Raw genomic sequence first — 65382 nt, forward strand, 5'->3', positions numbered from 1 at the left:
GCTCTGTTCATCTTTCCCTCAAGCCTGATTAGTCTCCCAGTCCCTGCCGCTGACAAACATCGCCACTGCATGATGCTGCCACAACCATGCTTCACTGTAGGGATGGTGCCAGGTTTCCTACAGACGTGACGCTTTGCATTCAGGCCAAAGAGATCAATCTTGGCTTCATCAGACTAGAGAAACTTATTTCACATGGTCTGAGAGTCCTTTAGTCCTTAAATCCAAACAGGATGTCATGTGCCTTTTACTGAGGAGTGGCTTCTGTCTGGCCACTCTACCATAAAGGCCTGATTGGTGGAGTGCTGAAGAGATGGTTGTCCTTCTGGAAAGTTCTCTCATCTCAACAGAGGAACTCTGGAGCTCTGTCAGAGTGACCATTGGGTTCTTGGTCACCTCCCTGACCAAGGCACTTCTCCCCCGATTGCTCAGTTTGGCAGGGCGGCCAGGTCTAGGAAGAGTCTTGGTGGTTCCAAACTTCTTCCATTTAAGAATGATGGAGGCCACTGTGTTCTTGGGGACCTTCAATGCTACAGAAATCGTTTGATACCCTTCCCCAGATCTGTGTCTCGACACAATCCTGTCTCCAAGCTCTACGGATAATTCCTTTGACTTCATGGCTTGGTTTTTGCTCTGACAAGCACTGTCAACTGACATGCACTGTCAACATGTCCAATTAATTGAATTTGATGGACTCCAATCAAGTTGTAGAAACATCTCAAGGATGATCAATGGAAACAGGATACACCTGAGCTCAATTCCGAGTCTCATAGAAAAGGGTCTGAATACTATGTAAATATGGTATTTAAAAAGAAGAATGTTTTCACTTTGTCGTTATAGGGTATTGTGTGCAAATTGATGAGGAAATGTAATTTAAAATTAGAATAAGGCTGTAACATAACAAAATGTGGAAAAAGGGAAGGTGTCTGAATACTTTCCGAATGCACTGTAAGTAAACTCAGCAACAAAAAAAACATCCTCTCACTGACAACTGTGTATATTTTCAGCAAACTTAACATGTGTAAATATTTGTATGAACATAACAAGATTCAACAACTGAGACATAAACTGAACAAGTTCCACAGACATGTGATTAACATAAATGGAATAAAGTGTCCCTGAACAAAGGGGTGGATCAAAATCAAAAGTAACAGTCAGTATCTGGTGTGGCCACCAGCTGCATTAAGTACTGCAGTGCATCTTCTCCTCGTGGAGGTCCCAGACGTGCTCAATGGGATTGAGATTCAGGCTCTTCGCTGGCCATGGCAGAACACTGACATTCCTGTCTTACAGGAAATCATGCACAGAATGAGCAGTATGGCTGGTGGTATTGTCATGCTGGAGGGTCATGTCAGGATGAGGATGGGAAACAGTGTTTAAACCCTTTACAATGAAGATCTGTGAAGTTATTTGGATTATTACTAATTATCTTTGATAGACAGGGTCCTGAAAAAGGGACGTTTCTTTTTTTTGCTGAGTTTATGTTTAAAATCAAATACTTTTAGACTTTTACGTAAGTAATACTTTACTGGGTGACTTTCACTTTAGTCATTTTCTATTACGGTATCTTTACTTTTACTCAAGAATGACAATTGGGTACTTTTTCCGCCACTAGATTCAAGATGCATAGTCTTGTGTAATCATAACCAATGACACAACTTTAAAGCTTTGAAAACCTATTTATTGTACATAACGCTGAAACAATAACCTTAAAAAACATTCAGCAAACCTTCAAGTGGTGCATTTAAGGCTAAATCCCTATGCTTTATTGTAGTTTCAAAGAAGAAAAAACTAAAAGTTAAACAACAAAACAAGATGATAAAAATCAATATCATCAGTCCTGTGGTTCCACAGCATGCCATAGCTCAGCTTAAGCCTCTGTTATAGAACTCATGCAATCAACCAACCAACCCTACATCGCTCAGAGCAACAGTCTTCACAATAAAGTGGCTTGCTTTGCAAAAGCTGAAATCAACTCCATTTACATTATGGTCAGCTGGCTCAATCTTTCTCGTCTACACAGAAGAGAAAAGAAAAAGCAGAGGCCAGTGTTGCGTGTTGTTCACACAAAACTGGGGGGTTTCTAGCACTTCCAGAACTTCACTGCACTTTTAACACCTTTTATAGGATGGCTGTTTGATTATGATAGGCAATATAAATCCTATGGCACTCATCTATGAATAATTAAAAGACACATTTTGACTAACCATGGACCTATAAAAAAATCTGTACACAATTTTTCACAAATGAACAATTCATCTTCAACAAAATGAGACTAACCTCAAGGCATGGTAGAGTAATTACATGGATTAAAAAAAAACGTACAGCATGATTTATTTTGACATGATACATTAATGATCAGGGGCAATCAAAACACGCAAGAAAGTTTTCAGGGAGAACAGAATCATCATTACATTTACATTTACATCATTTAGCAGACGCTCTTATCCAGAGCGACTTACAGTAATAGTGAGTGCATACATTTTTATACTAGTCCCCCGTGGGAATCGAACCCACAACCGTGGCACTGCAAGTGCCATGCTCTACCAACTGAGCTACACGGGACTGGTGTGCTTAACATGCTTATGAAATAATAACAAAGGGACATGGCTCAAATGACATTCAGCTCGAACTAAAATTCTAATCAAATCAAAATATAGATGAAAACTCTCTTGGTAAATAGTGTGGTCTACAGCTTATCATTAGAACTAGCTTTCAAGTGTTGAGCAAGCATTTGTAAAAAACAACTATGTTGCTCAAACTTCATTTAGTGCAGTCATGTGGTACCTTACAGTGAAACTACACTGGGACACATCTGGAACCAAATCCAGGATTACTCATCATGTCACATCCTACAGTGAAACTATACTGGGACACATCTGGAACCACTGCTGCTACTCTCTGTTTACCGTATATGCATAGTCACTTTAACTATACATTCATGTGCATACTACCTCAATTAGCCCGACTAACCGGTGCCCCCGCACATTGGCTACCGGGACTATCTGCATTGTGTCCTGCCACCCGCCAACCCCTCTTTTTCGCTACTGCTACTCTCTGTTTATCATATATGCATAGTCACTTTAACCATAACTACATGTACATACTACCTCAATTCGTCTGACTAACCGGTGCCTATATATAGCCTCACTACTGTTATAGCCTCGCTACTGTATATAGCCTCACTACTGTTATTATTCACTGTCTTTTCATTGTTGTTTTTTATTTCCTTACTTATCTATTGTTAACCTAATACCTATTTTATACACTGTTTGTTAGGGCCTGTAACTAAGCATTTCACTGTAAGGTTGTTTCGGCACACGTGACAAATAAACTTTGAATTTATTTGATCTGAAATCCAGGATTACTCATCTTGTCTCATCTTACAGTGAAACTATACTGGGGACACATCTGGAACCAAATCCAGGATTTCTCATTATGTCTCATCTTACAGTGTTATCACATTTCAATATGATGACACTTATCAATAACAGAACTTCCTTATCTTTTACACAAACGATTATACATAAACAATAGAAACATTAATTCTGTAAAAGTAAAATAAAGTGCCAAAGTACCTCTCCAACTTTGATATGACATTTCATTTACAAAATATCTGAGTTAAAAAACAAACAATACATTTGAGTTCCATGGCCATTTTGCTGGTTTTGTCACTTTATCACGGAAAACTCAAGTATATTCTCCTAGGAGATATTCTCCCACATAGCAAACACAAATCAAAGTATGTTTGGGGTTTCCTTTGAGAGAGGTTGAAAAGCAATATATGGTGAGGCAAACTTCCACTGTAAATCTATGGATGGACACAGCACAAACAGCAGTAATAGCAGCAGTGATAGCAGCAGTGATAGCAGCAGTAATAGCAGCAGTGATAGCAGCAGTAATAGCAGCAGTGATAGCTGCAGTAATAGCAGCAGTGATAGCAGCAGTAATAGCAGCAGTAATAGCAGCAGTGATAGCAGCAGTAATAGCAGCAGTGATAGCAGCAGTAATAGCAGCAGTGATAGCTGCAGTAATAGCAGCAGTAATAGCAGCAGTGATAGCAGCAGTGATAGCAGCAGTAATAGCAGCAGTAATAGCAGCAGTGATAGCAGCAGTAATAGCAGCAGTGATAGCAGCAGTGATAGCAGCAGTAATAGCAGCAGTAATAGCAGCAGTAATAGCAGCAGTGATAGCAGCAGTGATAGCTGCAGTAATAGCAGCAGTAATAGCAGCAGTAATAGCAGCAGTGATAGCAGCAGTACTAGCTGCAGTAATAGCAGCAGTGATAGCAGCAGTGATAGCAGCAGTGATAGCAGCAGTAATAGCAGCAGTAATAGCAGCAGTAATAGCAGCAGTGATAGCAGCAGTGATAGCTGCAGTAATAGCAGCAGTAATAGCAGCAGTGATAGCAGCAGTGATAGCAGCAGTAATAGCAGCAGTGATAGCAGCAGTAATAGCAGCAGTGATAGCAGCAGTGATAGCAGCAGTAATAGCAGCAGTAATAGCAGCAGTGATAGCAGCAGTAATAGCAGCAGTGATAGCAGCAGTAATAGCAGCAGTAATAGCGGCAGTGATAGCAGCAGTAATAGCAGCAGTAATAGCAGCAGTGATAGCAGCAGTAATAGTAGCAGTGATAGGAGCAGTAATAGCAGCAGTAATAGCAGCAGTAATAGCAGCAGTGATAGCAGCAGTAATAGCAGCAGTATTAGCAGCAATGATCGCAGTGAGAAGCCGCAGTAGTAGCAGCAGTGATAGCAGCAGTAAGAGCATCAGTGAGCAAGAGAGCCCACTGAGAGCTAACATACTCAGAGAGAATGGAGAAGGCATAGCATACAGTAACTAAACATCACGTCTTTGTCCAATGACAAGTCACTTTTGGTAACCTTTTCCACTCCTTCCTTCCAAAGCGCATTTTGTAGCACTATCACTCGTTCTCTAGCCCTCCATTCTTCCCCTTCATGCTGACGCATGCACATTCACTCGTCATCAAATGTTTGTTGGAGCAGGAAATTAGCAGCTAAATTCTCATTCTTCTCACATGCGAAATATGCTTGAATGACAAGTCCCTCTGGAAATCCCAAGGCTTTTAACTGTAATGAAAACACATAGGCAACTGTCAGCTCGGAAACACATAACCAATGACACAGCGAGCTTTCCATTGAGAAAGTGATATAAATTAGTTCAATCTCAATTATTAACCATAAATACTCATACCCTCTCGATGGCCTCCTTCTCTTGTGAGGTGACCTGGACGTAGTTAGTCTGTGGCGCCCCCTGAGCCTCAACTCCATCCTCTACCATCTCTCCTCCTTGGGGCTCGTTCAGCATCTGCACAAACCGCTCCTGGTGCTGGGTAATTTGCTGCAAAGAAAGAACATCATCATATAAACCCTTACGAACACAAATAATGATTTCCTTTTTAGTAGGCTAAGCCAAAACAGATTCTAAAGGGCAGAATATTTCCACCCTCCCATAAGACCAGATTGGGTCTGGAAAGCCAAGCCGATGAGCATGGCTACATGGATGGAGAGAGACTACATGCAGTCACTGGGATGTCCAGTCTCCCCACTGACCTGCAGCAGCTGGGGGTTGTCTCTGCCTAGCTGCTGGAGCAGGGCAGGAAGGAGAGCTGGGTTCTGCTGGATGACCTGTCTCATCTGCTGGAACTGTGGCTGGTTCCTCAAAAACTCCAGGGGGTTCTCACCCCCAGTACCTCCACCAGTAAGCCCACCAGTCAGCCCACCAGATGAGGGGGGCTGCTGGGTTGAAGACACTGCTGCAAAACAAGAATTAATGGACAGAGAGTTCAAAGACCTCTATGAAACACAGTACCAGTACAGTAACACAGGACAATGTGCGTCCAGAGAAATGATTGGTTGGTATGAGAGACACATGGGCCTGGTAAAAGAACAAGAGTAGAGTGGGTGGGTGGTCTCACTCGTGGCTGCTGATGGGGGCTGGGTTCTATCTGAGGCTGGAGCAGGGGCTGGGGCAGGAGCTGGGGCAGTGGGGTTGAGGTTGGCCAGAACTGTGGGTAGGAACGCCTCCGGTGGCAGAAGGTCAGCCTCGGCCGGAATCCCCTGGATGAAGTAGAGATAAGAATTTATGATGCCTCGGGACAATTAAATAATAATAATGAAGTGCATTTATATTGCTCTCTTCTAAGTTCTCAAAGCGCTTTGCATTGTAAGGGAGACAGATGGATAAACACACAGCTTTGAGACTGAAAATATTTTTTTATTCTGTGTGCATACTTCTGTCAGATTGTGGAAAAGAGTGTGGTGGAACCTAGGAATTAGCTCCACTGCTTCCAGGTCATAATACACTAATCTACCATTATCTTCTTTGGGGTAGGGGGCAGTATTTTCACGTCCGGATGAAAAGCGTGCCCAGAGTAAACTGCCTGCTACTCAGGCCCAGATCCTAGGATATGCATAGTATTAGTAGATTTGGATAGAAAACACAAACACTGAAGTTTCTAAAACTGTTTGAATGATGTCTGTGAGTATAACAGAACTTATATGGCAGGCAAAAACCTGAGAAAAAATCCAAACAGGAAGTGGGAAATCTGAGGTTTGTAGTTCTTGAACTCACCCCTATCGAATACACAGTGGGATATGGGTTATTCTTCACTTCCTAAGGCTTCCACTAGATGTCAACCGTTTCTAGAACGTTGTTTCAGGCTGCTCATGTGAAGGGGGGCCAGATGAGAGATGTTTGACTAAGGGGTCTGCCTACAGCCATGTTCTCAGTCACACGCTTTCACTTGAGAGGTTGCTCTCATTCCAGTGCTTTTCTACAGAGAATGGAATTCTCCAGTTGGAACATTATTGAACTTTTATGATAAAAACATCCTAAAGATTGACTCTATATTTAGTTTGACAAGTTTCTTCGATCTGTAATATAACTTTTTGAACGTTTCGTCCGAATAGACCAGATCGCACTTTTGGATTGTTTACCAAACGTCCTAGCAAAAGAAGCTATTGGACATAAATGGACATAAATTATGGACATTATCGAACAAAACAAGCATTTATTGTGGAACTGCGATTTCTGGGAGTGCATTCTGATGAAGATCATCAAAGGTAAGTGAATATTTAGAATACTATTGTCACGTTCCTGACCGGTTTTCTGTTATTTTGTATGTGTTTGACGGTCAGGGCGTGAGTTTGGGCGGGTAGTCTATGTTGTGTGTTTCTATGTTTGTTAAGGGTGACCTGATATGGCTCTCAATTAGAGGCAGGTGCTTTTCATTTCCTCTGATTGAGAGCCATATTAAGGTAGGTGTTTTCACACTGTTTGTTTGTGGGTGGTTGTTCCTGTGTCTGTGTAATCCACATGGGACTGTTTCGTTTGTTCGTTCGTTTTAGGTAGTCTGTTCCTGTTCTTGCGTCCTTCGTCTATATGTAAGTTCGTTTGTTTCAGGTCTGTTGCCTTCGTTTATTGTTTTGTAGTTTGTTCTAGTGTTTTGTCAGTGTTTTCGTCTGTTCATTAAAGTCAGTATGTATTCATCACCCGCTGCGCCTTGGTCCGTTAATACACCACCAGACGAACGTTACAGAATCACCCACCAAACCCGGATCAAGCAGCGGGTTAACGGACAGCGCACGAAGCAGGATTTCTGGTCTTGGGAGGAAATCATGGAAGGAAAAGGACCATGGGCAAAAGTTGAAGTGAATCGCCGCCCATGGGAACAGCTGGAGGCAGCTTGGAGAGCGGAGGAAACCGGAGAGAGGAACCGGCGTTATGAGGGGACGCGTCTAGCACGGAAGCCCGAAAAGCCCGCAAGTACAACCCACTTTGTACTTGCTAAGAGGTAGTGGGTCTAGGGCAGGTAGGAGACCCGCGCCCACTTCCCAGGGTAACGGGAGTGCGGGCAGAGAGCGGGAGTACGGGCAGACACCGTGTTACGCAGGAGAGTGCACGGTGTCTCCTGTATGTGTGCATAGCCCGGTGAGGGTTATTCCACCTCCCCGCACTGGTAGGGCTAGATTGAGCATTGAGCCAAGTGCCATGAAGCCGGCTCTACATATCTGGCCACCAGTACGTCTCCTTGGGCCGGCTTACATGGCACCAGCCTTACGCATGGTGTCCCCGGTTCGCCTACATAGCCCGGTGCGGGTTATTCCACCTCCCCACACTGGTCAGGCGACGGGGAGCATACAACCAGGTAAGGTTGGGCAGGTTCAGTGCTCAAGGGAGCCAGTACGCCTACATGGTCCGGTATATCCGGCGCTACCTTCCCGCCCCAGCTCAGTACCACCAGTGCCTACACCACGCACCAGGCTTCCAGTGCGTCTCCAGAGCCCTGTTCCTCCTCCACGCACTCTCCCTATGGTGCGTGTCTCCAGCCCAGTGCCTCCAGTTCCGGCACCACGCACTAAGCCACCTGTGCGTCTCCAGAGCCCTGTACGCACTGTTCCTTCTCCCCGCACTCGCTCTGAGGTGCGTGCCCTCAGCCCGGTACCTCCAGTTCCGGTACCCCGCACCAGGCCTATAGTGCGCATTGAGAGTCCAGTGTGCCCTGTTGTTGTTCCCCGCACTAGCCTGAAGGTGCGTGTCCTTAGCCCGGTACCTCGAGTTCCGGTACCACGCACCAGGCCTACAGTGCGTCTCAGCCGGCCAGAGTCTGCCGTCTGCCCAGCGGCGCCTGAACTGCCCGTCTGCCCAACGGCGCCTGAACTGTCCGTCTGCCCAACGCCGTCTGAACTGTCCGTCTGCCAAGCGCCGCATGAACTGCCCGTCTGTATTGAGCCTTCAAAGCCGCCCGTCGGTACTGAGCCTTCAAAGCCGCCCGTCTGCCATGAGCCTACAGAGCCGTCCGCCAGACAGGAGCCGCTAGAGCCTTCCGCCAGACAGGAGCCGCTAGAGCCTTCCACCCGACAGGAGCCGCCAGAGCCTTCCGCCAGACAGGAGCAGCCAAAGCCTTCCGCCAGACAGGAGCAGCCAGAGCCTTCCGCCAGACAGGATCAGCCAGAGCCTTCCGCCAGACAGGATCAGCCAGAGCCTTCCGCCAGACAGGATCAGCCAGAGCCTTCAGCGAGCCATGACCAGCCAGAGCCGTCAGCGAGCCATGACCAGCCAGAGCCGTCAGCGAGCCATGACCAGCCAGAGCCGTCAGCGAGCCATGACCAGCCAGAGCCGTCAGCGAGCCATGACCAGCCAGAGCAGTCAGCCAGTCATGAGCTGCCCCTCAACCCAGAGCGGCCATTTATCCAGAACTGCCCCTCAGTCCAGAGCTGTCTCTCTGTCCGGAGCTGCCCTTCAGTCCGGAGTTGCCCCTCTATCCTGAGCTACCTCTCTATCCTGACCTACCTCTCTGTCCTGAGCTATATCTCTGTCCTGAGCTACCTTATCCCGGTGCTGCCCCTTGTCCCGGTGCTGCCCCTTATATTAAGGTTACCATTTAAATTAAGTGGGTGTAAAATGAGGGTGGTCATTCTAAGGGGGAGACGTAAGCTGGGATTGACTATGGTGGGGTGGGGACCTCGCCCAGAGCCTGAGCCACCACCGTGGTCAGACGCCCACCCAGACCCTCCCCTAGACTTTGTGCTGGTGCGCCCGGAGTTCGCACCTTAAGGGGGGGGGGGTTATGTCACGTTCCTGACCGGTTTTCTGTTATTTTGTATGTGTTTGACGGTCAGGGCGTGAGTTTGGGTGGGTAGTCTATGTTGTGTGTTTCTATGTTTGTTAAGGGTGACCTGATAAGGCTCTCAATTAGAGGCAGGTGGTTTTCATTTCCTCTGATTGAGAGCCATATTAAGGTAGGTGTTTTCACACTGTTTGTTTGTGGGTGGTTGTTCCTGTGTCTGTGTAATCCAAATGGGACTGTTTCGTTTGTTCGTTCGTTTTAGGTAGTCTGTTCCTGTTCTTGCGTCCTTCGTCTATATGTAAGTTCGTTTGTTTCAGGTCTGTTGCCTTCGTTTATTGTTTTGTAGTTTGTTCTAGTGTTTTGTCAGTGTTTTCGTCTGTTCATTAAAGTCAGTATGTATTCATCACCCGCTGCGCCTTGGTCCGTTAATACACCACCAGACGAACGTTACAACTATTTATGAATAATGCTGACTACCCAACATGGCGGATATTTCTCTGGCTGGTTTGGGCTCTGAGCGCCGTTCTCAGATTATGCTTTTTCCGTAAAGTTTTTTTGAAATCTGACACAGCGGTTGCATTAATTAAGGAGAAGTGTATCTAAAGTTTCATGTATAATAGCTGTATTTTCATCAACATTTATTATGAGTATTTCTGTGAATTTATGTGGCTCTCTGCAATATCACTGCATGTTTTGGAACTACTGAATCTAACACGCCAATGTAAAATAAGATTTTTGGATATAAATATGAACTTTACCTAACAAAACATACATGTATTGTGTAACATGTAGTCCTATGAGTGTCATCTGATGAAGATCATCAAAGGTTATTGATTCATTTTCTCTCTATTTGTGCTTTTTGTGACTCCTCTCTTTGGCGGGAAAAATGGCTGGGTTTTTCTGTGAGTTGGTGGTGACCTAACATAATCATTTGTGGAGCTTTCGCTGTAAAGCATTTTTGAAATCAGACACTGTGGCTGGATTAACGAGAATTTTATCTTTAAAATGGTGCCTAATACTTGTATGTTTGAGAAATTTGATTTATGAGTTTTCTGTTGATTTGTATTTGGCGCCCTGCAATTTTATTGGCTGTTGGCGAGGGGTTCCACTAGCGGAACGGGGTTGCCCAGTCCTAAACAGGTTAAATCACTGATAGGATGGAAACTCACCATTAGCAGGTACTCCACGGCTCTGTCTGGGTTGTTGTAACTGGCTCGCAGCGCTGCAATAACCTGCTCCCTTTCATATCCCATAGACATGATTTCAGACACTAGATTCTCATATGCCTGTCCTGTCACTGTCTCATGAAGAGAGGGGGAAAAGATACAGGGTCATAAATCAATGGGAAGATGAAGCATGATATTGTGATGTGAAAGATTAGACTAGTCTCTTGATTACCCAGTATTGATGCTGCTTCTTCCAGGAGACTTAAATCATCAACAAGGCTGTGAGAATTTTTGGGGGATCAAAACAGACACATTTATGAACTAAAAACATGTTTGCCATCCACATCTTTAAACGATCTAAGATATAAAATATTTTATCATGAGTCAATACCTGGAGGAGGAGAGGGCTGGTGGTGTAGCAAAGGGCTGTTCAGGGTGCTCCCCCTCAGGCTTGTCCTCTGAGAGGGAGGATGCTGCTGCTGCTGCTGGGGATGCACTGGTCCCCAGGGCTGCAGGGGGAATAGAAGCAGGGGCTGGTGCAGGGGGTGTGAAGGACTCCACTGCTTGTGTGAGGTTTGAGGCAGGTGCAGGTGTGAATGTAGGGGACATGGTGGAGATCTCCATGGGGGCAGGGGATGAGGTAGGTCGGGCAATGTCAGAGAGGGACAGCCCAGAAACAGCAGGAGGTGCAGGGGCAGGAGCAGGGGTAGAGGCTGGGGCTGTGGCTGCCTGAGGAGAAATATGTGGAGTAGCTGGAGGTTTGGGCTGTAGGGAGACAACAAACAAGACTGCCCAGAGATGACCACTGTGACTACAGACAACTACCTCATCTTTAGACATCAATATTTCTACAAATACAAATGACTAACTCCTGCTTCCACTGTCATTAACACTGTAATGACAGTATTATTAGCACATAAATGATCTTGTACGTCCTTTGTTAAAGTGTACTATCAATTAATCAATAAAATAAGGAACTCGTATAATATCCTCACATATGAATGGCTATCACAAAAATCCATTAAAACAGTGTTGAAATCTTACCTTTGTAACCATGACCACCAGAAAGTTGTTCTCATCAATTCTGTAGTCTTTTAGAGGTATGTCATCATTCAAGATTTTGCCTACAAAAACACAACAAGAAGAACCTGCTCAATGACACTGAACAAAAATATAAAACACAACATGCATGCAAAGATTTTACTGGGTTACAGTTCATATAAGGAAATAAATCAGCTTAAATGAATTCATTAGGCTCTAATCTATTGATTTCACATGACTGGGAATACAGATATGCATCTGTTGGTCACCACCATTTGCCTAATGCCGCGTGACATATCTCCTTCGCATAGAGTCATCAGGCTGTTGATTGTGGCCGGTGAATGTTGTCCCACTCCTCTTCAATGGCTGTGTGAATTTACTGGAAATTGACGGGAACTGGAACATGCTGTCGTACACGTCGATCCAGAGCATCCCAAACATGCTCAATGGGTGACATGTCTGGTGAGTATGCAAGCCATGGAAGAACTGGGATATTTTCAGCTTCCAGGAATTGTGTACAGATCCTTGTGACATGGGGCCCTGCATTATCATGCTGAAACATGAGGTGATGGCGGTGGATGAATGGCACAACAATGGGCCTTAGGATCTCATCACGGTATCTCTGTGCTTTCAAATTGCCAAAATGCAATTGTGTTCATTGTCCGTAGCTTATGCCTGCCCATACCATAACCCCCCCCCACCACCATGGGGCACTCTGCTCAGCAAACCGCTCGCCTACACAACATCGTACACACTGTCTGCCATCTACCCGGTACAGTTGAAACCGGGATTCATCCATGAAGAGCACACTTCTCCAGCGTGCCAGTGGCCATCGAAGGTGAGCATTTCCCCACTAAAGTCTGTTATGACACCGAACTGCAGTCAGGTCAAGACCCTGGTGAGGGCAACAAGCATGCAGATGAGCTTCTCTGAGACGGTTTTGACAGTTTGTGCAGAAATATTTCGGTTGTGCAAACCCACAGCTTCATCAGCTGTCCGGGTGGCTGGTCTCAGATGATCCCGCAGGTGAAGAAGCCAGATGTGGAGGTCCTGGTCTGGCATGGTTACACATGATCTGCGGTTGTGAGACCGTTTGGACGTACTGACAACTTCTCGAAAACGACAGTTTATGGTAGAGAAATGAACATTCAATTCTCTAGCAACAGCTCTGGTGAACATTCCTGCTGTCAGCATGCCAATTGCATGCTCCCTCAAAACTTGAGACATCTGTGTCATTGTGTTGTGTGAAAAAACTGCACATTTTAGAGTGGCCTTTTATTGTCCAACACAAAGTGCACCTGTGTAATGATTATGCCGTTTAATCTTCTTGAAATGTCACACCTGTCAGATGGATGGATTATCTTGGCAAAGGAGAAATATGATTTTTGTGCATATAGAAAATTTGTGGGATCTTTTATTTAGACTCGTGAAATATAGGACCAACACTTTATATGTTGCGTTTATATTTTTGTTCAGTCTAGATCTATAGGCTACAACATTCCTGATGTGTCCGATAGATATTCAAGATGCAGTTAGTGATTAACTGCTGTTTTACCTGCGTAGATTAACTTTTGCCCCGTGGCTGGATAGCCATCCTTCCCTTTCTCAGTCTCAATCTTCTCCTTCAGGGCTTTTACCTGCCAATAACATAACATAATGACAAATAGGACTAGAGATAGAACACATTTAGTTTGATCTCTATGGGCAGGACATTCTTCTGATTAGTTCTCTGAGGAGAGCACCTCTCCTGGACCTCCTGAACCTAATAAGGTGACACATTATACTGTATGTCTCAGCTCCGTCATAAAGCAGAATCCTTGAGGATTATGGGATTGGAAGTGAAAAGCTGTGAGCCTGTGATTCACATTCTGTCATTACTGCACCTTGTTGTGAGTACTTCAAGGCAGTACACAGATATTTTTATAGACAGATGCATTTCAATGGCTCTACATTCCCTTATGTGATGCACCATACATGTATTTTTAAAGTTGACACACTATACACAAGTTAATGATACAGTAATACATGTTCCAGTTTTAAAACTGAGATGTAGAGTTGCTCAACAGACAGTGTTATCACCAGCAATGTAATATATCTGTCAGTCAATACAGACCTAGGGAAAGAATAGCAATACAGACCTAGGGAAAGAATTTGTAAAGCAGATGCCATAGCTCGTACACAGTTGTACTACTATTTACATTTCTCTAAAGGTTGAGTGTTACTCAATCTTGGTCCTGTTGAACCTCAGGGGATGCAGGCTTTTGTTCCATCCCAGTGCTACTGCTAGTTACTGATTCAACAAATCAGGGTCTTGCTAATCAAATGTTTGTATCTGAACCATTTTCCCAGGTGAGTTGACTGAGAAAGCATTTTCATTGACAGCAGTACTATAGTAGAAAGCTGCTCTAAAGGTAGAACCCTAAAGGTCACTGCTATGTAAGGGGCTATGGTATTTGCATTCTAAAGGGGAAAAGTCAACTGTAAATTAAGCCAAGTATAGAGCAGATACATATGCAAAGAAGACGATGTGTTGACATTGGAAAGGTATTGAAAACAGCAAACAATCATAATATTGTTTAAGAAACCATTTTAAAATACATTTTAATAATCAAGAGCACCCCAATGTATAGCCTGTTATTTTAATAAAGACAATTGTTGTAGAATATCTCAAATGCATTAAATAATGTATATTGTTATTATTAACCTTATCTTTGTATTGTTAATTTTACAGCCTCTCAAACTGTTCTTTCAATGGTACAGTGTATAAACAAATATAGCATAACAAATGTACATAACGCCCCCCTCCATCCGATTCCTATAGTCCAAAAAAGGGGGTATACGAGACCTGGGCTCGTAAAATCTTGCGTCATCATTCATGAGAATACAGCCAGGCAATCTCAGGCGCCACGAATATCGCCATTTGACAACAACACCTAACTGTTACAATGTGACATGAAGAATGACAACATTATATAAAATAGCATCCCCCCTCTCCAGATTAAATCGCATTGTCCAAGGCCCTGGTTGCTCCCAGTCCCTCGGCCTCAAGCATATTTGAGTCACTAACTTCCACTACTCACCGTTAGTTCTGGGTCTATTTCTATTTTAAACGTTTGCTGCTGAAGAGTCTTCAACGTTATCGACAGCATCTTCAAGACGATTCCCGATAATTTCCAGACGCTAAAAAGGCTCTACACCAGTATTCACACCAGTTTCTGTAGGCTACTGTTGCCACAGTAGGACCTAGTTGTGTGACTCAGCTATCACTGTATTGGTTGTGTTGTAGTCAGACGCCATCTACTTGCTGCCTGAGACAAGACATACTGCTGGGGCTAGGGCTATACCACGTGAATCTAAATTATTGTGCATATGATTTACCCAATATCAAATGCTGTTCTAGTCTCACCTCTTACAAAATTACTTAGGGGGTTTTCAAGAAGCATATAAAACATGACTGACGGAGACATTCATTTACAAAATGATCAGTTATGGAATTTTACAACTATTAGAAAGCAAACAAATTCAGTGGTTTCTTTCTACTGAAAATGTTGTGTACTGTTACTGACAAACTTGCAAGTATTGCTGTATCTGGGTATGGATCGTTCCAGAACATGGTTTGGAGAAAAGGCCCACCGCCCTGTCCTGACTGTCCTCAGAGGCAGTGACCTGAAATAAAACACACTCAAGCATGGTCAAGAGTACCTCTACTCATTGTGTCTACAACACCAAACTAGAACTGTTACAGCAAACCCATCCATATCACAAAATCAGTAAGAATCTAACTTTTCTGGAATGTAAGTCTCCTGAAAATACTTTTATTGAAAGAAAAAGCTTAATTTATTCACTGAAACCGTACTCTGCGGACAGTGACATGTTTAAGATTGTGAGTCACAGTTTAGATCCTTTAGTCTGATAGTGATGTCTGCGGCTGCCATTCAACTAAAGCAAGGTCTGAGACAGCAACATGTACAAAATAGATAATGGGAGAGTTATGAATGGTGGAGAAACAGAGGATGAATGGAACGAGGGAATAAATTAAAAGGATGTTAATTATAATAATTTATAGTACAGTACTGCATACAACTGTATAAAAATAAATCAAACAAACTACAACTGATATGCACCCAATTTGTTTCCCAAAATAGACAGCATCAGATAAGATTGACGACAAGAATGGGGGGAATAATCCTTTGCTTTGACACTGAAGGGATGAATTGATGGTAGCTGATGATAAAAGCAAGGAAGCCAGTGGCAGCATCACCTAGAGCAACTGTAGGACACATGGACAGGACAGAAAACATTCTGAACAAAGGGGGAAATTATCCTAAATGAATCATTCTCACAGAAACATAAAACTTAAACCCAGTTCTTCAACCCTAAACACCTATTAAAAATTAAAAATGGAACCTCTAAAAAAGGCAAACATTGCCTGCCCCTTTCCCACCCCTCCACTTGAAAAATAGGTTGCCACAGGAAGGGCAAGTCCATAGGGTATTACTCAATGTGATGATGCACAGCAGTCAGTCCATTGGAGAGGAGATAGAACGGGACAGAAACATCTTCTGTTCAGTTTAATTTACAACTCGTCCTTGTCCTTCTTGGGAGTTTCCTCTTCCCCTTCTTCCATTGGGCTGTCCTCTTCCTCCTCCTTTGACTCATCCTCCTCTTCATCTTCATCCCCCTCATCATCAGCAGTGTCCTTCTTGCTCTTCTCCTCCTCTTCTCTCGCTTTCCTCTCCTCCTCCTCCTGTGCATCTTTCATTTTCTTTTCTGGTTCCTATTTTACAAATAAGGAAAGTGGGTCATTGACCGAGCACTGTGGGGCGGTTGTATTTTGGTCTAACATTTGAAAAGGAATAGCAAATTGAACTCATACTAACTTATGCCAAAATAGAAACGTATCATGAAAATAACAAAATCCTACCTTTGTAGTTCCCCAGGTTTCATTTCCAAACTCCTCCGCCTCCTTTACATCATCGCCAATCAGGAAGTTGTCAAAGATGGTGCCAGACTTCACCTATAGAAAGACAGACAAACAAATGTAACATCAAGCCCATAATAACCCTTCAGCTACAAATTTCTCATTCATTGTCTAACATACCTGCCATAGGTCCAGGCCCAGCACTCCAATGTTGTCAAACTTGTAGATGGAGGCGTCGGCTGTGTACTCAGGGTTATCAATCTCAGGATGCACCCAGGTACCTTTGTAATCGGGGTTGTCAATCTGCTTTGGCTTCCACTCTCCCTGAAAAGACAAGGCCAGATATTAGACTACCAGTGGTGACCAACTTGCTGTATAATGCAGCTCATGGAAGGATAACACTCTATAATAACTTGTATTAATAAACTATTTGTAAGTACTGTATATGCATGCGGATTCTAGAGTATATTAACATAATAAGCTTAATCAGCATTTACATAATTTATAAGCATTTATAACAGATTAATAATTGAAGTTATTTGAGTGTTGTCAGCCACTGGTTCAAACTCAGTGTATACCTGATACTCCGGGTTGGGGATCACAGGAGGCTCCCACTCTCCATCCATGTCCACATCCCAGTCATCAGGCTTCTTAGCATCAGGGTCAGGGATGTTCTCAGGCTTCTCCCAGCCCTAGTGAGAAAGTTCAAGATTAGTTGGCCAGTGACAGAACTTAAAGTGCTTTGGACAAAAGAGAGAGAACTCCTGAAATGGTGTAACTAAACCAGGACCACAGAAAGCTCATGCACATCGGCCTTAATAGTCAAATTACTGTTAATATCAGGAAGAAAGATCATACAACATTCTCTAAGCATAATGGGCCCATAATATGGCAGAATGAAATGTGATAGCCATCAAATTCTTTTAAATTGTTTTACCATTATGTAAGAGTAACTAGCCTTGGGGACACTTTGGGATCTGTCCATTTTCCAGTGGATTGATGGAACTGTGTTTCCTGACTAGATGCATTGGGCCGAATAGGGAAACAGTGCTGACTGGACACCAATGCAAAAAAAGGGCTGAGCCTCTTCAGCACATTGTCATTCCCAGTAACAGCTTATAAACTTCTTATAATTACTGTGGACTTGGATTACATTTCTCAAACATGATTCTGATATTACCTATATCAATGCTAGTTTACTTTGATCAAATATCTTCAATCAAAGAGGCTCACCTCTGGCTTGGTGTCTGTAGGATCGTCAATCTTGGGCCTGTCGTCCCAGTCCTCTGGCTTTTTGGCCTCGGGGTCCTTGATGGTCTTTGCGGGCAGAATGTCCCAGTCCTCCTCCAAAGTGCCTGACTCCACTTTCTCATTGTTGATCTTCACCTCGTATGTCTGGTCCGGGTTCAGGATCAGAGTGTACAGGTGTGTCAGCTCGTCATCCTGAAGGGACAAAGTGGAAAGCAGCAGGGGTCAGGTTAGAGGCAAAGAAAGGCCTGACGGGCAATATGCAGTAACAGAATTCAATGCTGAGGGATTTAAAATGTCTTACCTTGCATTTGATTTCTTTCTTGATGAGGTGGTTCTTGCCTTTGTAGTTAAAGATGACGTGAACCTTCTTGGTGCTGTAGCCACAGATGTCTGGCCCTGTGGGATGGATGGGTAGAGAGCATTTAATATATTGATTGTCACGTCAATAAAACACAGAATCTACCTTGAAATCCATGCATTTCTGAAAATGACTGAGGGTCACAAAATCAAATTTTATTGGTCGCATACACATATTTAGCAGATGTTATTGCGGGTGTTGCGAAATGCTTGTTTGTGTTTCTAGCTCCAACAGTGCCATAATATCTAACAATTCACACAAATCTAAAACTAAAAGAATGGAATTAACACACATACATACACAGAGGGATTAATCTCTGACCAAAAATCATTCCTCAGTCAGAAAAACTAGTGGTGCTCTGCACCCACTCACCAAACATGATGTAATACTGCGAGTCCCCGTGCATAGCTGCCTGGTCTAGGTCTGCTGGGAAGATTTTGACATATCCGCCGCCACAGTCGATCTTCTGCTCGTGTTTGACAGTGAACTGGACCACCAGGGGCTTGCCCTCGTTGCTGAAGGGTTCAAAGCGGCTGGACATAGCATAGAAACGGGCATCCTGGCTGGTCTGGAGACCTGTGGAACAGGTAAGAAGATGATACATTAACATCAGTAGGTATAAGGTACAAGTGATGTATAGTTAGTTTACAGTACTGTATGTCATGTGGATTACATTTTGATTAGTGTTGGCGAGAATACGCTTTACATTTGCATTGACAACAATCCACAATCTAAGGGAGCCATTTGCAACCATTTGGCATATGCAAACTCAGACTTAGTGAAGGAGTTAGGCATAACTCCATATTGAAACATCTTGTTGTGATCAAACTACCGCACATCCCTATTTCAGCTCACCTTTATCAGCTTCACCATCGCCATAAAACTTCCCAGCAGTCAGTTTCCACTCTCCATAGTCAGTCTTGTGCTTCGATACAAGCCACCGGCTCTTCCATGCATCTGAAACCAACATTTACATTCTTATCAGTCAGGATCTAGGGGAAGTTACATAGATGAGTAGGGATGGTAGGAAATCAAATAACAAATCAAAAGTGAAAGAATCAAATACAGTGCACTGCTGAGTAATATAATACTTTGATGAAACAAAATGACAAAAATGGATTTCACCTTGATACTATGTCAAAAGTTCTCTTGATACATAGAAGACACACCATTTGTGTCTTCTACACAGTGTAAAAAGTCTGACCATAAATATATTTTATGACAATTCACTTTCAAATAGATTTTATGCAACAACAAAAAAAATCCAATAAAACTCTAAAACTTCCTTGAAGCACAAGGTGTAGATCTCATGTTCCACATTACAGAAAACTTTTATTTTAACAACAGAAACTACATAATGGAGCTTTTTCCAAGCAATAGCCTAGATACCAAAGTGATTGACTACTACATGCAGAAATAACATTGAATATGTAATTAAAGACCGTAAAGACCAAAACACTACGTTATATGGTACGGTGTGGGCACTTGATTAGATCATCCCAAAACATGATCTATCACATATAAACGTTTTAGCAATGATCAGTAAGACAAAAGTCACATTTACCTCCATCCTGAAATTGTTCCTTGAAGTATACAGTAGCGTCGATGGTGACAGCTACCGATGCAAAAACTGAAAATATTGCCACTGCGACCCTCATGCTTCCACCGTCCCCGCTGTCCAGGTAAACTGTGTCGTTTAGCTCCTTGAAACCCAGTAATAAACGCTTACAGAATAAGGAAACAGGTTATATGATAATTTCTAACTCCGTATTCCTTCACAGATGGCCGTGGCTCATTGGATGAGATCCTGTCCAATGAAATGAGACCACGAGTTATTTTTCGGAAGTGCTCGGATTACACACAGAGAGGAAGAGGCAAAGAGAGAGGCCCAACTCGACGGAAAATCTGTCTCCCTCCAACAGGTTACGTTTTTTCGACCACCAAGCAAGGAGTTTTTGTATGGAGGTCAATGAGCGAGTGTCGTGACAATCCGGCAACATTCGTTGTCTCGAGATGGCTATGCATATTCATTGTATGAGGTTAGTAGCATAGCATCTTTCCATCCAATACAGGCGGTTGACGTCAACAACCCTGATCAAATATTCAAGAGTATTAAAATAATTAGATGTATCCACCGATCCAAAGAAAGGATAGGCGGGAGCAAGACAGCCCACCATGCCGCTTCGACGACTACAACTCCCATTGTTAGGGGAGAGAGAAGCATCTTATCAGTATATCCATCATCTTTGTTTACACATCGGGTCTAGGATCAGATTGCCCAATCCCAAACCCTAGATTTAACGACATGGGGGATAAAACTATCTGACTCTGAACCAGAGGTTAGAGGCAACCTCTTCAACACCGAGTGGGCCATATTTTCAATAATTTCTCTGAATTTGTAAGAGCAGCAATAATAGGGGACGAGAGGGAAACAATTTAGTTTATGTTGTGGATAGTTTTGTAAAATTGTGAAAAACATGTTCACCGATTCTGTGAACCAAGTGGGCTATTCAAATGTGCATGCTATAGTCTAAATGCACCTTTCCACACAGTTACATAGCAAAATAAACGTTCCTCCAATGTTGACACACATATCCACTAGGCTTACTAAATGCAATAAATAACAATAAAATATGGACATTGCATGACATACCTCTGAAACCCCGTGCCTTTTAGCTTTCCGTAGACTGACGCGTTTAAATGATGTCATGTGAGTAAACTGCGATTCGTCCCATGGATACGAGGGACGCTGTTTACAGCGAAACGTTGGATACATTGTAGCGATCGTGGCTGATCGATCCATGGCCAAATCATGTTGTTGCTACAATATTAATCTCAAAACGGACACATCTAATCAAGTACATATGTCGTATGCACTCGTCTGCTTGTTTTGTACACGACTGCAAAGCATATATATATTTGCTAGCAGCCCAGTGTAAATGTAGGTCACTGTATTTTTTTAAACTGCTTAGAACCACTTACGATGAACATAGCTTTGCTTTGTTGTTAAAAAATGTTTTTTTATTCCTGCATTTATTTTTCTATTTCATATGATAAAAAATGACAACGCAGATGTTTTGCAAATATCCAATTGTTGAACAGCTAATCTAACATTAATTTGAATGTGTTTCTAACAAGCTAATAGATAGAATGTGGAATCGTGGTGGCAGGAGTTCAGCTCTGGAAAGAGCACAGGCACAGCTCTCAGAGAGGAGAATAACCAAAAACACTGCTGACTCAAAGGATAACCCAGAGCGTTATGTGGCCAAAGGAACAGTTAAAACCCATGGAGATCCAGTAAGTTAAAGTTAATTTATTTTATACCGTACACCCAATGGATGTTCATTAGCTAAGCTACCCCAAACTGCAAGAATGGTGAGTGCAAAGTATTCACAGAATGTTTTGCATTTCTATTGCAATTTTCTCCCCAGGGATATGTGGACACCATTGCCAATAGGAGAAACACCTCACAAGCCAGACAAACCCCATTCCAGGACCTGAGCGACCTATCGTTATCCTTAGAGGACGACCCACCACCAGAGAGCGTCGGGGCTGGTTGGGGGAGCAGGTTCCTCAAGAAAGCCCCTCCACCTGCTACCAGCCAACCTCCAGCCCTGAGCAGGACCCAGACACAGCCGGTCGAGCCCAAATATGTGACCACATCCCAGAGGAGCTCACAGAGCATGGCCCTGAGCCGACTGGCCCTCATAGAGAACCGCATACGAAACCGGCAACAAGCCAGGGATGGACCAGCGCTGTCTAATAGGAGTACACCACCAGCCCCCCAAGAGAGGGAGATGCCCCTGACCCTGTCTGACCAGTCCAGCAGTGGCCTCAGTATGAAGGGAAAACGCTTCCTGAAGAAGACAGCAAATGCATCACCTATACCTGTTGTAGTTCCCAAGGAGAAAGGCCCGGATCTGGATCTCATGCCATTGGGTGGTTTCAAAGCCCCTACTCCTCCAGTCAGGGTGGCCAGTCGAGGTGTGACTCTGGACAGTGATGAGGAGGATATGAGGAAGCTCCTGGGAGGCTCTTTTGAGTCGTCAGAGGATAGCCTGCACAAAGAAGCAAGAGTGTCTTCACAGACAACTAGAAAGGTACCTCATTGCCTTACTAAGAGTGGTATTATGTATTAATAGCAATTTAGTACCAGCAATGTGCAAACTAACCACCATCTCACCTTTTGATTGTATTCCACAGTCCTTCGTCAAAAGAAGCCAAAAGGTTTCACCCTCACCTCCACTGGCAGACTGGCCATCCTCAGTCAGAGCATTGTCCCGCTCCCCACCCTTTCCTCAACGACTCGGGTCCCCCAATTGCTTCTCCAGCCAAGCCCTGGCACAGCACAGCCCTTCTCTCTCCATCCGCAGTGCCTCAGTGGTCCTCTCTCCATCGCCCTCTCCCCCCAACACTCCCTCCCCAGGCAGACAGGGCTCCCCCCGGGCCAGACACCTCAAGCGCTCCCGGTCCTCACTGTCAGCCCTCAGCGAGGTGCGCTCCCTGGAGGAGCTCTTCCCTGAGGCCTTGGGCTCCCTGATGGAGCTCTACCCTGAGGACCTGCCCTCTGACGATGCCATCAGTGAGAAAAGTGGGGTCTCTGATGGTAAGATGTCATGCGTTAAATATCTGTAGTCTGAGTTGTAGTGAAAAGAAATATAGAAATGAGTAGTGTTTTTCTATATTATTTTGAGTGTGAAGGCTAAACAGTGATGCAGAGCACTTTAATATAATTTACTAAATTCAATTGATTCATTAAGTTATGTTTTCTCTGCAGAATTCGGGCTTAACATTATGTCACTGGACGACCTGGCACCGGTCATCACGCTTGGAATGTCTGAGAACAAAAAAAATAAAAAGGTTGGTAATAATGGCAGCCAGTGGTACCATTCTTTCTGGAAAATGTTTTTCATTTCAGATGAGGTTTTGTTTTCCAGAAAGAAACCAAAGCGGTCAAACACAAGGACCCTGCCCCTAGATCATTTATCGAGGAAGTATCTGGTGAGGAGCAGATCCCATCAGAGGAGCCCAGGGAGGACTATGAGAGTGACTTTGAGAGTGAGATCAGGACTGAGACAGACAGGAGTAGGATGAGTGAGATCTCTGAGCACCTGGGAGACGAGGACAAGGGCGTGTCGGAGGTCAGGAACTACATCGTCTCCGACACATCCCAGCAAGACAAGTACTCCATTGTCTCGGAGGGAGACAGTCATGTCACCCACACAGACTACAGTAGAACCACTTATTCATTCAGTGGCAGAAGCAGCAAGGGTTCCTATTCCCGATCATCATCTCTCTCCCACTCTGTGGCTGACACTATCACGCCGTCTAGTGTGTGGAAAAGACGCTCGCCCAGCAGAAGGAGTGTGAGAGAGGCTGCGGTGCAGACCCAAGCAGACGGACTGGCCTACACCTGGTCCTCCGGTTTGTCCACTAACTAACTGCAGTAATATTTGTAACAGAAAAAACAATATTGCCATTTTAGTCAGTGTAATGTATTAATGGCTACCTGTCTGTCATACCTTTCCTTACATAACACTGTCAGTCTGTGTAGGTATGGCAGCCCTGGGGCCAGCGGTGGGGATGGCCTACGTGGATCCAACCCCTGTTGCAAGTCACACCATCAGTGCAGAGGCTGTGGAGGGTATGTCCTTACAGCCACGCTTCAGTGACAAATTCTCACTCATTTAAAAAATAAGTTAAAACATATATTTTAATAAAATGCCTCAGGTGCGACTCATGCTAGTCGACACACTGTTTCACCCACCTCATTGTCACCATCGCTAACACAATGTCTGAAGCCTAATCTCTTATCTAAACAGGAAAGGCTCAGGTCTTCAACCTACTGACCACACCTATATTGTGTCTACCTCCTCCCAAGCCCTCAGTGCATACAGCCCTGCTGTGTTTGCCCTTAACGACATTCTGAGACAGCAGCTGGCCCTCACCAAACACTTTGTCCAGACCAGCCGCCACCTTCACTCCTCCTTGCTGCAGTCCCTGGGCCCTGCAGACTACACCTACACCACTCTGGAGGACACCAAGGAGGTAGGCTACTCTAATGCCCAATCCTAAATACATTCCTACACATTTACAGAGTACTAAAGGTATAATTGGTAGTCAAACACCCCCCTTGACACTTATCCTCTTATGAGGGCCTCTCAACCTTTGTCAAATATTTGCTTTGGCCTGAAGATATCGACCCTACCTTCATGCTTGTTTACATTATGACAGGGTTTCCCAAACTCGATCCTGCCCCCCCCTGGTTGCACATTTAGTTTTTTGCCCTAGCACTACACAGCTGATTCAAATAATCAAAGCTTAAGGAGTTGGTTATTTTAATCAGCTGTGTAGTGCTAGGGAAAAAAACAAACGTGCACCCAGGCGGGGCCTCAGTACCAAGTTCAGGAAACCTTGCATTAATACAACGTGGAGCCGGCGCGAGATATGGGTCAGAAAACATGCAGGAATGTGATATACCTCTGTACTCCAAATGTTACCTTTATTCACACTGATACATCGCGAAGATATTTTTTTTTCTTTCTGAAAACTTCCCCTTTCGTACTCACCACGGCAGCAATTTTGGAATGGCGGTGTCTGCCAATTAGCTCCGTTGTTGTTGAACGCGATGTGCCATTCCATAATAGCTGCTGTGGCTACTGGTAACTAGCAGTATTTAAATCTTCAATGGAGCAGTGTGGATTAAAGTAAAATTTGAGGTACAGCGGCATATCCCATCCATGCTTCGAGATGTTTCCTGATCCATATCTCGCGCTGGCCCAGTGTCTTAATGTAACCATGATTGCGTTCCGACCTCAGTGTAAACAAGTGTAACTGTGGACCCTAATTGTTTTCACACTTCTTACACTGTCCATTTGTAGTCATAATCCAAGACAAAGATTGGCATTTTCAGATTTTGTTCAACTGTGTGATCTTTGTTATAGTTCATTCGCTGTCACAAGTCTCCCCAGCTGACCATGGAAGAGGCCTTGGAGGAGGTTCTTCAGGAAATGAGAGAGTATCACTATATCTGACAAACAGGAGCTGCCTGGACTCCACTCAGCACTGGAAATGTATGGACACTTTACATGGTACTATTAAAACATTTTATACCAGATCATTTTTGTAATAAAAAAAAATGTATTAGTTGGGGCATGTGAGACCGACCTACAGATCAGGACATCCTTATGACAAGTGTCATGTTCAATAGAATGTTTCATTTTTATATTCAGATCAATGAGGACATTTGTAATGCTGTTCAATAAAAATTAAGAACTGTTTTTTTATTTTTTTTTACCTTGATATTAAATGGAGCATCTTTGATGCTTGATTCTGAAGGGACAATTCTTTTCTCTTATGTTATTTACAGTGTACATTTAAGTTCAAGCGGAGACAAACTGAGCGCATTCATTCAAACAAATCTTTACAGCATGTGGTTGGAAGGTAATTTTGATTCACATTTACAGTTGACATGGCATCAGTGGGTGAATTCCATAAACGTATTTTATTTTTCTTACAAAAGAGCAACACAATACTATTTATATCCATTTCCAAGTCATCAAAAACTGGAACATGAGAAGAAAATACATGAATGAGTATCACAAAAGCAACATTCAAAACCTGGTATGTGAGGATTTTTCCAAATAGATTGAAACATACTATAAGAACATTCTGTACAAAAAACTGACTGAAGAGGTGTGTTCTGGGTTAGGTTTGCTTTACGATGCACATTATTCAGCGGGAGGGGGCTCTTGTGGTTCCCGATTCACTGAAATAAAGAAGACCTTTTGTTATATTTTAGTTTGTCATATCACCTAAAAATATACCTATCCACTACATCAGGATTTCATTGCAACAGTTTAAAAAAAGAACACTCCTACCTTCCTCCCTTGCTTTCATGCGAGCTACAAAGTTGTAGCTCTTGTTCCTGCGGTAGTTCTCATAAGGGTCATCCAGAGACACCCCCACTCCTTTATACTGGTCCCACTTGTCCCGGAGTTCTCCCCCCTTGATGGGGTCCTGGATGCCCTGCTCCTTTGCCCCAAGCCCCCCAGAACCACTCCAGCCCATTTTCATGAGCAGCTGATGGCCCTTGTTCTCCTCTCCCAGCCTGCTGTCTGGAGGCAGGACCGAGGGGGCTGCGCCCAGACCAGACGTAGCTCTGTGGAGATCACAACCAATACATTCAGTAAAGACTAAATCTACAGCAGGGGTCCCAACCCTCTCCTTGGGCCCCCTCAGACATTTCACATTTTTGTTTTAACCCTTAATTAGTCAAAGGCTTGATGAATAGTTGACTGAATCAGGTGTGCCAGTTTAGGGTTAAAACAAAAATGTGAAATGTCTGGGTGGGGCTCAGAGGAGAGGGTTGGGGAACCCTGATCTACAGCCTTCAATGCTCTGCTTTAACTTTTCGATGTGACGGCCTCGATTATCTCAATGGTGCAGTTACTATTTGGTCTGTACCTTCCCAAAAAAGCTAGCCCTATTATATACACAGATATGCAAGCAATAGAATGTGTGGACAGCAGAATACAGTGCATGCTGAGATGAGGGACTTACGGAGGAGAGGGGCTACGGGACTTCTGGGAGGCGGAGGCAGAGGCGTGGGAAGAGGTGGGGGCGGGGGCAGGCCTCTCTTGCCGTCTCTTGTCAGAAGAGCGAGATCTGGAGCGAGACCTAGAACGAGAGCGACTGCGGGACGACCTGGATCGGCTCCTGCTCCTGTGGAGGTGAAAGACAAAAAGTCATAAGTATCAATGTCTCCTTAACTGTCATGTTGGTGGTGCAATTAGACATCAACTATCATCTAACAAAATCTGAATTTCAGAGGTCAGGAATTCCTGTTAAAATCAGGAAGAATCCTATCTGTGCGTACCTGGAGCGAGATCGGGAGTAGGAGCGAGATCGGGAGGAGGAGCGGGAGGACTTGGAGGATCTTGAGCTGGATTCAGATGAGGAGCGACCCTGACTACGAGAACGGCTGTGTGAACGACTACCATGTGCACTGGGAGAGACAGAGAACCCACATTGTTAACATACTCACCTCTCATACAGTTTTTACACTTGCGGCCAGTGGCACCTTAATTGGGGAGGACGGGCCAATAATAATGGCTGGAACGGAATAAATGGTATGGCATCGAACACAAACACATGGTTTTCGATGGGTTTGATACCATTCTATTCACGCCCTTCTCCAGCCATTATTTTGAGCCGTCCTCCCATCAGCAGCCGCCCGTGACACAGATGGGAAAAAAGACAGACAGACTTATAAAGCATTTGTATTTACCTGCTGATTTTAAAAGGCACATTTATTTTATGTTAATAGACACCCAAAGTCTCCTTATACTACAGATACGTTTGTCTGTGTGTGAGACATAAGGCTGGTCAGCAGGCAGACGGTCTCACCTGTTGTGTTTCTCCTGGCCCTTTCGCCTCCTGGCTCTCATCTTGGCTCTGAAGAACTCATACAGGCCGTTCTGTTCCCAGCCCTCACTGACAAACACATTGCAATCAATAGAGCACATATTGCATTGATCACATGAAGTGAAAATGTTTGCGTTTTACCTGTTCCTGGGTCCGTCGTGGGAGGGGGGGCTGTAGAAGGCCTCCACAGCAGCTAGCAGGCGTTCACTGGGGGGCATTGGGGGAGGCAGACGGATGTCTTTAGGATCCAGTGCTTTGTAGTCATGGTCTTCCAGCTAATGCACATAAACAGGTAGAGAACACAACTGTTTAGACCACTGTGGTCAAGAAATATATGCATCTCCATAGTGAGCTGTGAAAACAATTTATCCTTGAAAAGCAATAGACATCTTCATCCCTTTCTACTCACTTTGACTAGAGGGGCCATGAGTCCGGCGGGCAGGTCGAAGTAGGGAACGTTGGGGACCAGGCTGGGGTCATCCTGGTTGACGTGAGCCGGGGCCGGACGCTGTCTCATGTGGGGGGACTGGCCATTGAAGCCGTGGGATGGGGGGCCGAAGTCTGGGTGCTGGTTACCCCCCCAGGGAGGGTGCTCTCCTCCCCCCATACCCGGAGGAGGGATCCTCTGGCTAGGGTGGTGGTGCGGAGGGCCCATGTCTTGGTCAACACGCAGGGGCATGGGGAGATACTCAGTTAAATTACATGTTGCAGCCAGTACTTTCAGCTACTGATGTAAATCGACGTAAGTTACTGATGTCAGTTACCGATGTAAATCGCTATGTGATGGTGGTCAGGGAACTAAACCAGAGAGGTGCTCATATACAATAGTCATAGAAAAAAACAGTGAATATTGAGCTCCCATGGTGGGACCTGTCCTGGATTCTTACCTCCAGGGAAGTCTCCCTGTGGGTAGTCAAAGCGGTGTGGAGGGTAGGGCGGCCTTTCAAAATGGTGCCTGGGTGGAAAGTCATCCTGCATGTAGCGCGGCGGGAAACGGCCGAAGTTGTGGGGAGGCGGGGGCGGCTGGTTAAAGGGAGGGGGCCCTGGCTGGTGGGGCGTGAAGGGCCCTCTGAAGTGGGGGGGCCTCTGCATGCGGGGAAAGTGGGGCTCTCTCTGGCCCCAGGGGGGCTGGTCAGGTCCCTGGTTGCTCCAGGGGGGCTGGTCATACTGACCGCTCCAGTTGGGAGGTGGCTCATTCTGTCCTCCCCCTCCGCTCCAGGGACCCCCCTCCCCCCTTGGAGGGCCTCCGCTCCAGCTGGGGTCCCCCCTCTGCTCATTCCAGATGCCCTCGTGGCTGTTCCAGGGGGGGCACGGAGGGGGCGCCTGGGTGGGGTCGAACGGAGGCTGAGAGGGGACAAAAATAAATAAGGTGTTTAGACAGAGTCTCATCTTCCATGTTACTGTAACTTCACCACCACTCACTCATCAACTCAACAGTTTGTTAGCATGGGACTGATTCAATAGATAGGAACATCAGTCATTCTGTTCAACTCTACGACAACAGTAAACCTGTAAGTATATCCACACAGAATATTCCATATAGTTTTACATAATAATGGAAAAGTCACACACTGCACACAAACACATTAGGAGAGCAGCTTACTGGCTGATTGGGGTTCCAGCCTCCAGACATGTGTTGTGGGTCGAACCAGGGTTTAGAGGAGGAGTTATCAGCGTGGCCACTGTTGTTGGCACCGGGGTCCGATCTGGACTGGGCGCCGTCATAATCACCAGGAGGGCCAGACATGGACGACTTCACCTCTCCTGTGGTTTTAAGTTTTGTCACATGCACAAGTACAGTGAAATGCCTTTGACACCACAAGACTGAGAAGGATATTTGGTTAAAGGGTAAATATGGCTACAGATAATCTACCCATAATCAACATGTAAACAAAATCCTGAAGTGCTTGGGTCTGTGTGTACACAAGAGACAGCCTAAAAGTCAATAAAATCTGTCACCATCTTCTCTACGGTGCTGTTTTGCTAACAATACCCTCAACATAATGAAGGGCCTGGTGTGTGTTTGTGTGAGAGAAGTGGTGTAAATTACTTAAGTAAAAATAATTTCAAGTACTACTTAAGTAGTTTTTTTTGAGTATCTGTACTTTACTATTTTTGACAACTTTTACTTTACTACACTCCTAACAAAGATAACGTACTTTTTACTACATACATTTTCCTTGACACCCAAAAGTACGCACTACATTCTGAATGCTTAGAAGCACGGGGAAATGGTCCAATTCACACACTTATCAAGAGAACATCCTTGGTCCTCCTCACTGCCTCTGATCTGGCAGATTCACTAAAGACATATGCTGTATTTGTAAATGATGTCTGAGTGTTGGAGTGTGCCCCTGGCTAACCATAAATTTAAAAAAACAAGAATTGTGCCATCTGGTTTGCTTGATATAAGGACTATTTTATACTTTTGATACTTAAGTATATTTAAAACCAAAGTTTTATGCAAGTAGAATTTAACTGGGTGACTCACTTTTGAGTCATTTTCTATCAAGGTATGTTTACTTTTACCACCACTGTGTGTGTGCATGCATGAGAATGTGTGTTTATGCATGTGTGTACGAGTATGTTCTTCTCTCTCTACCCTCTCACCAGGCTGAGTGGTGACTGCCTTAATGTCAGGCTCTGCTGCAGCTAGCTGGCTCACTGCTGCTGCAGTCTGCTGCTGCTGAACCGCCAGGTTGGCCACAAACTCCTCATGCTGCATCTTCAGGGTCTGGATCTGCTGCTGGAAGGCCAGCTGAATGGGCTGCACCACCGCAGCGTACTCTGTGATCAGTGAGGCCTGAGAGAGAGAGATGAGCAGGAAGATGGCATTGTTAGTGCTGCAGAAAACACTAGTGGTGAATGGCCTGGCTGGAGTGAATAAAATAAATAAAAGCCATACGCTGTAAATGTATTCTATTTTTATGGACCTTTTTTTGTGGCATGGGGCAGTACGCATATATGTGGTTGACTTCTTAGTCCAAATTGTCAGCCAACTTGCAGTATTTCACTTTACTAGGCCACTAGCCTCAGTCCTCACCTGATACTGACCCAGGCCCACAGCTGGACCCTGTAACTGCTGGATCGTCACCTCGTCGAAGTAGCCATTCTTTTCCCAGAGTTGTAGAAGCTGTGAGAAAAACAGAAAATAGAGGGTGTCATTCAACCACAGGTAACATCTATATTGAGCAATGTCTACATTACATTGAACAGGCAGCCCACTGACACGTGTGATCTTCTGCTGCTTGTCCTCCTCTACAGCTAAGAAGCTGGTGCAGTAGATGGGCACCACCACCTTCTGCAGCGCTGCTAGCAGGTCCCTCTGCTGCTTCCTCTGACTGGTGGTACACAATACAAGTATCATGTAATTAACCATGAATACAATGCGTGACATTATAATTACTAACATTATCGATAACAAGCAAGTATGTTTTTTTTATCAGTTTAAAATGCACATAGATTGCCACTCATATATGAAAAAAGTGCATTCTGAGGATAAAAACAAAGCCTCATTTCCATCATGCTTTTACCAGTGATGGAGGACATCATTGGTGAGATAGATGAGGTGTAGGCGGAGTTCGAAGTGAGCTGTGTCGGCTGTGATGCGGTTCCGGAGGTGTGAGCACATCAGCTCACAATGCAGTGGGCCCTTGGCGTTGTTGAACATCCAGTTCTTACCAGCCTGGGAGGAACCAGAGAGAAACATACCACTGACTAAACATACTAGACCCTTCTCATGTTGTGTTAACCTGGTGCCATGAACCTACCGAGATGGCGTCTTTAGTGCAGGTGTCAATGATGGGCTGCAGCAGGTTGTCAAATTCAGATACGTCCTGCTGAGTCTCTGCCAGCAGCTTCTGGGTCTGCTGCTCCATGGCCAGAGCTATGGCTGCAGTCACTTGCTCCTGGAATCAAACGACAACCAGTTCATTTTGGACATTAGGAAAAACAACAGCTGTCAAATGTATTTGCTTTGAAACTTCATGTACTCTGTCTCATACATTTTATGACGAGAGAATATAAGATATGGTAACGTTGGTCAGTCTGCACCATGGAGGGCCAGTGTGTGCAGGCTTTTTCTCCAGCCCCGCACTAACACAACCGATTCAACTAATTATGGTCTAGAAGACTGATCGACCCGTACCTGTCTGAGAGTGAGCAGCTGCTGTTCTTGCTGCTGCAGGTTCCATTGGCTCTGCTGGATGAGCTCATCTAGAGATGGCGTGGCAGGGGCGACGGGGGGTGGGGCCAGGATGGCGATTGGTGGAGGGATGTCTAGGACTTCCGTACCAGGTGGATTATAAAGATCTGCAAAACAAGGTCAAAACATCTAAGCGATTAAAGAACAAAGCATGATAAGGAACATTGTAGTAGTGATACTTTTTGTCATTTGCACAGGCAGTTGCCTAAGTGACCTAAAAAAAATGAAATTCACAATTGAATAAAATTCTGGAAAAGCTAAGCCAGTACCAGAGCAATACAATTTTTACATGCAACTATCTTCATGCAACGTCAAGGAATGTTCTCATCTTCATTTTAAACTAAATTCCTTTATACTTCAAAGGAGTTGATATTGAAAAACATAAAGCATTTTGCAGCACCTCGAAAACTGAAATAAAAAACAGGAGTGTTGATAATTAAGTCAAACTTTGCAGCAGCATTGAAAAAATCACAAGCAACAGACAAAAACTAAATAAATCAGCATTATCTCAAAAAGCATCAAGAATATCAAGAACAAGAACTTTCTCTAAATACTGACATACATAGGCATCGCAAAGTCCAAACTTGAATTGTGGTTGAAACATCAAAACTATAATGTTTAGACAACGACTAAAATAGAAGTATTTTTAGATGAACACCAGCAGTAAGGGTACCCCCCCCCCCCATCTCAAAATCGTCATGATTGAAAAATATCAACACATTAAACGCAATACAAAAACAAAGCCTTCAAATCACTGCTGATGCAAAATGTGCAGGTTGGTACTAGAATTGCACTTTTCTATCCAGTTAAATACCTTCCAACTTATACTCCTCATACTCGTGGGTAGTAGGATCTATGTGGAGAGAAGCACACATTACAATACAGCTGGCAAACAAACAGCCACACATCATAATACAGCTGGCAAACAAACAGCCACACATCATAATACAGCTGGCAAACAAACAGCCACACATTTAAATAGTGTTGTCCATAGCTGCAGGAGGTATGGGTGCTGCATGGTGTTGTCACAATACTAGTATCAAGATAGTACGAATCTACGATACAAGATTTTACTTGGCAAAAAGAACACAGACGCTGTGAAGCAGACTTTACTCTATGATCCTTTATAACTTTTTCAGGCTTCCGAGTGGCGCAGCGATTTAAGACACTGCATCTCAGTGCTAGAGGTGTCACTACAGACCCTGGTTCGATTCCAGGCTGTATCACAACCGGCCGTGATTGGGAGTCCCATAAGGCAGCGCACAAATGACCCAGCGTTGTCCGGGTTATGCCATCTTTGTAAATAAGAACTTGTTCTTAACTGACTTGCCTAGTTAAAAATAAAAATAACCTAATTGTATAATATATTGGGTGCTATAGCTTGCTAAATAAACAAATGTGCCTGGTTGACAACATACGGCTGTTTTTTCCCCCTCATAAGAAACAAGTCTGCTTCATGTTGTGTTTCCTTCCTTAGCCCACGTCCTAGTATTGTGATACAAGTATAGTAACAACCCTATATCTAATTTGACAGAAATACATGCTGGTCTTCTTCCTGCAATGACTAGAAAGATGTGAGCAGATGTCACAAGTTAAGCAACAACATCTGCACGTGGTGGTGGTTGTGCTCCAAAACCTGCAGCAAAATGGACTAAAGATTTTTTGTTTGTTACCTATGCAGTCACTTCGCCCCCACCTACATGTACAGATTCTCTCAACTAGCCTGTACCCCTGCACACTGACTCGGTACAGGTGCCCCCTGTATATAGCCTCGTTATTGTTATTGTGTAACTTTTTATTTTAGCCTACTTGGTAAATATTTTCTTCTTCTTGAACTGCACTGTTGGTTAAAGGCTTGTAAGTAAGAATTTCACGGTAAAGTCTACACTTGTTGTGTTCGGCACATGTGGCAAATAAAGTTTGATTTGAATCTAAGATAAGAGTATTTGAATGGATAACTATATGTGCTACATACGCTGGTGTTGTTCCATTGCAAGCTTGCACCGGTAATAGGCGAAGAAGTCCCCTCCAAACAGAAAAGAGAATTTGGAATTGTCCTTCTGTTTCTCCATTGTCATCTTCTCAAACTCCGGGCCATTTCGAGCCACAAACTGGGCCAGTTTGTCAATGACATTTTTCAGCTCTTGGTCTGTGGAGGAAAACAATACGGACATTTGTATGGTGAGTCACACAAATATTTCTGATACACCATACATACTGTACATAGGGCTCTCTTATTGTTACGTTAACTAACTAAATGTCAAAGCAGAATTACCCCCAGTTATGTACTGCACAAGGTAACTGTGTAAGGGAGAAAAGTAGTCAAGCAAAAGGGACATTATCGACGCATGCGCGACTAACGTTATAGCTAGCAGTAGCTAGGCGTATCAGTCAAAACAGTCCATATTTTTACTTAGGTTAGGGAACTATATTAATTAGCTGATCAAAAAGCTAATAAAAAACATAAGATTCTAGCTTAGTAACGACAACCATGTGCCTGAGTAGCTTTGGATAAACTAGCTAAGTTAGCTGCGTAGCTTCATTGCACAGCATGCTAAGTTAGCTAGCACATTGGCATTGCTAGTTACTCAAAATTATTAAAGATACAAACCCTCAGGAGCTGTAGGAATATCCATGTTTGTCTTCAATAAAGTAACAGCGAGTCCACTAAACCACAAAGACACACAGATTAATTTGTAAAAATGTTATCTAGCTATGTGGTTCAAGGGAAATACAGCAGCATTCCAAAATGTAGAGACATTCCGGCACCGGAAGTACTTCGATGACTTCATACTTCAGGGCGCCACTGGAATAAAGCAGCTACAACGCCCCGCCCAGCTATTGTTGTACCTGTACCAAAAACCTCTCATCCATCTGCATCAAATGATTACAGACCTATCGCTCTTACCTCTCTCTTAATCAACACCACCAGACACCTTCTTGACCCCCTCCAATGTGAATACCGGTCAGAGAGAAGGACAGATGATGCCATCCTCTCGCTCTTACATCTGGTGTACATGCATTTGGAGGGCAGTAAAACCCATGTGCGTATCAGGTTCGCAGATTTCTCCTCTGCATTTAACACAATCAATCCGTTGGTCCTCGCGGACAGACTGAAAGGAGACTTCGGACTTGATGCTATGCTTATCACATGGACCACCAACTTCCTAACTTATAGGTCTCAGCAGGTACGAGTTGGCAACACACTCGCTGAGGTACGCACTACTTCAGTTGGAACCCCACAGGGCAGTGTTCTTTCACCAGTACAATACATACTGTATACAGACAGCTGCCGGAGTCGTTTCCCAGGGCGTTACCTGATCAAATATGCCGACGATACTGCTTTGGTCAGTCTTCTCAAAGGGGATGAGATGGAGGACGGACCGGCTCTGAAAGATTTGACTGGCTGGTGTGAGTCCTCCCATTTAAAATGAAATACATAAAAAACAAAGGACACGGTGATTTACAATCGAAGGAACACAAGCATACATACAGTCAGCAGCATACCACCCTGCACCCCCCTCCTGGCTTGCTTCTGAAGCTAAGCAGGGTTAGTCCTGGTTGGTTGCTAGATGGGAGGCCAGATGCTGCTGGAAGTTGTGTTGGAGGGCCAGTAGGAGGCACTATTTCCTCTGGTCTAAAAAATAATATCACAATTCCCCAGAGCAGTGATTGGGGCCAGTGTAGGGTGCTATCTTTTGGGTGGGATGTTAAACAGATGTCCTGACTCTCTGTGTTCATTAAGGATCCCATGGCACTTATTGTAAGAGTATGGGTGTTAACCCTGGTGTCCTGGCTAAATTCCCAATCTGGCCCTTGTACCATCATGGTCACCTAATCATCCTCAGTTTACAATTGGCTCATTCAACTATTCCCCATGTCGTTGCTGTAAATGAACATTTTCTCAGTCAACTTACCTTGTAAAATAAGGGTTAAATAAAAACATCATCACTGATAAAAAGGTAAGCCCATTGAAATAGTGAAGGAGTACAAATACAAAAGCTGTCCTAGGATCATTTTACTGATGCTATTTTTAAGAAAGGCCAGCAGAGACTGTATTTCCTACGGACACTGCACTTTTTAAATTTTGATCTAACCATCATGATTCTCTTTTATGAATCATTTATTGAGAGCATTCTGTCCTACTGCTTGACCTGCTGGTTTGGGAATGTCAAGGCTGCACAGAAAAATAGTTGGGCAAGAACTGCCATCTCTCTCCCTGGGCAGGGCCCTCCATAAGGCAAATAAAATAGTGGTTGACTCTTACCATCCACTCCACCCTGAATTCCAGCTCCTTCCCTCTGGCCATAGGTACAGACTACCTAAGTTTTTTTTTTAAATAGGGCCAAGTACTCTTTTATTCCAAATGCAATTCTTCAATTTAACAAAAAATGTGCTCTTAGCACTTGCACTATGAAACTGAAGTTACCCTTCCTATTTGCTTGTAAATATCCGTTGCTATTTACATTTTTTAGATGTGTTATGTTTTATGACTGCTGCAAGATGAATTGCCTCTCTGAGGACAATAAAGTTTTATGAATCTGAATAGACTAGTGAGTGATAAACCATACATTGATATTAATAATCTCAGCAAATTAGTTGAATATAAGGAGATGTTTTCCATATGCCAACCATAGGCTGCGCTAGTAATCTCTTTAACACGCTGTCCAGTCTAGTGGCCAGAGCAAATACCCTTGCCATTTGCCATAGCTCACAAATGTTAATTCAAGTGGATATAAAATGGAAAACCAATATTTTGAGGATGAGGTCTTTCATAATCTAGTTGTGGGGTGAGGAGAATGCATGTGGATTATATTTTTGGATTTACTATAGTGTCGACTGAATAGCTTGTCTGTCTCTCCTCCCCCATGATAGATTATAGTGCAACCAGATTATACAAACACAATGAGCTGACCAATTATATCAGGTGTGTTTTCCTGAACAGTTCCTGCACAGTGCATTACGGTGTGTGTGTGTGTGTGTTTGTGTGTGCGCACATGCATGTGCGATCTACATTTGAAACAATCTGGGGTTATCGGGAGGTGTTTCACGTGCATTATAATAATTGTTCTAAAATAGCAGAGCAGAAGTGACAATCTCACACCGAATGTATAGCAGGCCCTTGCAACAGCTTATCCCAATGTGTGCTTTCTGGTGAATGAGAGCTTATGAAGGTTTACAACAAGATTTACAAGATTTACAACAACACTACAATACCAAAAGCATGTGGACAACTGCTAATCGAACATCTCATTCCAAAATGATGGGCATTAATATGGAGTTTCTGTATGGACCTCGCATTGTGCACGGGGGCATTGTCATGCTGAAACAGGAAAGGGCCTTCCCCAAAATGTCCCTAGCAGGGCAGAAATTTGATGAACTAACGTGTTGGAAAGGTGGCATCCTATGACGGTGCCAAGTTTAAAGTCACTGAGCTCTTCAGTAAGGCCATTCTACTGCCAATATTTGTCTGTGGAGATTGCATGGCTGTGTGCTCGATTTGATACACCTGTCAGCAACAGGTGTGTCTGAAATAGCCGAATCCACTAATTTGAAGGGGTGTCCAAATACTTTTGTATATATAGTGTACACACCATATTTCTCTACAAGTGTGTGTGTGTGTGGGGGGGGGGGGACAACAACAAACACTGGCACCAGCCAACATATCCTCCGCTCACAACCCCCTCTCTCACACTGACTTACAATTATGTCATGCGAAAAAGCTGTGTCCCATTGAATAGCTCCCTTAATCAAACCCAATTATTTCCGCTCCTTTCCCTTATTATCCCCATTGAGGAACGCGTCCTCCCAATCAGCCTGTTAACTCCAGCCCTGGGCCCTTTAGAGGCAATGGAGTAAGGAACAAAATAATATATTATGCAATTATTTAGTCGTTAGAGACTTAATTGTTCTTAATGAATACAATAGGTCTGTGAGTAGTAACAAGTGAGTGAGTGATTCATGGAGTAAGCCTTGTTTTTTTTGGTGCGCTCCATTAATCTTGCCGGTCAGCCACCTTCGGGTTTCCCATCTTTATTCCATTGCTGTAACGATGACATTTTGAGAAATGTTGTCTTTTGTGTTTACAGAGCATAAGATACGGGGGGTCAACGAAGAGGGGATAACAAGGGTCAACGAAGAGGGGATCCGCAACACAAAAAAGATTACAGATCAGAAAACTGTATCCTTGGGCAAAAGACAGAAGCATCATGTGAGAAAAGACTAATAATGATGCGATATATATGTATACACAGTACCAGTCAAAGGTTTGCATACTTACTCATTCAAGGGTTTTTCTTTATTTTTACTATTTTCTACATTGTAGAATAATAGTGAAGACATCCAAACGATGAAATAATACACATGGAATCATGTAGTAACCAAAATATACACTGCTCAAAAAAATAAAGGGAACACTTAAACAACACAATGTAACTCCAAGTCAATCACACTTCTGTGAAATCAAACTGTCCACTTAGGAAGCATAACTGATTGACAATAAATTTCACATGCTGTTGTGCAAATGGAATAGACAAAAGGTGGAAATTATAGGCAATTAGCAAGACACCCCCAATAAAGGAGTGGTTCTGCAGGTGGTGACCACAGACCACTTCTCAGTTCCTATGCTTCCTGGCTGGTGTTTTGGTCACTTTTGAATGCTGGCGGTGCTTTCACTCTAGTGGTAGCATGAGACGGAGTCTACAACCCACACAAGTTGCTCAGGTAGTGCAGCTCATCCAGGATGGCACATCAATGCGAGCTGTGGCAAGAAGGTTTGCTGTGTCTGTCAGCGTAGTGTCCAGAGCATGGAGGCGCTACCAGGAGACAGGCCAGTACATCAGGAGACGTGGAGGAGGCCGTAGGAGGGCAACAACCCAGCAGCAGGACCGCTACCTCCGCCTTTGTGCAAAGAGGAGCACTGCCAGAGCCCTGCAAAATGACCTCCAGGCTGTGCCGTGCCAAGATGTCCAGCAGTCAGTGTCTGCTCAGTCCCGGCCTGGCCACTAATCCCTGAGCTGTCAGAGAACCCCGCTCTGAACTCATCCTGGTCCTCAGGAAAAGGCTCTAATTGGGAGATTTTCTACATCATTAACCCTGATGAGCAGCCATCCCACCCTCACTACAACCCTTCTCTCTCTCTCTCTCTCTCTCTCTCTCTCTCTCTCTCTCTCTCTCTCTCTCTCTCTCTCTCTCTCTCTCTCTCTCACTTCCATGCTCTCTCTCTGTTTCTTCTTGCTTCCACACTCACACTCTTGTCTCTCTCTTTCTTTCTCTCTCTTGCTTACACTCTCTCTCTCTTGTTCCCTCTGCCCTCTCCACCCCCACCCCACTCTATCCCCTCATGATGAGGATGTCCTCCCACGGCAAGAGAAAAAATTGTTTTACAGTGCAGTTTTCTCATCCACACGGTGTTGTTTGTTTGAGAACACTGGATAGATAGGATCTCCAAGAACAATTTAACAGCATGTGTGCAGTGAGCTATTCTTTAATGATGAGAGAGACTACTACTTGTTGCCATCAAAGTAAATCCTGTGTTATTAAGAATCCCCTATAACCACACAACTTCTGAAGATTAATCTTTTGGCTTACTTGTTCATTTGATTGCCAAATCCTAACACTTTCTCCAACAAAGTTTTGCTTAGAATCAGTCAAAGGACGTGAGTCATTAAATTACCTCTATAAAAAAACACCAGGTAGTTGAAATTTATAACACACAGAGATCCAAAAAAAAACTTCATAGCAAAATGTAGTTTTTTTCCAACATTCCCCACACTGTTGTGTTCACTCTTTTTTGGCCCCAGATGGCCTCGATGAGAGGTTCTCCCGGGCTCCCATCTGACAGGGAGTGTGGTTCACACGATGGGGAGGTGAGTGCGGCAGGACCAGCCCACTGTGAACATGTGCTGCAGCGGCAGCGCCCAGGGGCAATTAGAGAGCAGCGGTCCCTGTAGCCCCCCCCCCCCCCCCCCCCCCGGGAGCCTGATTGATTGGAGCCTCATCATTCTAACAGGCTGGCCCCATGCCACCAGCCAGGGATCAGGGGACATGAGGGTGTGGGAGGGAGGCTACTATTCACTGTGTGTTAGATCCCATCTCTATCCTATCCTCTATAGTATAGTAAGCCTGCTGCTACATTGCTGTATTATACTACTTCAGAAACCGTACTGTAGTGTCAACCGTTTACATTAAAAGATTACAGTAGATCGATATTCACAGTCAGTGGATTTATAGAGTAGGTAGGATAACGGAGCCAGAAGACAAAAATTATATCAAACTATATTTGTTTATTTTTTAAGTAGATATTACATTTTTCCAGAACATGGACATCAACATTTCAGACAAAATCAAAGTAAACAGTAGGAGAACTAGAACACATAACAAATTGATTGTTATACAGGGAATTAAAAAGTGTCCTGTATATTTTCAGATATAAATCTAAAATGAACTTCTCAAGTTTCTAGTGAATTTTTTAAACAATATCTAAACTTTGGCTTATTCTTGGTCCCAGTACCACATGATGAACAAACATTTCTTAACATATCTTTTAATGTGCAAGCTAACTCTGTTTCTCTGTTGGGCGTTAGGCCCCAAAAATATCTGACAAGAGTTAAGAGCTAAAGACAACAACATAAAACATAAAAACAAGACAACTGCAGGTAAATTAGGAAAAAATGAACAGCCTATTTACAGTTCAAGTCGGAAGTTTACATACACCTTAGCCAAATACATTTAAACTCAGTTTTTCACAATTCCTGACATTTAATCGTAGTAAAAATTCCCTGTCTTAGGTCAGTTAGGATAACCACTTTATTTTAAGAATGTGAAATGTCGGCCTCCCGGGTGGCGCAGTGGTCTAGGGCACTGCATTGCAGTGCTAACTGCGCCACCAGAGTCTCTGGGTTGGCGCCCAGGCTCTGTCGCAGCCGGCCGCGACCGGGAGGTCCGTGGGGCGACGCACAATTGGCATAGCGTCGTCCGGGGTAGGGAGGGTTTGGCCGGTAGGGATATCCTTGTCTCATCGTGCTCCAGCGACTCCTGTGGCGGGCCGGGCGCAGTGCGCGCCAACCAAGGGGGCCAGGTACACGGTGTTTCCTCCGACACATTGGTGCGGCTGGCTTCCGGGTTGGAGGCGTGCTGTGTTAAGAAGCAGTATGGCTGGTTGGGTTGTGCTTCGGAGGACGCATGGCTTTCGACCTTCGTCTCTCCCGAGCCCGTATGGGAGTTGTAGCGATGAGACAAGGTAGTAATTACTAGCGATTGGATACCACGAAAATTGGGGAGAAAATGGGATAAAAAATTTTTTTTTTAAATGATGTTTATACTTGCGTACTATTGTTTGTACAGATGAACGTGGTATCTTCAGGCGTTTGGAAATTGCTCCCAAGGATGAACCAGACTTGTGGAGGTCTACAATTTTTTTCTGAGGTTTTGGTTGATTTCTTGTGATTTTCCCATGATGTCAAGCAAAGAGGCACTGAGTTTGAAGGTAGGCCTTGACATACATCCATATGTACACCCCCAGTTGACTCAAATTATGTCAAATAGCCTATCAGAAGCTTCTAAAGACATGACATCATTTTCTGGAATTTTCCAAGCTGTTTAAAGGCACAGTCAACTTAGTGTATGTACACTTCTGACCCACTGGAATTGTGATACAGTGAAATAATCTGTCTGTAAACAATTGTTGTAAAAATGACTTGTGTCGTGCACAAAGTAGATGTCCTAACCGACTTGCAGAAACTATAGTTTGTTAAAAATAAATTTGTGGAGTGGTTGAAAATGAATTTTAATGACTCCAACCTAAGTGTATGTCAACTTCCGTCTTCAACGGTATTAGGGCATAATTAGCAAAACAACAATGATGATAGTGAGAGTTTATCATAGAATCCCATAACACATCAGTAAAAAAAAGATATAATATTCTTTTAAGTATTGTCCGATGGTGCTATTACCGTCTATGACAAAAAGACAGCTTTATAGGTGCAGTAATACATTGAAAATACTTTGGAAAATTCACAGTAAGTTGGATGAATTGACAAGTCTGTGGTGAGTCTGCAACTTTTTCAAACAGTTGTTCTCTGTTAGTCTGGCAGAAAATACATTTTGAGTTTCCTTTTAAATCAAATGCTGCAACAATATACATTTTGTGTGAAGGAATTGATTTCCTTCATATTGTAATAGTCTAAAAGATATCACTGAAATTAAAATAATTAAATGTTATCCCTTGCGCATATTCAATTACATTAGGATAAATAATGTTAATATCTGTAGAAAGTCTCAGAAAAATCTAAATGCTAAATTATTTTCCATCAGAAATTATTAATTCTACCTAGCCCTATATATGACATATTGTCATTTTACAATGTGCAGTATACAGGGGTGATTGGAGTAAAAAAAGTTTTACCATACACAAACCAGTTAATGGGGACCCAATCTCCCCAATGCCATATTAAATATACATGCAGTCATTATCAAAACATAATGCCACAATGGACCTGTACACCCCATGTAGTAGCTCATCTCTTTGACTTAGAATTACAAAAAAACATTCATGATAAAATAGACAATTCATGCTCTTTTTTAATTCCCAGAGGCCTATTTAGTGCAGTCTGTGACCATTTTCCCCCTCGAACTTTAGACAAAGAAGATGGTCTTGGATCAATTGTGCCAACAAAGACAAAACTATGTGGGGTGACATCAGACCATTCTCCTTCTGCTGCTCTGCATGTACACACAGTGACGGAAAGCCAAGCTGCCTTCTCCAACAGCCACTGAGACAAAAATAGGTTACTTTAGTGGCCTCTTCGCTCTGTTCCCCTGTCCTCTTCCAACCCCTACTGTGTGAGAAGGAGGTCGCCTGGCTTCCATTCTCTCTCTGTACGAGGCTTACGCCATACAACACTCTGTTTGACTGACCCAAACATGTTTAGCAGCTCCAATCCAAAACTAAAACAGATATTTTCTTCCTCAGTTAATCAAGATGTCACACACTGAGGGTGCCATACAATTCAGAGATTTGATTTTGATATGTACCACTCCTCAAGAATCATTCTCAAGGAACAAGAGCCTCACGTTGTTTGACCTGCCAGCACTTCTGTGAAAGAAGTTGTTGATATCAGTGTGTGTGCTGTCTGGAGTGTTTATGTGTGTATGCAGTCTGGAGTTAGTCTCAGGACAATCATCATTTTAGTCAATTAAGACTAAATCACTTTCAGTTGAGTTGATTGAGTGTTAATGTTCACGTCTTTTCAAATTAAATAGCATGACAGATTGTCTTACGCATCCTCAGCTGAAAGCGTACTCCAGCCAGAGCCAGGACATGTCAACCATGACCCCACAACCCACAGTGTGGACAGAGGCTCTCCACTGTAACTGCAGTTACCAGACAGAAATATAGTGTTCCCCATCTTCGGGGAGGTGGCCCTTGTTTTCTTTTTCTCCAGGTGTTGAAATAACCTGACCATCATAACTAGATGAATGACTATGTTTTTCAGGGTCATAGGCATAGTGATTCACACAGCCACAACCTTCAACTACTATTATGGGAGACATGGCATGTCCATTCACAAATACTGAGAGAATGGCTGGTTAATTGGCCCATAACATTCATGACAAATTAGACAATTGAATTAATTTGAAAAATACACAAACCTTAATTTGCAGAGTTAAATGTGACCGTGAGTGAGCACTCTACAAAATGTATTTTGTGAAAGGATCTGGAGGGGACTTCATTATTAGATTCATGGCTAACAGCAAGGTACAAAATATTAAAACTACTCTTACAAAAAGTTAAATAATGAGTAACAAAATTAACACATGGACAGTCTGAGTTATCTGCATTACAAACTTAACTAGCGTGTACAGGGTTTGCATTTTTACAGGAATACTGAGGAAGTATTTGTTGCCTTGGTTACGGCATCCAAACTTTGAGATAAGGATCAAAATCAAAAAGTTGCCATAAAGGGCAATTAGTGTCTAGGGGAATCGTTGTTCCAGTTGCTTCATAAAAGTTCATCTTAAAAAACAACATAAAAAAATCATGTAACACTTGTGTCTCGCTGCCTTCCACCATAACTCTGTTAACTGGAGCAGTCCTCGCAGCCCTTTTGGAAAATGCTTGCTTGTTAATTTACATTTGCAAGGCCTTTCTTGACATTCTGAGTCATAGGGTCCTTTCTGGATGGTGGCACACAAAATATGCATCAATTTCCAATCCTTCACATTACTAGTAGAAAATGAACTCAAAATAGAGACCAAGAACCATTCTAATATAAAGGTTGCTGGTGCTGGAAATCTTAGATATATCAGGAGTCATAACTGTGCATTTCTCGGTGCCATCACTGCAATCCTGTCGCACGGACAAAAAAATCCCAGTCATGCCTGGAAACACAGTGTCAATATCCCATCACATGGGCTGCCAGGTTTTGTCCATGGACTGGATGTGTTCCTTGGCTTTCATCCTCAGCGCTGTGATGCTGGAGCTCCTCTGGTCCACGTCCTCCATTGGATACTTATCGGTGAAGGGACCGGAACACTGGTACGGAGGAGGTGCCATGGATTGCATCCCCTGGCCCATGGGTGGAGGGCTGTTGAGGAAGCTGTGGCTGGGGTAGCCTCCCTGCAGTCCCTGGCCTGTGCCCATGAAGCCTGGGATGCTATGAACTGGGGTGGTGCTGGACAGAGGGGAGGTCAGCCAAGGGTCCAATGGGAGGGAGTTGCTCATGGGCCCCATATTGCTGTGCATGGACGGCCGGTTAAATGAGAGCATGGGTGAGTCGTGCAACTTCATGGTGGTGGCGTCAAGCTTCTCCTGGCGCCTCCATTTGGCTCTGCGGTTCTGAAACCACACCTAAAAGATGGTAGAGGGTTTGGATTTATAGGGTAGAGTATTTACAGCACAGCATTTCAACTGATGCCAAATGGGATTAGTTTAGTGCTAATATTAGCATTATCAAGCTACCTATTTTGGAGGCTTGGTATCAAATAAATTAATAAACTATTATTGAATTGAATTGTTCTGAGACCAGTTAGGGTTGCAAAATTCTGTGAACTTTCAATAAATTCTCATTTTTTTCTGAAATCCCGGGTTGGAATCAGGAGTGAGTAAGCAGGAAATCCCAAATCCTCCAACCAGGATTTCTGGAAAACCAGGGAATTTATTGAAAGTTCCTGAAATATTGCAACCCTAAGAGACCTTCAATTGCCCTGGCCTACATGTTTATCCTCCACCCTCGGCTTAATCTACTTGATGATCCTTGCCCTAGAGAACCTGGGACCCGATCCATTGTCAGCAAGGCTTGGACAGTGACACTTGAACGTTTGGCACCTACTGGAGCCTCTGAGCACCTATGGGCTTGGTAATCTGCTGATGTGGAGCATCTTAGAGGCCTTAAGTAAAATGTCCTATCATTACTCAGCAGCAGAAGACCATAATGTCAATGGGGCCTGTGTGCACAACAGCTATAGTTATATTTACAGCATGAGGTGTTTAACCTGTACAGGCCAATCTTAAATCATTTCAACCTGCTTTAATACTTTGCCCTTAGACTCTACTATAAGACTTTACCCTCTGCCATGCTAAGACAAGCTTCTAATGTCTATCCTCAGAAAACCGGAGACCTGAGCCATTGGGGACACGACATGGCTTTCTTTGTCACTTGTATTTATAGTGCAACGTATGCTGTGAGTGACCCCGAAGCTCCTGACGATCTAGAAATATGCCCTAAAGTCCTGTCATCACTCATGATTATTATCTAAAGATTGAAAAAATGTATTTCTGACCCAGTGATGTTTTTTATTCGAAAACATAAGCAATTTGTCCACTGTATTCAGCTCTAAACAACTTAACTAGGGTAAAAATTCACATTGGACCAAGGTTGTGCCTGATCAGATTTGTACGAATGTGAGCTCACTACTGACTGCTGTTGACACAATGATTTGCTAGAAAGTCAGAGGAGTTGACCAGAGCACAGCACAGTAACAGTAACAATGGTGGTGGACAAACCTACCTGAACTCTGACTTCAGGGAGGTTAACCTTCATGGCCAGCTCCTCACGGCTGTACACATCAGGGTAGTGGGACTTCTCAAAGGCACGCTCCAGCTCGTGCAGCTGGTAGGTGGTAAAGGTGGTGCGGTTGCGTCGGTGCTTCTTCTTGGGCCGCTCTTCCTCGCAGGGCTCTGGACTCTTCCCACCGTTGCTGTCCACATTCTTCCTCAGCTCACTCATGTCCCCATCACACTTATCTAAATACAGTCCTGAATCTGTAGAGCCGATAGGGAGAAAGAAGAGATTCACATATGCTTAATCCATTAACAAAGTTACTTTGACTCCTGTTGATTTACCCAAACAAGCTTGTTTGACTTTCTCTGTAAATGTAAGTTGTTATTTTTTTAAGCTTTACCCAGTTAAGTATCCTTAGCTTGTTAGCCAACTGTTGGCTTTAGGCTCCCCTATTATCAGCCATATGTTATGTCTAATCAACATGTCTGTCTTGGCTAGACAGAGATTTTTCACAATTTCTGTAATCATGTGTGAGTGAATGGCCAATGGGAATGACCATTCAATGAAAGGTCTAGCTGTTGAAGGGTTAGGGTTGGACAAAAGCTGAAAACATGGGATATTCAAATGAGCTCCACAACCCATTAATAACTTGACCAGTGTATGTTCTGACAACTTTCCAGTAGAGCACACATTGATTTGACACCTGCAACAATAGGCTACTGTAGGTCATTGAAGCTGAAGTTGACAAAAGGAGGTTGACCAATATACTTCAATGTGACACTTAAAAACACCCCTTAGCAAATTGATGGAGATTAAAATTGTCTGTGGTAGACGTATAGGCTGGTATCTAGGTTAGCAGTAGCACAGTACAGAAAACCAGTGGAGAAGATGAAGAGGCAATCCCAGGTTCCTGTAAATCTAAAGAAATGGATATCATCTGATATGGATATGTTGTAGTTTATAACGAGTTATGTCAGATTACTGCATGTTGCACGTGTCAAAGCAGTGTGTCTTACTCTATGCTTGCAAAGAGAAGTTGATTATCCTTCAGCCTTGTAACAAAGCATACTTGCACAGCATATAGGATCAGTAGGATCTTAATTTGAGCCAGTTTGCTGCAGCATGAAAGTAATCCTGCCACAATAGGAAATGTGAATTGTTATGTGGATTATAATTAATGGACATTTTTGTAAGGGTTGATGTATTTTTGTAAGGGAAAATCAAGTCTGACATTTCTTAGTGGAAATTACAAACTTCAGAATTATTTTTAAACCTCAAACACACTACAAGTTTGACATTTCCTGCATTGCATTTCCTGCAACAGGGTGATCAAATTAAGATCCTACATCTGTACGTGGCACTGACTTGCTAAGGCCTTCACTGCAGATTTCCCTCTTCAGAGGGAAACATATGCACCCTGTTATTTCCTCTGATGGCGTCCACGTATACGTAACTCTAATCTACGTAGGACATTCATTTGTATCAGTTTCATAATCAGGAGAATACTGTAAACATTACAAGGAAATGGGTAAAGCCGTAACATGCTGTCAATGTGCTGAATTAGCGTTAGTCAAAGGGTAATCAAATTAAAATTGGGCACAAAGATGACCATCAGATCAGTTGCCCCCTCTACGCATCTGCCATCATAGCAGTGATCTATGCATTAGTCCTGTACTGTATAATACATTATCAGTAAACTAATTATCTATTGGGACACTTTAAACACATCAATTCTGTAATTTTCCCCAGACATAAAAGTAAGAGTGTGTCAGTTTGGGTTAATATTGTGGGTGATATTCATTATCAGTTCCCATTGACCACATAACTTTATAACTACCCATTTGGCACATGGAGGGAAAGGGATTCTTTGGGGGCTTCGTTTTACAATACTTAGCCAAAACTTTCTTGCACCTTCACCAAACCAAATATGGCTAGCCCCAGCCCAGTTCAAACCCATGACCCAGTAGGAACCAACTGTAAACCCATTAGTGGATTCCGACCATTATCAAATCCTGCTAAATGAATCTTCATATCAAACCAGTGCCTGATAGAATCTGGACAGAAAGCCAAGCAAACCCTTAAATTAACAGACAGGGGCAGCTAGAAGTATTTTGGGGTCCATTGATCTTTCACTCATTAACAGCCTATGACAATGCCCATAGTGACACAATGGAGAGATCAGGCGGGTTCAGTGACCAGCTCACTGCCTGTCAGCCTGTTGGAACCACCCGTCTAAAGACCTTGACATGTTAACAGTCCAGCAGTAAACCTCAATGTGGAGGGAACAAAGTGATGCAATGTAGTACGAAGTGCCCATTCAGACGGAACAGGGGTGACTAACAAGTTAGTTATGTGTTAAGGACATGTAAATTAGTACTGAATACCAAGTGCTCAGTTGGTAGGGCATCTCACTTGCATCTCCAGGTTTGTGGATTCGATTCCCACGGGGACCAATACGAAAGAGCACGAAAGTATATGCACTCAGTACTGTAAGTCGCTCTAGATAAGGGCATCTGCTAAATGACTAAAATGTAAATGTAATGTAAATTAAACATTAATGATAATATTTTATAGTCAATTGGTACAACCATATTAAAAGACATGAGTCATGACAAATACTGATTTGTGCTGCATGTTTCACCAAACTTTCGTTTTTTTGATCCCATTGAACCAGAATATCAAAACTGGCAGAGATAAAAAGACGTCCCACATTTCATGCAGAGATAAAATGTTAATAAAATGTAACTGCACTACTGTACAATATCATGTGTCCAACAGAAGATTAGGGGAATTCCACAAGGGAATACGATTTGGGACGAAACACCCTCACCATCTTGTTTTGTGGTTTATCTCTCAATATCAGCATGATTTCACAGTTTTTACAAGGTACAGCAACATGTCATCTACAATACCCCTATAGAGATACAATATAATGTGAGAGAACCAGACTGTCTGCAGGGCTACAACTCATGCAGCCATTGAGGTCATCGTTGCCTCAACGCATTGATGCAATGGAAATAATAACATCTTAATGACTTAAGTAAATCATTACATCACTAAAAGAGAAGTGTGCAAGTTCAGGCGTCCTCCTACGCACTTTATGGTCCACTAATGAGAAATTAAAGGTTAGAATTAAAGGTTCGGTTTTGGTTTTTCCATTGGTTGGACGTTAGCACGTTGGACTCGCCAATTGGTGTCACTTCGTTAGTCAGTATGTGATACACCTGCGCTGATCTTATTAATCAGAAGGTGTTGTGATATTTAAGAGCAGCTGGCCCAGTCCTCCAGTTGGCTTGAGCGATGTGGAACCTTTAGTTGGCTCTCCCTAATTTGATTTCTAAAAAAACGATCCTATATCTGATCTTCGCTGTTTTAATTTTGCTCTACTTTTTGGATTTCTTCCCATGGGTGGGTGTAATTTATGGAATGTTCCAACAGGAATCTGTTCCAAAAACTTCGTAAATAACAAGGATGCCAACAAACAACGCATACAAAGTAACATGATCAATTCACCTAGCTAACTAGCTGCCGAATAGGCCTCAACTCACCACATAGCTTATTCTTTTATTTTTTATTTTTTTCTATTTTTTCTTTTTCTTTTTTTATCCCATTTTCTCCCCAATTTTTTTCGTGTTATCCAATCACTAGTAATTACTACCTTGTCTCATCGCTACAACTCCCGTACGGGCTCGGGAGAGACGAAGGTCGAAAGCCATGCGTCCTCCGAAGCACAACCCAACCAGCCGTACTGCTTCTTAACACAGCGTGCCTCCAACCCGGAAGCCAGCCGCACCAATGTGTCGGAGGAAACACCGTGTACCTGGCCCCCTTGGCTAGCGCGCACTGCACCCGGCCCGCCACAGGAGTCGCTGGAGCGCGATGAGACAAGGATATCCCTACCGGCCAAACCCTCCCTACCCCGGACGACGCTATGCCAATTGTGCGTCGCCCCACGGACCTCCCGGTCGCGGCCGGCTGCGACAGAGCCTGGGCGCGAACCCAGAGACTCTGGTGGCGCAGTTAGCACTGCGATGCAGTGCCCTAGACCACTGCGCCACCCGGGAGGCCCTACCACATAGCTTATTCTTAATTGTTCGTTTTTGTTTAACCTTTATTTAACTAAGCAAGTCGGTTAAGAACAAATTCATATTTACAATGACGGTCTAGGAACAGTGGGTTAACTGCCCTGCTCAGGGTCAGAATGACAGATTGTTACCATGCCAGCTCAGGGATTCAATCTAGCAACCTTTCGCTTACTGGCCCAATGCTCTAACCACTAGCCTACCTGCCGCCCCATTAATGTTTGTCCATAGGCTACCAGAGTGGGGACAGACATTTTTCTGAATAAACGTGGTGAGTGAAAAACTTAACATAATTGCCCACTCCCTACCTTGTATTTTATTCTGCCACTATACAACTTTGTATGCGTTGTTTGTTGGCAACCTTGCTATTTACAAAGTTTTTGGAACAGATTCCTGTTGGAACGTTCCACAAATTATACCCACCCGAATCCCATCTTTAAATTTGGTGTGGGTCTTAATTTTGTTTGCCTCTTGGGCAAATTTTGTGGCCGCTCATGGTGGGTGTCTTTCAGGTCCCATTTGTTGCTAATCAACTTTCAAACCTCTCCTAGAACTCCACCTGTTTCGTTGTGGTTGTTTTTTGTAAGTTCCCCCATCTGTTTGAGCGGGAACAAAAACCGCTGCACTCAAATTAGTATGTTTGGTATGGTTACACAAGACAGAAAAAACTAAAGTAGAACATCTAGCAACCCCAAACGGGTTCCATGTTCGAATATCATCTGACAACTTTATTATTTTTGCAACTACTTACAACTTTTTTTTATTATTTTGCAACTACTTAATAATTCCTGTTTGAGATAGGGGGCAGCATTTTCACGTTCGGATGAAAAGTGTGCCCAGAGTAAACTTCCTGCTACTCAGGCCCAGAAGATAATATATTCATAGTATTAGTGGATTTGGATAGAAAACACTCCGAAGTTTCTAAAACTGTTTGAATGATGTCTGTGAGTATAACAGAACTCATATGGCAGACAAAAACCTGAGAAAAATCCAACCAGGAAGTGGGAAATCTGAGGTTTGTAGTTTTTCAACTCATTGCCTTTCTAATATACAGTGTCTACGGGGTCATATTGCACTTCCTAAGGCTTCCACTAGATGTCAACAGTCTTTAGAACCTTGTTTGAGGCTTCTACTGTGAAGGGGGAGAGAATGAGAGCTGTTTCAACCAGATGTCTGGCAGAATGCCATGAGCTGGTCACGCGCATGGCCGTGAGAGAAACCTGCGTTCCATTGCATTGCATCTAAAGACAAAGGAATTCCCCGGTTGAAACATTATTGAAGATTTATGTTAAAAACATCCTAAAGATTGATTCTATACATCGTTTGACATGTTTCTACGAACTGTTATATAACATTTTGGACTTTTCGTCTGAACTTTCGCCTGGACTTGCCCGCGCCTCGTGAGTTTGGATTGTGAACTAAACGCCCTAACAAAAAGGAGGTATTTGGACATAAATTATGGACTTTATCGAACATAACAAACATTTATTGTGGAACTGGGATTCCTGGGAGTGCATTCTGATGAAGATCAAAGGTAAGTGGATATGTATAATGCTATTTCTGACTTCTGTTGACTCCACAACGTGGTGGGTACCTGTATGGCTTGTTTTTGTGTCTGAGCGCCGTACTCAGATTATTGCATGGTGTGCTTTTTTCGTAAAGTTTTTTTGAAATCTGACACAGCGGTTGCATTAAGGAGAAGTATATCTTTAATTCTGTGCATAAAACTTGTATCTTTTATCAAAGTTTATGATGAGTATTTCTGTAAACTAATGTGGCTGTGGCTCTGAAAATTCGACGGATGTTTTTTCGAGACACAACATTACTGACCATAACGCGCCAATGTAAACTGAGATTTTTGGATATAAATATGAACTTTATCGAACAAAACATAAATGTATTGTGTAACATGAAGTCCTATGAGTGCCACCTGATGAAGATCATCAAAGGTTAGTGATTCATTTTATCTCTATTTCTGCTTTTTGTGACTCCTCTATTTGGCTGGAAAATGGCTGTATGTTTTTTTGTGACTAGGCTCTGACCTAACATAATCATATGGTGTGCTTTCGCTGTAAAGCCTTTTTGTAATAGGACACGATGGGTATATTAACAAGAAGTTAAGCTTTCATTTGGTGTATTGCACTGAATGAAAGTTAAATATTTCTGAAAAATATTTTTGAATTTCGCGCTCTGCCTTTTCAGCGGATGTGGAACCCCTAGCCGTAAGAAGTTTTAACATGTCGGCTCTTCCCCTAACCGTAACCCTAGTGTTGCCATCTTTCATGCCACACCTCTTATTTCTCACGCATTGAAAAGAGTACTGCTTTCATTTTCTAATAAATTCAGTGCGTTCTTTCAACTGTACCTCCAAAGCGTTTTGAAATCGGAGCATATACCCCTACAATTCTACATCACGAGCATTATAACCGCAGCAGCTTCTCCCAAGATAGACATAATTTTCCTGCCACCGCACTGAACCGCGGCAGACTGAAGTGTCTGATTGGTTTAGTAAGGGTCCGGGACTAAGGGGATGTCATGCTTGTTTGCAAATAAAACACCCTCACGGTTAGAGTGGAGCAGGCAGCCACGGCAGACTGGATAGGCACATTCATTCTAATCTAGGCCTACTTAACCAAGTTTATGAACTCAATTTTCAAAAGAGCAGCATGGCAACTTGTAGTGTGGTTTTTACACAATTGTCAACATTATTTCTGTCACTCCTGTCCCAGAATGCTTTCTTTTGACAGCATGTGATACTAGAGATTTAATCCACCAGTTACATGAGCCCAGATCCATAGGCTATATTATTCAACTTGTTTGGTCGGTCATTGGCAATTTAGCACTAGGTTCATTAGGCTGTAACTTCGAAAAGGCAGCATTCAGCATGAATTTTGTCAGAGTGACCTGATTTGTCTGACTATGAACATGATTTTTCCCAAACAGATTGCGAACCCAAATGTGTAACTGATTCTCGAAGGCGGACAATGCATTGAAAGATAATTTGGGTTGGATGTAAGGGCAGACTTTGGCTACGTCATATTGTCTTCAGGAGATTTTCTTTTTAATTCATTTGGTCTTTCACAATAGCTGATGTAAGTCATTAGAACAATTCCGATCCCTTATAATGGGCTAACATATAATAAATAGTGTGAAAGAACAATACTGTTATTCCCCATACTGGTATTATTTTATTTGTATTAAGAAAATCTATTTGGAGATGGCAATGCATTCTTGTAAAATTTGAAGGAGAGCCGCACACTTTAGGAGGTCAGATGCAATAATTTAGTAATCTAATATTCAACGTTTCGACAGACAAGCTGTCTTCATCAGGGTATATATATAATGCATTATTGTAAGCATTTATGGACAGTATTGAATATAATGAGAAAAGGCTATTTTGAAATACCCCTTGCCTCAAATATCCTGTTTTGTCATTTTAGTATTGTGCATCAGCTGCTAGACAGAAATGGCAGTCATAAATGCTAAAGATCTTGCCTATGTAAGATGTTGGCAAGGTTTTACAAGCCTCAACCACCCAAAGATTGATATTCACTCAATTTTTCTTGAATGTGGGGTAATTTGTAAAAATCAAATATCACTTGAACATATTCAATCCCAGAGGATTTGGGAAACATAAATCCGGGGTGGCCTAAGGTTAGGAGTTAGGTTAAAGGGCTATGGTTAGGGTTACAGAGCTGCCAACTTTTGAAGATAGCTTGGAGTGAAATTTACTATCGTGAACGTCAGTGGTTCCATCCCCTAGTCTGGGGGTCCACTTGGTTTGAAGATACTTTGAGATTATTTGGGCATGATTTCGAGTATGCTAATTGAGGGACATTGATTTACATTGGTTTTTGTTAGAAAATGCTAATATTAACAGGTGGTGGCAGTGGCTAACCATAGGCTGGATTGCAGTCTCTCCTAGTCCACAAGAAACAAACAAACAAACAATTCATCCCTTTAAAATAGAGGTAGCTCTCCAAGAGGTTAACCCTTTAACCTAACTCCTAACCTTACCTAGCTAATGGTAGGTACCTAGCTAATGTTAGCCAATTGGAATTCGCAACATATACGTTTTGCAAATTCGTAACATATACGAATTGGAATTCGTAATATGTATGAAATGGATGATGGACATCCACAAATTAATACATACAATACAAAACATATCATACTAATTGGAGTATACCAGATTTACATCTACTATATTATGTCTACCCCTGAGTCCAGGTTGGAATAATATGAGCAATCTCTCTCATGTCATCTTCCCCTATCCATATTGTAGGTGTAAATGTTTTTATAAATGTATTGTGTGTTATTATAATGCCTATGACAGACATTTTCCCCTTGGGCTGATGGTAAATGCATTTATCCTGCATTAGCTGCTTTCTACATTCAACATGTTCCTATCAGACGGGGCTTGATAACTTATGAAGACCAGCAAATTTGTCAGTGTGTTATGGCCTTATACATTCTGAGCCATGCGTAAATGCCACAGAATCCGAACTGTGATGTACAGTTTGCCCAGTGGAGTGTTTATCTCACTACGGGGAGACTCACCATGGTAGGACTCCTGTTCTGAGAGGTGCCCATAGGGGTGTGACAGGTCCTGCTTCCCAGGGTCCCCCAGGCCATCCACGCCCACTTTGTGTGGTCCTGGACCCTCAGAGGGGGTGAGCAGGGGGTCCTGGTCTTTGCTGAAGCCCAGGATGACATCAATGCTGTGGACGCGGCCGCCCATCACCGCCCCCCCTCCTTTCACCATCTCGTGGAAGTTACTGGGCGAGAGGCAGCTGTCATCCACCGCACTCATGGTATCCAATGATAAATGCATTCAAACGTTCGGACGCTTTTTCTATACTTTAGCAGGGAAAAGTAGACTTGGCTCAGCTTCGTGAAGGAACAGGTCCAAGGATGAGTTTTAAAGTGATGTCCTCCACAAGTTCTCTGCACATGCAAAACACAGTCCAAGTCATCACATGATCAGAAGCCAGTCTGCCGTTTAGTAGAGCCACATGAAAATATTCCAACACTCTCACAACCACATGATAATAATATATAATTATTTGATTAACATAGTCTATTCAATATCAACAAAATATCAGAAACAAAATGGTTTTGAAACTCTGAGCAATAGTTAAAGGGGTATATGGTATGTGTGTTTATCAAAATATGTATCGATCACTGGAGTTGATCTTTTAATGAGACATATTATTCAATTAGTCAAGAGCAGATCATGAAAGTAAACTCATTATCAAGCATATTGAATGCAATGAGATTGATAGACGTGTGATTGATGTGATAAACTTTACTGTATTATGGATCCTTATACGAAAACGGTGTCTTTCCTGTCCCACCACCAAGAAAAACACTTCAAAATGTCAGATAATGACATAAAATATGTTTTTGTTAATTGTTATTTGTTAACAAAACATATGTAAGACAAATATATTCCAAACAATGTTTTTTTAAACAGTATACCATAGAACTTGGCAATTTTTTGATTAATTTGGTAATTTCATGTAAAGCCTTCATGTCACGCTGGTATAAAGGATTTGGAGACAGACGCAGGAATACGCAATAGGGTTTTTTAATACACCCAAAACAAACACGTATACAAAAACACTGGGCTGTACCCAAACAAAAGAGCGAGTGTAAAGCTCGTTGAACGACACGGGACGATACCTGTAATTCACAATATACAGTTGAAGTCGGAAGTTTACCTACACCTTAGCCAAATATATTTAAACTCAGTTTTTCACAATTCCTGACATTTAATCGTAGTAAAAATCCCTGTCTTCGGTCAGTTAGGATCACCACTTTATTTTAAGTATGTGAAATGTCAGAATAATAGTAGAGAGAATTATTTCTTTCAGCTTTTATTTCTTTCATCACATTCCCAGTGGGTCAGAAGTTTACATACACTCAATTAGCATTTGGTAGCATTGCCTTTATATTGTTTAACTTGAGTCAAATGTTTCGGTTAGCCTTCCACAAGTTTCCTACAATAAGTTGGGTGAATTTTGGCCTATTCCTCCTGACAAAGCTGGTGTAACTGAGTCAGGTTTGTAGGCCTCCTTGCTCGCACACGCTTTTTCAGTTCTGCCCACAAATTTTCTATGGGATTGAGGTCAGTGCTTTGTGATGGCCACTCCAATACATTTACTTTGTTGTCCTTAAGCCATTTTGCCACAACTTTGGAAGTATGCTTGTGGTCATTGTCCATTTGGAAGACCCATTTGCGACCAAGCTTTAACTTCCTGACTGATGTCTTGAGATGTTGCTTCAATATATCCAATGCTTTTGACTCTGTCAATCACCACATTCTTATTGGCAGACTCAACTCACATTCTTATTGGCAGACGTGGTTTTTCAAATGATTGCCTCGCCTGGTTCACCAACTACTTCTCTAATAGAGTTCAGTATGTCAAAACGGAGGGCCTGTTGTCCGGACCTCTTGCAGTCTCTATGGGGGGGCCACAGGGTTCAATTCTCGGGCCGACTCTCTTCTCTGTATACATCAATGATGTCGCTCTCGCTGCTGGTGATTCTCGGATGCACCTCTACGCAGACGACACCATTCTGTATACTTCTGGCCCTTCCTTGGACACTGTGTTAACTAACCTCCAGACGAGCTTCAATGCCAGACAACACTCCTTCCGTGGCCTCCAACTGCTCTTAAATGCAAGTAAAACTAAGTGCATGTTCTTCAACCGATCACTGCCCGCACCTGCCCGCCCGTCCAGCATCACTACTCTGGATGGTTCTGACTTAGAATATGTTGATAACTACAAATACCTAGGTGTCTGGCTAGACTGTAAACTCTCCTTCCAGACTCACATTAAGCATCTCCAATCCAATATTAAATCTAGAATCGGCTTCCTATTTCGCAACAAAGCATCCTTCACTCATGCTGCCAAACATACCCTCGTAAAACTGACCATCCTACCGATCCTCGACTTCGGCGATGTCATTTATAAAATAGCCTCCAACACTCTACTCAACAAATTGGATGCAGTTTATCACAGTGCCATCCATTTTGTCACCAAAGCCCCATATATTACCCACCACTGCGATCGGTACGCTCTCGTTGGCTGGCCATCGCTTCATACTCGTCGCCAAACCCACTGGCTCCATGTCATCTACAAGTCTCTGCTCGGTAAAGCCCCGCCTTATCTCAGCTCACTGGTCACCATAGCAGCACCCACCCGTAGCACGCGCTCCAGCAGGTATATCTCACTGGTCACCCCCAAAGCCAATTCCTCCTTTGGCCACCTCTCCTTCCAGTTCTCTGCTGCCAATGACTGGAACGAACTGCAAAAATCTCTGAAGCTGGAGACTCTTACCTCCCTCACTAGCTTTAAGCACCAGCTGTTAGAGCAGCTCACAGAACACTGCACCTGTACATAGCTCATCTGTAATTAGCCCATCCAACCTACCGCATCCCCATACTGTATTTTTTTATTTTTAATTGCTATATTGTAATTACTTTGCCTCCATGGCCAATTTATTGCCTTACCTCTCTTATCCTACCTCATTTGCACATGCTGTATACAGATTTTTCTACTGTATTTTTGATTGCATGTTTGTTTATTCCATGTGTAACTCTGTGCTGTTGTATGTGTCGAACTGCTTTGCTTTATCTTGGCCAGGTTGTAGTTGCAAATGAGACATTTTTCTCAACTAGCCTTCCTAGTTAAATAAAGGTGAAATAAAAAATAATAATAAATATCCACATAATTTTCCATCCTCATGATGTCATCTATTTTGTGAAGTGCACCAGTCCCTCCTGCCGAAAAGCACCCCCATAACATGATGCTGCCACCCCCGTGCTTCACGGTTGGAGTGGTTTTCTTCGGCTTGCAAGCGTCCCCCTTTTTCCTCCAAACATAACGATGGTCATTATGGCCAAACAGTTCTATTTTTATTTCATCAGACCAGAGGACATTTCTCCAAAAAGTATGATCTTTGTCTCCATGTGCAGTTGCAAACCGTAGTGTGGCTTTTTTTAATGGCGGTTTTGGAGCAGTCTCCTCTGAACAGTTGATGTTGAGATGTTTCTGTTACTTGAACTTTGTGAAGCATTTATTTGGGCTGTAATATGAGGTGCTTCGATCACACCAACAGCGTCATTGCATTTTGGTACACCAGAATTACATTAATTTCCAATGAAACGCTGCGATTGCCTTCAGCATTGCGTTGCAGAGGCAGTTGCAGTGCGTTCTGTGTGGTGCATACGTTGGATTTATCGAACGTATGCGTCAAACTGTATGCGTTGACGGCTTGACAGAAACGGTAGCAGAAGGTGAATGTTGAACTTTTGTTGCACACATATCCAGATGATGCTGCATACTATTCTGCACAATGACGCTGTCGGTGTTTACGAAGCGTAATGAACTTATCCTCTGCAGCAGTGGTAACTCTGGGTCTTCCTTTCCTGTGGCATTCCTCATGAGAGCCAGTTTAATCATAGCGCATGAGGGGTTTTGCAACTGCACTTGAAGACACTTTCAACGTTTTTGAAATGTTCAGTATTGACTGACCTTCATGTCTTAAAGTAATGATGGACTGTCATTTATCTCTGCTTATTTAAGCTATTCTTCTCATAACATGGACTTGGTCTTTTACCAAATAGGGCTACTTTCTGTATACCACCCCTACCTTGTCACAACACAATTGATTGGCTCAAACGCATTAAGAAGGAAAGAAATTCCACAAATTAACTTTTAACAAGGCACATCTGTTAATTAAAATGCATTCCAGGTGACTACCTCAACACTTTTTTGGTTACTACATGACTCCATATGTATTATTTCATAGTTTTGATGTCTTCACTATTATTCTTCAATGTAGAAAATAGTACAAATAAAGAAAAACCCTTGAATGTGTCCAAACTTTTGACGGGTACTGTATATATATATTTTTTAATTGGCTGGCCAAAAGGACACCATTGTTGTAGAACCACCAAATATTACTGTTAATGTCAAATCACGTCTATTCCAGTTGCTCTCTGAAATATCTTATTTAGGCCTACATATATTTAACAAGTTTATAATGAGATTGACAGGTCCACACCTTGAAGTTTAGGACAATAGTTCAATTTGATGGAGAAAAAAAACGTATTCGGCAAAATATGGGTATAATGAACCATATATCATTTTTTTATTACCATAAATGGCTTTGTACAGTAGAGATAAGAGACTATTTACTGATTAAATATGCAAAAACGTAAATGGCCCAAATGTGAAATTGAATTAGGCTTTACATATTAGAAATGTGCATAGTTATATTGTATTCAATATATATATAGTTGAATGACATTCAAGAGCACATGTTTAGAGTTTATTTAAGCACTAGTATCATTACTGTAGTAAAATATACAAATTACCCTACAATGCAAAGTTCTTCAATGCACAATCTTTGTCTTTATTTTTCACTGATACTGTAAAACAATTCTATACTCTGTGGAAAAGAAGCGTCGTTTCCAATGCTAACAACATTCTCACTGTCTGTGTCCATTTCATGAGATTTAAATGTCATGTAGAGACATTCTGTATGGCGAAAATTATTTAAAATGTTAATCTTAATTTTATAGTAGGCTAAATGTCACAACAAAGGAAAGAGTCATTTCGGTTTGAACCTACCTCTGAAGAAATGACATGCGTTTAGCACTAGCACGGACTGTCAAAATTCCACCTGTTTCCTCCAACACTGCACTCTTCAATTACTGAGGCGGCTCATGCCGTCGTCCTGTACACTGCACACCAAACCCGCGCAAGTCTCACCCCCGGTCTATTCTTGGCTACCTTGCATCTTCTCTATATTCTCTCTTCACAAACAGTGTGCATAACATGCTGACACAAAAAGTGTGTGCATAAAACAAGCTTGACAACTAATGTGGTTTTGTTGCAGGCTATAACTTAGTCTTTCCAAAGCTCAGAGAGAGTAGTTCTGGTGGTGCTGGTGAATGAAAATAAAACGAGGGGATTAAAGAGGTTTATTAATTGGAATCCTTCCCCTTTAAGAATGATTGACAGTTGTTTTCTAGTCAAGTAATTGCACTAAATGTAGCTTACATTCACCCCACAGGAGGAGGCCAGAGCTAATGAAGCCATGACAAGACTTTCTTTCAGAAATCTATTGTTTTAAAGACAAAGGTCTGACTGAAAGTTTTCACTAATCCCCTCATTATTAGACTACATAAAAAGTCTGGTAGAGACCATTTATACATGGTGCACAAGAGTGGGGGAGAGAGGCATCTGAAAACATGAGGCTTCTAATGTTGACACTATTTTTTACCATTTTGAATTTGAAAAAGTAAAATATGAATTTCTAATATTATTAAAATATCAAAACATCGTGTCAGTCAAAGTATGCAGTTACAATTTATTTCAGATGTATTTAAACTACATGCAAAGTGACAGAAGATATCATCAACATTATTTATTTCACATCATCATTTCTTTGTCAAATAGCAAATAACAGTAAACAACAAGTAATCAAGGATTTAAACGATTTGTGTCAATTGGCTTGGACTAGTTGTTGCAAGTGTTCATTCCACGTAGATTAAATCACTGTGAAACATAGATCAAATTATTTGGTTTATATTGCTAGACCCTCCCTAGCCACACCAAGTGCTATTTTCATGTGAAAATGCCAAAATGCACCTTATGTTTTTTGTTGGTGACCCCATAGAGATAGGACGCAACATTGTACCTGTCCAGTTATGGTGTCTGTGAGAGAGCATGGGCAGTGCCATTGAGGCCATCTCCATTTTGAAGTAGTCAATTTTAACTTCAAGACGCTCTGTTGATTTGTTTTATGTTGCCAGCCTTGAAGAAATAAAAAGCAGTTCAGGACAAATGCCTCTGACCAAAACAGTTGTTCTCCGTCTGCCATATTGGCATTCGATTGATCTGGATAGGGGAAAACAAGCCGTTTTTGGCTTCAAAATCTCAATTGAATGCACCATCAGAGTCCAAAATAAAATGTAAAGGTAATTTGGTTGGGATATGTTTAAACTGTAGATATTTAATATTGAACCTACTTATGAGTTATTACAGTGCCAAAGTGTGCCACCTGCCAAACCCCAATGGACAGTTAGTTAAATTAATTAACAGATTTTCACCATGTTGGTCTGATTCGTTGTTGAGTCAGAGTACATGGCAAGTGTGGACATAAATTAATTAAGAGTGCAACTGTCTTACCTTGTCATAGTCGACAACTAAAGACCTCTCACTCGATTGTTTTTGTTTTTGTTATAGAAGACTTTGTATTGCTTCAAATATTTGTTTACACTATGCCGGCTAATGGAATTTCCTTGTGCACTACCAAGTACTATTTTCTTTTCTTTGGGCAGTCCCACTCCTTATATATTTTATTGTTATTGGGTAAACAATGACCGGGCTCAAACTCATGCTGGTAGCAGTACATGTGTTCTGGAGGCAGCGGTCTAGACCACTAGACCCCCCCCAGGCTGCACCAAGTGCTGTTTTGATGTGAAAAGGCCAGAATGCACCTTATGTTTTTGTTGGTGACCCCATAGAGATAGTTAGAGGACACAACATTGTATATGTCCAATTTTGGAGTCTGTGAGAGAGCATGGGCAGCGCCATTGAGGCCATCTCCATTTTGAAGTAGTCAATTTTCTTATGGTTCATGAGAAGAAGGTTTTCCAGAATTTCCAAGATGGAGGAAAATCTATTCTGACTGACCTTATGGGTCCATGAAGCAAACTTTGTTCAGCATGAGAAAGACACCCACATACAATGTTTCAAGTCTCTAGGTCAAACTGAGAGACAGATATGAGGGTTTAAGTGAGACTGCTTATTACAGCGCCCCCTATAGGCCAATTATTTTTGACCAAGTTACTCATGGCCTCTAGTTTCTGTGTGCCAAATTAGAAAAAAATAATTAATTCAGACAATAACAGTAGGTTTTACAGCTTTGCTGTGAACCCCCAAATATGATGGTTGGGAGATCTATTCAAGAGGAGTGACCTCGGGCATGTTTAACAGCTCATTAAGGATTTACATTTACATTTAAGTCATTTAGCAGACGCTCTTATCCAGAGCGACTTACAATTTGGAAAGTTCATACATATTCATCCTGGTCCCCCCGTGGGAATTGAACCCTGGTCCCCCCGTGGGAATTGAACCCACAATCCTGGCGTTGCAAGCGCCATGCTCTACCAACTGAGCCACACGGGACCACGTGTGGCTTTTGTCTTTTGTCAATTGGCTTGGACTAATTGTTGCAAGTGTTCAATTACATGATCATATCATGGCCAATCCATGTAGATTAAATCACTGTGACACAAAGATCAAATAAATCACATTTCTTCACATAAAGCAACTTTCGGTGGTTACTTAAAATAAAATGTGTAATCGCAGTGATAATGAAAAAGTATTCCAAATTTAGATTTTTATGACTAAACTAAAAAGTCTATACAATACATTTAAACAAAAACAATGAAAGGACTTACTATAGTAACATAATTAATCTTGGTCCATCTGTAACTTTAAACAAATACACATGTACCGTTTAATGAGGCTAAGGCCTTCGCTGGAGATTTCCTCTGTGTCACGTTCCTGACCTTATTTCCTTTGTTCTGTATTGTTTAGTTGGTCAGGACGTGAGCTGGGTGGGCATTCTATGTTATGTGTTTCTATGTTGGGTTCATTGTCAACTAGCCTGATATGGTTCTCAATCAGGGGCAGGTGTTTTACGTTTCCTCTGATTGAGAACCATATTAAGGTAGGCTGTTCTCACTGTTTGTTTGTGGGTGATTGTTGCTGTGTCTGTTTCACCACACGGTACCGTACCGTACTGTTTCGTTTCGTTTCGTTTCGTTCGTTCCTACCTACCTACCTACCTATTCGTGCGTTCATGTTTTATGTGTTCTCAAGTTAAGGTCTGTTAACGTCGTTTATTATTTTGTAGTTTGTTCAAGTGTTTTTTTCTTCTTCGTTACTATTATTAAAATTATTATGTATTCAACCCATGCTGCGTTTTGGTCCGATCCTTGCTCCTCTTCAGACGAGGAGGAAGACGAGCGTTACACTCTGTCCTCAATGAAATCTAAAGATAAGTTTAAGATGCTCTGTTGATTCGGTTTAGGTTGCTCAACTTGAAGAAATAAAAAGCAGTTCAGGACAAATGCCTCTGACCAAATCAGTTCTTCGTCTGCCATACTGTCATTGTATTGAGGTGGATAGGAGAAAACAGGCGGTGTCGGGTCAGAGTTCATGGCAAGTGTGGACATAAATAAAATAAAATGCGTACAGCTGTCTTACCTTGTCTTAATCGACAGGTAAAGACCTCTCATTCTGTTGTTTTTGTTATAGAAGACTTTGTATTGCTTCAAATATTTGTTTTAGGCTAATGTTGCTCGAATGGAATTCCTTTGAGTACTACCAAGTACTATTTTTGTTTTCTTTGGGCAGCCCCACTCCTTACGTATTTTATTGGGTAGGACAGAGAGAGGTAGAGTGGAAAGGTAGGAGAGTTTTTGCTGAACAGCAATGGGCTGGATTCAAACTCATGCTGGCAGCAGTACATGTGTTCTGGAGGTAGCGGCCTAGACCACCCCAGGCCACACCATGTGCAATATTCATGTGAAAACACTGGAATGCACCTATTTTGTTGTTGTTGGTGACCCCATAGAGATACAGTAGTTAGAGGACGCAACATTGTATCATTACAATTATGGTGTCTGTTTGAGCATGGGCAGCGCCATTGAGTCCACCTCCATTTTGAAGTATCCCATTTTCTATGAGTTGGTACACAAACTGAAAAGCCACCTGGAGTGATCCTTCCTTCAAAATAATGAAAGTCCTTAATTGCACAACCCATGCTGCAACAGGCTTTTGGGCACTAGAGTCCTCTATCTATCTCTATGGGTGACCCACAGGGAGTGTGGCTTTAAAGCTTAGGCCACAAAGTGAATTTTAAGATGATCTGTGAGTCGTGTTTGCTAAATTGCCTTACATGAATACATTCAGGGTTATGAAAACAACTATTATTTAATATTCAGTATTTCATAGCCTCCCTACTCCATACAGTTGGCATTTATTGAATCCTGACATTGCAACAGAGCAACTTGGACTCCGGTGTAGACATAACATAGTAAACGTATAATATAACATAACAATATGTGTATGATATGTTCCGAATTCCAATTAGTTGTGGATAACATTAGCTAGGTGGCTAACATTAGCCAGGCTAGGAGTTAGGGGTTAAGGTTAGGGTTAGGGGTTAAGGTAACGGGTTAAGGTTAGGAGTTAGGGGTTAAGGTTAAAGTCGGAGGAAAGGTAAGCTAAGATGTTAAGTATTTGCAAAGTAGCTAAAAAGTAGTAAGTAGTTGCAAAGTTGCTAATTATTTAACATGCCTAAGTTGTCCGTGATGTTATTCAAACACGCAACCTTTGGGTTGCTACACATTCAAGTAACCTTCTGTCTTTGCAACCATACCAAACATAACATATATTACTGATTTGAGTGTCACATATGTATGTTTACTATGTTACGTCTTTGAGGTCAGCCTGAGAGATACTTGAAATATTCAACAGTGCAACAGTGTTTTGGTTGGAGATGTAAGTAACCAGGAGACCTTTTTAAAACGATTATTACCTAGAAGAGATTACACTTTTTTATTTACAGCATTATGATGCAATACTGGTGTAGCTACAACAACAACACTGGTGGTGAAATAACAACTACAACAACAAGGTTCAGTGCCCCGTTGAGTATTAGCCAGTCCTTGGCACTTACAGTATAAACACACACATACATCTAATGCATCTTTGACCTTGAAGGACAAGCTAATCTGAGGATATGAGACGACTAGCGAAACTAGCAAGCCTCACCATGGTCCTGTTAATGTGAGGAGATGTAGCCTGTGGCCATCAGAGACTGGGAGCTCACTCTGAATGTCGTAGTCCGATGATAATCCGATGTTTATGTGTCAAACAGTTTTGTTATATTTCAGTCTTCTGTGATGTATATAAAGTGTAATATTGGGATGCAAACTCAAAATTGAATACATTTCAACTCTATATGTGACATGGTACAGGTGTCTTCTTTTTTAAGCCCTTAACCATATGTGTGAGGTGTATACTTTTGTTTCAAAGTAGATTTGTTTAAGAGGACCAAGAATCACTCTGTATGACCCTGATTTAGCCCAATGCAGTAAAAGGTTAAGCCAAGGCAATCTATTTGGCTGAGTTCTTGGATGTAAAATTAGTCATACATTCACAGTGTCTAAATGGTTAATAACTAAATTACAAAGTGAATTGGAGACAGATGGAAACATTCAAATGGATAGAAGCCAGAGTCTTTTA

General features: G+C 42.6%; 5 protein-coding genes across 11 annotated transcripts; 1 reads left to right on the top strand and 4 right to left on the bottom strand.

The window, feature by feature from the left end:
- Positions 1-1656: 1656 nt before the first annotated feature.
- On the bottom strand, positions 1657-15486 carry LOC129867298 (UV excision repair protein RAD23 homolog B-like). Of its 2 annotated transcripts, none has more exons than XM_055940605.1 (10): positions 14877-15486; positions 13352-13433; positions 11800-11879; positions 11147-11484; positions 10988-11034; positions 10759-10886; positions 5936-6077; positions 5571-5773; positions 5212-5358; positions 1657-5087 (listed from the first exon to the last, which is right to left on the bottom strand). In XM_055940605.1, the coding sequence occupies exons 1-10, from the start codon at positions 14943-14945 to the stop codon at positions 4974-4976; spliced, it is 1350 nt and encodes a 449-aa protein (XP_055796580.1). In that variant the 5' UTR covers positions 14946-15486; the 3' UTR covers positions 1657-4973. The 2 variants fall into 2 exon arrangements, with proteins under 2 accessions (XP_055796580.1, XP_055796579.1); XM_055940604.1 differs by having other exon boundaries at positions 11147-11520.
- A 105-nt stretch (positions 15487-15591) lies between these two features.
- Positions 15592-21067, bottom strand: LOC129867297 (calreticulin-like). 2 transcript variants are annotated; one of them, XM_055940603.1, is made up of 10 exons: positions 20980-21067; positions 19891-20029; positions 19182-19283; positions 18699-18902; positions 18270-18364; positions 17951-18160; positions 17296-17409; positions 16898-17041; positions 16721-16813; positions 15592-16573 (listed from the first exon to the last, which is right to left on the bottom strand). In XM_055940603.1, the coding sequence occupies exons 1-10, from the start codon at positions 21034-21036 to the stop codon at positions 16373-16375; spliced, it is 1359 nt and encodes a 452-aa protein (XP_055796578.1). In that variant the 5' UTR covers positions 21037-21067; the 3' UTR covers positions 15592-16372. The 2 variants fall into 2 exon arrangements, with proteins under 2 accessions (XP_055796578.1, XP_055796577.1); XM_055940602.1 differs by having other exon boundaries at positions 19891-20050; positions 20980-21046.
- Positions 20044-25670, top strand: c12h19orf44 (chromosome 12 C19orf44 homolog). 4 transcript variants are annotated; one of them, XM_055940598.1, is made up of 9 exons: positions 20044-20365; positions 21465-21623; positions 21758-22426; positions 22530-22932; positions 23104-23186; positions 23264-23750; positions 23872-23970; positions 24208-24374; positions 25271-25670. In XM_055940598.1, the coding sequence occupies exons 2-9, from the start codon at positions 21477-21479 to the stop codon at positions 25358-25360; spliced, it is 2145 nt and encodes a 714-aa protein (XP_055796573.1). In that variant the 5' UTR covers positions 20044-20365; positions 21465-21476; the 3' UTR covers positions 25361-25670. The 4 variants fall into 4 exon arrangements, with proteins under 4 accessions (XP_055796573.1, XP_055796575.1, XP_055796576.1 ...); XM_055940600.1 differs by having other exon boundaries at positions 23881-23970; XM_055940599.1 differs by lacking the exon at positions 20044-20365 and adding an exon at positions 21078-21267.
- A 141-nt stretch (positions 25671-25811) lies between these two features.
- On the bottom strand, positions 25812-34757 carry LOC129867295 (calcium homeostasis endoplasmic reticulum protein-like). Of its 2 annotated transcripts, XM_055940595.1 has the most exons (18): positions 34568-34757; positions 33932-34105; positions 32771-32809; positions 31900-32063; positions 31523-31660; positions 31286-31437; positions 30982-31093; positions 30796-30885; positions 30363-30555; positions 29356-29516; positions 28640-29096; positions 28162-28409; positions 27894-28027; positions 27735-27821; positions 27205-27333; positions 26889-27050; positions 26207-26487; positions 25812-26094 (listed from the first exon to the last, which is right to left on the bottom strand). In XM_055940595.1, the coding sequence occupies exons 1-18, from the start codon at positions 34590-34592 to the stop codon at positions 26057-26059; spliced, it is 2784 nt and encodes a 927-aa protein (XP_055796570.1). In that variant the 5' UTR covers positions 34593-34757; the 3' UTR covers positions 25812-26056. The 2 variants fall into 2 exon arrangements, with proteins under 2 accessions (XP_055796570.1, XP_055796572.1); XM_055940597.1 differs by lacking the exon at positions 32771-32809.
- A 5516-nt stretch (positions 34758-40273) lies between these two features.
- On the bottom strand, positions 40274-54949 carry LOC129867300 (retinal homeobox protein Rx1-like). Its single transcript, XM_055940606.1, has 3 exons — positions 54602-54949; positions 45966-46258; positions 40274-44806 (listed from the first exon to the last, which is right to left on the bottom strand). Exons 1-3 carry the CDS (start codon positions 54873-54875, stop codon positions 44363-44365), a joined length of 1011 nt encoding a protein of 336 aa, XP_055796581.1. The 5' UTR covers positions 54876-54949; the 3' UTR covers positions 40274-44362.
- Positions 54950-65382: the final 10433 nt, after the last annotated feature.

Source organism: Salvelinus fontinalis, chromosome 12, assembly GCF_029448725.1.
Source record: "Salvelinus fontinalis isolate EN_2023a chromosome 12, ASM2944872v1, whole genome shotgun sequence".
NCBI classification, from domain to species: Eukaryota; Metazoa; Chordata; class Actinopteri; order Salmoniformes; family Salmonidae; genus Salvelinus; species Salvelinus fontinalis.

Excerpts from the sequence above, each read along its gene's own strand:
- LOC129867298 (XM_055940604.1), bottom strand. The coding sequence starts at position 14,945 with ATGCTGTCGATAACGTTGAAGACTCTTCAGCAGCAAACGTTTAAAATA. Across the intron at positions 10,887-10,987 it reads AGAAGCAGCATCAATACTGG|TGACAGGACAGGCATATGAG; the intron begins GTAATCAAGAGA and ends TTCATGAGACAG. Across the intron at positions 5,359-5,570 it reads ACAACCCCCAGCTGCTGCAG|CAAATTACCCAGCACCAGGA; the intron begins GTCAGTGGGGAG and ends CTTTCTTTGCAG.
- LOC129867297 (XM_055940602.1), bottom strand. The coding sequence starts at position 21,036 with ATGACATCATTTAAACGCGTCAGTCTACGGAAAGCTAAAAGGCACGGG. Across the intron at positions 18,161-18,269 it reads AGAAAGAAATCAAATGCAAG|GATGACGAGCTGACACACCT; the intron begins GTAAGACATTTT and ends TTGTCCCTTCAG. Across the intron at positions 17,042-17,295 it reads TCCCCAACCCGGAGTATCAG|GGAGAGTGGAAGCCAAAGCA; the intron begins GTATACACTGAG and ends TTGTCTTTTCAG.
- c12h19orf44 (XM_055940598.1), top strand. The coding sequence starts at position 21,477 with ATGTGGAATCGTGGTGGCAGGAGTTCAGCTCTGGAAAGAGCACAGGCA. Across the intron at positions 22,427-22,529 it reads CTTCACAGACAACTAGAAAG|TCCTTCGTCAAAAGAAGCCA; the intron begins GTACCTCATTGC and ends TGTATTCCACAG. Across the intron at positions 23,751-23,871 it reads GGCCTACACCTGGTCCTCCG|TCTGTGTAGGTATGGCAGCC; the intron begins GTTTGTCCACTA and ends TAACACTGTCAG.
- LOC129867295 (XM_055940595.1), bottom strand. The coding sequence starts at position 34,592 with ATGGATATTCCTACAGCTCCTGAGG. Across the intron at positions 34,106-34,567 it reads TATTCCTACAGCTCCTGAGG|ACCAAGAGCTGAAAAATGTC; the intron begins GTTTGTATCTTT and ends TTTCCTCCACAG. Across the intron at positions 31,661-31,899 it reads AGCTGCTCACTCTCAGACAG|GAGCAAGTGACTGCAGCCAT; the intron begins GTACGGGTCGAT and ends GTTTGATTCCAG.
- LOC129867300 (XM_055940606.1), bottom strand. The coding sequence starts at position 54,875 with ATGCATTTATCATTGGATACCATGAGTGCGGTGGATGACAGCTGCCTC. Across the intron at positions 46,259-54,601 it reads AGAACAGGAGTCCTACCATG|CATATGTGAATCTCTTCTTT; the intron begins GTGAGTCTCCCC and ends TAATGGATTAAG. Across the intron at positions 44,807-45,965 it reads TCCCTGAAGTCAGAGTTCAG|GTGTGGTTTCAGAACCGCAG; the intron begins GTAGGTTTGTCC and ends ACCATCTTTTAG.